This window comes from Argiope bruennichi, chromosome X1 (assembly GCF_947563725.1).
Source record: "Argiope bruennichi chromosome X1, qqArgBrue1.1, whole genome shotgun sequence".
Taxonomy (NCBI): domain Eukaryota; kingdom Metazoa; phylum Arthropoda; class Arachnida; order Araneae; family Araneidae; genus Argiope; species Argiope bruennichi.
This window is the reverse complement of record NC_079162.1, coordinates 77,346,700-77,414,054: the sequence shown is the minus strand read 5'-3', so window position 1 is coordinate 77,414,054 and position 67,355 is coordinate 77,346,700. Positions and strand designations below refer to the sequence as shown.

The window sequence follows — 67,355 nt, the reverse complement described above, 5'->3', positions numbered from 1 at the left end:
AACTTTAACATCCACGGCCCCTCAAAATGTACTACAATATTTTTACAATAATTTTTAATTTATCTTATCTACACTAAAAGACAAATTTTTGGCGTTATTACAAATTAAAAATCAAAAATTGGTTATTTCTTTTAAAAAACTTAAAATATAGCAAAAATTTCAGTTTTATGAAACTAACATGCTTGCGGCACGTCAAAAGGTACTCCAATATTTTTCATATTTTAAATTTATCTTATCTACACCAAAAGGCAAGTTTTCTGTGCTATTGCGAATTAAGAATCAAAAGTTGATTGTTTCGTCCCACCCATGTGTACATTGTTTGCTATCAAAATTCTTCTAAGTGTTCAGTATTGAGAAATAAGTTGCTGTTTAGTATTCTTCTATATGTTCTCTTTTACTTAAGAATTTTAATTTGCTGATTATGTTTTAAAAATGAAATTTATTATATTTGAAACAGCAAAATTTTCAAACTGTGCTGAATGAAAATAAATTGCTTTGAGTTTTACTGTTGTATTCTGGAATATATGTAGAGCAGAATTTTATGAAGGTGAAATTCAATATGAAAAACGTGTTTATTATTTCACTGTACTTTTATGAATTATAAAATTTTTTTGTTTAATAGTATATATACATTTCTTTGTATATAGTACATCTATGATTATTTTTTAAAATTCATTTATTATCTTGTATCAAAAACTGATGCCTAATTACAGCTATTGTTTTATGATTAAACAGTTATTCAAGCTTTGGTGGCACTAGTGAATGACCCAGAACCTGCTCATCCTCTTCGAGCTGATTTAGCTGAAGAATACACCAAAGACAAGAAAAAATTTTTTAGAAATGCTGAAGATTTTACTAAGAAATTTTCTGAAAAACGTCCTTCTGAGTAAAATGTGGTTTGCAATACATCATGAAACCCACCTGTTGTTGCATTAATTGCATAGGCTCTTAAAATTAATATTAAAATCTTGTTGTATTGATGTAATATGCATATAATATCTTTTTCAGATATTTGATATGATAACTAACTGCTCTTGTGAAAAGTTCTTGATTCATTAATCATTATATATTTTATGAACATTTTATATGATTATAAGTGAAATTGAGTTTTGTCTTGTATCGACCTTTGTGCCTTTTCCTACGTTCCTAGCCAACTTTTACATCTAATATGGAGATGTTTGCGCATGAAAGCAATTTTAGATATTTCCATGCCAATTACGAAAAAAATTTTGATTATTATTTTTTTTCATAAATGATTATTAGTTACTATTCTTTTATTATTTTTATATAGAAGAAACATTACTTGATTTTTATAATTGAAATGAATAGTTTTTAATCATAATAATTTTTTTCTACAAAACATTGTGTATTTGCATATATTGTATTAGTTTTACAATGTTTTTATGAAATATAAATTTTTAATATTGCTTTTATTTGACCTCTGTGCTTTTCAACTTCTTACCTTAATTGGTCTTTTAAAATTGTTTATTTATTAAATACTTTGAAGTTATATTATTTAACTTGAGTCAAAGTCAGAGTTAACTTTGAGGCTTTTTTCTTTAAATGAAATTATATGCATGCTTCTTCAGTTGTAGTGAAAAGGCATCTCTGGAATGTTCCTTAATTTCTGATGTCTCCTGTTTAAAAGATTTCTTGAGTTCATAGTGTATATATATACAGTTTTAACTAATATCCATCAATTTTTTAAATAAGTTATTTTATGTGGTGGTGCGTTTCCATATTTTATGCAGTTTGATTGATTTTGGTGTTATTTAATGTAAGATATTTTTGCAATTAATTGATGGATTTAAGAAATACAATCTGACAGGAATCGTAGAAAATAATAATAGTTATGCTATTCTGATTGTAAAGCTAAAAAATTGTGGAATATATGTTAAAAAAAATTTCTGCATTTTAAATTCATAGAAATTAGATATAATTGTCATTGCTTTAATTTTTTTTATTTTCACGAAATAGATATATTTGGCTTTATGTAATAAGAAATGTTAGTTCTTTTTATAATTATTATATTAAAAAAATTTTTGAACGAACTTTATAAAAATATTATCTTTGTTACTATTGTTGATTAAAAAAATTTACTTTTATATCTGACAGTTGTAATTTCATTTGAGGCTACTTAAATTATTTTCTTTTAATAATTTGTGGTTTAAATACATTATCCACTATTGTATGATATCAAATTCATCTGCAATAAGGGTAACTGGAAAATTACTAATTTACATCTGACGTTACAAATTTTTCCAACCATAACCTATTGAAAAAGAAACCTTGCTCTTTGAGTAAAGTTACTGTTTTTGAAAATTGTCACTTTGTGAAGAAAAATAAATGTGTGTAGCACTTTTTATGTTTAAAAAAAATATACTTTTAAATGGTTATATATCCTCACCAGAGAGGCTCCTTTTATTAAGAAATCAGAATCACATCTATCTCTAACTGAAGAAGTTTTTTTTTTCAGTTGTAAGCTCAATTTGGTTTCACTTTTAAATAATTTGTAAACAAAAGAGAAAAGAGTACTGCTAATTTGTTTTCATGCCATTTTACACTTAAAATTTTATTTAAAAAAATAAAATGTTTTGCATGAAATGAAGAGAAATATTAATAATAGAGTGGCATGTTTACTTTTTTGGGGAGAAGAAAAAACCCGTCGTTTTTTATTTTGATGTACAAAATATATTTTTTTGTTATAAAGACTGATTATCTCTTGAGCAGAAATTATAGAATGAACTTCAGATCTCGTATTTGAACATTTATTCAGATGATTCGTACTTTTTAAGATGCAATATAAGCCATTTGCTTCCTCCCTTTGTCTCTCCTTTTTTGTTTTTATTCCGAAATGTACATCTCTTCAAAATAATAATAATAATAACTAAATTTTGATATTTGGTTAATATAAATAAGTAAATTAAAAAAAAAACATGCAGTTCAGTAGATTCTAAAGAAAAATTTCTTGAAATATAACTAATAATCATGGATGCTAGTCAGAAACTTTCAAGAATTTTTTTCATTTATTTTGGAGAAAGGAAAAAATAAAAGATAATGTGAAGCGTTTGAATTAGTAATGAGTTATAAAACAATTTCGGTCAATTTTTGTTATTTGCAGAATTTTTCTAGTTTGATTTCTATAAATAAATTAATGAAGCATATTTTAAAATGTTTTATGTTCCTATATTTATATTTTTCTGTAATTTTATGTTACAAATTTTTTGTCCATTTACATTTGTTTTTAGAATTTCTATTACAGTGTTTTTAAAATACAAGATGGATACAAATTAGCTGTGCCAAAAGAAAGAAAAAGTTTTTATGTGTTTAACAAGAGAATACAAATGAAAATACGATAGTGAAAATATTATGTTTACCTTTTTCGCAGATGTCTAATATGGTTCTTCGTTTGTGTGACAGTATCTCCATGGTAAAATATATATATTGCCATTTGCTTGTGAGCAGATTTGCATGCAAATATTGTCTGTTTTTGAGACAATTTTCTGGCATTTTTAACAGAAATGTCATTGCTTATTAACTACATCTTACTTGGATGTTGTCTCAAAATACTTAGAGCTGTTTATTTCCAAATTTAGGATACAGTATTTATAATTTCCAATTGAACTGGTATCTTGCAATTACTATTTTCAAATTTTCTATTTTTAAATTACATGAATAATGTGTGCCCATTCTGTATGCCATTCTTTGTATATATAAAAATTTAGCACTTGTTACATTTCCGATTGGAGAATTTGTAAGTTCAAAAATACTTAAATCAATTAATCATGTATCAAGGACTTAGAAATTCGATATCAAGAATTTTAAGATGACTTTCCAATCTTTGTCTTGAAACTTCAGTGCGAATTTCAAAAAGTAAATAAATGTTAGATTTGAAATTGCTTTATTTTTCTATTCTTATCCATTATGGATCATTATGTTTGCTTTTTTGTTGTTGTTGTTGTTGTTATTCTTAAAAAGATTGAAAAAATTCTTGGAATTTGATAGATAACATGTCAAAAAGCAATTAAACTGCTTAAAATTATTATCAAGCTGTTTTTGAGTGCCACTCAATAATAACCAGGGCAACTGCCAACATAAATGAGTTTTCACATGAAACCAATAGAAGTGGCCAGGAATGAAAAGTTTTAATGAAACCAAATGTCCTTGTTTCATATATTTCTGTAAAGTTTCTATGTCTCATAATACATTTTAAATGCTATTTTGCTAGAGATATGCCAATATATGGTTAAAGAATTAAATGCATGGTATTCATGAGTGTCTTGTGTACTTCTACCTGTGCTTTTGGAGGACTATCTAATTTAGCCGTTAGTTGATTGAGTAAATAGTAGAAAAGGCATGTGACAAATTCCTTTTTTTGGGGGGGGGTTCTAATTCTTCAAATGGTACTTTTCTTATGCAGGCTGCTTCATAACTAGATGCTTTATGGCTCTAACTGTGAGTATTGATGTCAAATTGCTACATCATAATGCAGCTGCTAAGTAATCTTGATGTGTGAACAAGTGGTGCTATCAATCACTTCAATTTCGTTAGAAAAAAAAAGTCTTAATGTTCGGACTTCTTTTCAAGTATCAAACCGGAAAAAGATTTCTAGATATTTTTAATGCAAAGATCTTTCACTGTTTGATGTAATTCCATTCCTCTGTTCTCCTTTTCTAGTCTAAATTTATTAATTTTGATTACTAAAATTTCATTAAATTGCATGTTTCATTCTCATTTTCACTCTGATCTGTGACTTAATGTCTGTGATAGAATGAATTTTGAATTTTTGTACGACTATAATATATTTCTTGATTATGAAATATTTTGAACATGTATTAACTTTCTGCATTGCTGGTAATTTTTTGAAATTTTAATACTTTGTTGTAAATGATAACTTTATGCATCACACTGAATACAATATATTTGTACAAAAAAGGATAATGTTGATGTTGCACATTTATTATCAATTTAAATGTTAACAATGAACATGAGAGTGTTTTCTTTTAAAAAATCCAGGACAAGGTTAAAGCTTATAAGATTGCTTGTCCATTCTTGCAAGGGGAAAAAAGTGATAATGTGTTGTGTAATTTTATACAATAAATTATCTTGTATATTTTTAATGTTTTTTTATTTCCAAAGATAAAATTAAATATATATTTACTACAAACAGAAGTACACCATTTTTAACGTATTTTAAATGCATGCATTTTAATAAGGAGTCGCCCCCCTCCCTCTTATTGTTAAATCATATATAAAATATCAGAAATGAAAAACTCGTAAAATTATTTTTTTAATGCCCATAGCATTCACTTATCTATCTGGCAATACACAAATTCCAAGATACAAGTCTGTTTTGGAACAATCCGTTTATCAAGTTAATTTTTGATACCATCCTTAGAATTGAACAGAACAATTTCTATAGTCATATGCCAATTTGATATAAGAACAAATTAATTTTATTTTATTTCAAAATGGTGCCAGTTTCATTTCAATGCACAATTAAATCATATATGAAACTATGAGATAAACATTTGTGCTTTGTAGTTATGATATATTAAATTTTTACTTGTTATTTTGATTTTAAAAATAATAACTGCCTAATTGGGTAGATGTTAAAATTAGTTAGCGGTTGGGTATTAAAAAAGAAAATTCGAAGGTTAGTTAACTTTACACAGATTTTTTTAAATGAAAAAAAATCAAGAAAGTTTCCCCTTTTTTGAAAAAGCTGTGGGAAATTAAAGTACTTAATGTGGCTTTCTGCATTAATTTATTGTTAAATATTAGTGGAGAAAAATAATTTGTATTTTTTAGCTGTTAGTGAAAATTTGTTCTATATAACTTAGTGTAAGGCGCAATTTCTGCAGCATTTCGAAGCTATTATCAACAAAACATTGCTAATACATCTTTATACTACTATGTAAATATGGAGAAATATTTTCAGGTTTATAAGTATAAATAATAATTTAAATCCCCCTCCCCCATTTTAAAAATGTATAGTACTTGGTTTAAAAATTCGGGATTTTCTTAAATTGGCAAAGAAGTGAAAAACTAAATATTTATAGTCGGCTTTTACATGCTCATGTTTGTATGTAAAAGCTTAGAACATCGAATTATTCATAAATAAAAACAATTACTTCTTATGGTAATTAATTGTGTAATATTATATTAATTTTCATAGAGGAAATAAATCGGGTGGTAAAATTTTCTACCCTCTCAAAATATATATCATTCCATCATTGGTAATTGTAAAAAAACATCATAAAAGTATTAACATAGCTTTATGCAAATTTATTCTGTACTAAAATACTGCTTAATTTATAAAAATGAACCCTGTTTTGTTGAATGTTACTATAAAACGAATGAAAAATTTATAAAAAGGGCATGCTAGTAAGAAAATTATGGTACTTTCTTGATTGCAAACTAAAAATCATATGAATGTATTTTTGTTATACTGTTTGAAAGTTAATACACGACATGTAACCATTTTTTAGAGCTCTAAAATGTGTACCAAACAAATAGGGAGGTGATTATGCACCTCTTTTTCTCACTTCTCTTACTCAATATTCTACATACACTCTTGTTTTTACTGTGAGTTAAAACACTACTAACTACTACTCCTGTTTTTACTAATAGTTGCTGTCAGTTGTGGTGCCGTCATATTGAGGATATTAGCAGTTTTCAGTTGAATACTTTGCTCTGTTTTATGTTCAAAATTGATAGCAATTTTGCTTGCTCTTTCTGACCATAAATTCTGCATTTATTCCGACAGTATCAGTGTTCTCGAAACCCTCAATCATCCGCAAATTAAAACACATCCATTAGCTATAGATATCCTTTACCTTTTGAGAACTTTGTAAATTATAGACTACCAATTTTTGCTTTGTTAGTTGCCTGCTACGTCAACGTTGTTGCCAATGTATTTGCCGATGTTGCAACAAAAGCAGCATCTGCTTCTCTACAACCAGCAATTCTGTAGAATGATTTGAAGAAACGTATTTCGCTATGCATTTCTTATTTATGGAAAGAATCTTGCGATTAACTGGTCTCCAATAAATTGCATTTCCTTCCCCTTCTGTGGCCTTCTATTCCAGTACGCGAGCTATATGTTAAATTGTCTCGTCTTCACATTGGCCATACTCGACTCTTCCATACACATCTTCTGTTTGGAGAATCATGTCCCATCTGCATTGCAGGCTAAATTGATTTGTCTATCATTCATATTTTATCCGAATGTCCAATTTTTAATCCCCATTGATTATTTATTTAGTACATTATCCTCAAAATTTGTGACTTGATGGGAGAACATCCCCATACAAATATTCTTAATTTCTTGAAAGAGATTTGGTTTTTACCTCTTATTTAACTAGGAATAATTTTATCTTCACATTTCTTGAGTTTTGCAAATTTTACTTTTTTTTTTTTTTTAAATATGACGTGTTTCTGTTGATAACTTTTTAGAACTTCACTATTTCCACCTTTAACCATATGATTGGCACAGCATAGCCAGACGTGGTTCTTCTGCCACAACACTTTAACTAACTAAATAACTTACTCAGTTTTGATTACATAAGTTCCACAAACAATCTTTTCTCACTTTATGCAGAGGTTATTGTTTTTGTTTCTTTTATAATATCTAATTAATTAGGTCTTGTGTTTTTGTCAAATATAAGTCGATAGATGATAAATGTTTCTTAGGTTATCCTTTTCTCAATCAGCAACTTTTTCGACTAATTGGAAAAGAACATCCCTTCAACATAAAATTGGTACAATTCATTCTTTTTGCATCATCAATTCATTTATGCATGATACAAATTCATACATGCATGCTACAAATTATCACAGTACGGTTGTTCTGTAAAATGCCGTTTACTATAAATTTAAGGATTCTTTTTAAAAAAGAGATATATTTTGCTGATGAAATATTTTTTATTCAAATTACGCAATTATTGATTTTAATTAACTCACTGTTAAAGGTTTTTTTTTTTTTTTTTTTTTTTTTTTAGATTAAATACAGGGTGAACAAAACTCTTGCCCTGGTTACAAAACATCAGTTGAAAATAATAATACATAATTTTTCTAATTGCATAACCTTGTTCATCATGTTTTTCTTTATTATTGAGTATATAATGGAACTAATCCAAAATGTAAGAGTGAACGAATTTTCAATTTATAATGAATTGCAATTGAAAGAAAAAGCCCAATGTTTTTTTGTAATTGAACGAAATGAACTCAGCCATTCCTTTCTAGGGGATTTAATAAGGTTTTATGGATGCTCGCCGTATTCTTTGCTGTAATTAATTATTTGAAAGACAACTTTGCCACCCATGGAATACCAGATATCTTGGAGTAAGATAATGAATGGTCCACAGTATAGATCATATGCTTTTTATAATTTTGTACGTGAGTGGAAAATCAAACTTCAAGCACCCATTATCCTTAATCGAACGAATTAAAAATCGAACTGATCACGGATAGTCTGTCCTCAGTTGACAAAATACTCCATTTAAGGAATTACCTTCTCCTGCTCAACAACATTTTGGACGACCTACTCATACTTTTATCCCCTTACATCTACCTCAACGTCTTTCAAAAATGTCATCATCGGGTTCTCTACGAAAAATAAGCGAAAAACAACAATCGAGTCCGAGGAACTATTTAAACAAAAGTTCTCCATTATTTGTAAAAGGTGATGCAGTTAAACTAAAAACAGCTAATCGAAACTGGATTCCTGCTACAGCTTCTTCAAATTCCCCCCACTCTTATTATGTCACTACACCTGATAAAAATATTTTAAGACGAAATTCAAAAGTTATCCACTATACCAAAGCTGATATTGCCCCTGATCGTGAATGTGTTGTTCGTAATGACCACAGACTGTTCTACTCAGAATCTTGCTAAGACTCCCTTAGAACAATCTTACTCTGTTAGTGATCCTTGTCCTTCCAATGATGCAGTAAATTCCAACCAAAGAGATGTTAAGAGACATTACTGTCATGTTGATATGTTACTATTGAGATTCATTAACCTAATTGAAAGAATCAATATAAATTAGAATAAAAATAATTTCCACCACTATTTCTTAGCTAAATTCCAAGTAGTTTATTAGGTAAATTTCGGATTTCGATGTCCTACAGGTTATCACAGCAACGCCAGAAACAATCCCACGCTAACACATTTTTCACAACAAACATCAGGTTATATTTACAGTTAACAGCCAAAAATATTATTGCAAGGAGTTAACGGAAAATATTTAAAATTAAAACAATGTTTTAAAAACTTATAATATATGCTGTAAAAATTAATAATTATTATTTGCCGTTACAGAGCTGTAGCTCCTGATCCTATAACAACCCGTTCTGGACGTGTGGTTCGCCACCCAGAAAGACTAAAATATTACTCTTATGCTTTTTTTATTATTATTCAAATGTTTATGATCACTTATTAACACTCAAATGCTTTTTTCTTAATTAATGTTTTATGAATTTTAATGTTTTATTCATTAAATTTTTAAAAGGGAAGATGTAATAATATTTATAATAAACTATGATCCCAGACACAGCTTTCTAATTAAGTATATCTGGCAACAGCCAGTCAAGTGCGCAATTAATGAAATACATTTAGATCCTGATTGACGCTTATCTTGCTTACCTTGTATTTTATAACTTATAAAGTTATTACACCTTGAAATTCCTATTATTATAAAGTTAAAATATCGTCTGTAATTCGAATTTATTTTGCTTAGTTTGAAGTCAAAACTGAACACTATAATTTTAGTAAAAAAATTCTGAATTGTTTTTTTTTAGTTAAATACGACCGTACTTGTGTCCTCAGTGATCATGAATAAATAACTTTTAAAGTCTTGAGTTCATTCGAGCAGTTAAAAGCTATTCAATGAATCATTTTTTTTTTTAAAAAAAAGGACAATTCCTTACTTATTGAATTTAAAAAAATTAGTAAGTGAATATTTATATAATTATTTATTTAAAAATTTTAAAACAATAATTATTTCTTTGTTTAGTAAAATTCCATATCGTTTATTTATTCATTATGTATCATTCATTAAAACTTTTACATATTATGAAGGAAATTTTATTTATCATTTTTAATTTAAAATTTGTCATTTTCTCTTGCTATACTCCTTATTAGATGAAGTCTTTCTTAATTCAAATATTGAATTTTTTTTTGTGGTCCCGTCAGCTTCAAATTTGTCAAGTTTCGCTCTCTTCGTTATTTTGTTATACTTTTTTTGCATTATTTGTATCAAAAACATGATTTGTTTTAATAGATTTTAAATAGCTTTGTTAATATATTCAGATATAAATTACCATTGTATATCTGTGATAAAATAAATAAATAAAAAGAAATTTTTTTTTGAAATACTCTGATGAGAAATAAAAATATTTTCCTCTCAATTGGATGCCCTAGACAATAATGGTAAATGGAAATTCAGTTAAAATTTAATTCCGATTTTTTTTTTTTTTTTTAGATATCGGAATAATTATTTTTTGTCCTATATAATAATTTTTATTGTTTGAAATAATATAATTAAACTTTTTTCTTCAAAATCATTAAAATAATGATTAAAATTTTGATTGAAATCGGGAAATTATTTATTTTTATGAATTGTGCATTTGATACCCATTTCTTATTTACTGCAACAATCAGTCTTTTAAAATGAGCATTACCGAGAATTATTTTCAAGTGAAAGCTTAAATAGTTGATCTTACATGTGTTGTCTTGAAATGCATACATTAAATTCTATATATAAATATAAAAATATTTCGATATAATTTACTTTACAAAAAATAAGAAAATTTTATGTCTGAAATCTTCTCATTAATACCTCTGCCAAATTACCTCTTTTTGGTTTTATATTTATTATTTACAAAATGTCCCATTCTTAAAGAGTATTTAGATTATGTTAAAGAAATTTCTTCTTTTTAACCATTTTGTTAAAAATTAATTTTAAATTATAATTTTTAATACGTCAACCTACTTGAAAAATTCAAGAAAAAATGTAATGTTAATTATAATATTATTCTACTAAATGTTTTGTTATTTGTATTTTTGTGCTGTTGAATATAATGCAGAATCATAATATACGTTACTTAAAAAATTTTTGAACAAAGATTAATTTTTTAAGAATATATCCCGTTTCCGAATATGGGAAAGAGAAAATGGTTCGAGACCCCTTGCTGAAAGCTTACAGAGCTCGATCTGATCCAGAATATATCAGTTATTGATATCGTTTTATTGATAATGTCTAAAATAATTAGTTTTAAAAGCTTTAAGATTAATTTTACATTGTTTTTGTATTAACATAACATAGCCTGGAAAGTACTATAAGAGTTTATTTCAGATTTCAGTATATTCTATTCAAACGGGTAATAAAATCTGATAGGAAGGGGAGAAGTCTTTATAATTTTGTAAATACATGCAGATAAAATTTAACAATACATACAGGATGCCCCCAAAAGTGGTACAATCCTTTATTTCCTTTACTATAATATTGCAATTAGACTTATACTTCCGGTTGCAAAGTTTCATCAAATAAGGTGCCCCAATGTATAAAAATATTTGAACTTCTGTAGAGGGGGAGGAAAAATTACTAAAAACTATTAAAATAAAATTTTTTATACAACTTTTACAGCAAAAAATTGTAGATGAGTAAAATGTTTTCTTTATACTAATCCATAAGGATACAAAGTGTCATGCTTTTGTCTATAAAACGTGCATTAAAAGCATTATTGACTTTGGCGACTTATCCATACATCTGACCGATGTCTGGGGGAGGCTTTCATTGTAATTTTCAGAGATAATAAACATATCACGAAAGATTATTAAAAGGTCAGAAGCAGAAAATAAAAACACATTTATTAACTTTCATTAAATTTAAAAAAATTATCAGATAATTCATTAATCGAAGTTATTAAGAACTTGCAAAATGAATACCTTCGACAACAATGCAGAGTTGTATTCTTTTAAATAGGGGAGAATGTCATAACTTGGACTACTTTTGTCTATATTTGGCAATGGATTATAAAATTTGAATGTTTTTTGTTTGTTCAAATATTAAATATAAAGTTATTTAATTTAACTTGTTGCTATTTAAAAAAAATACTTACTTAGGTGAATAAAAATATTTATTTGATTTTAATACTAAAAAGTAATTATTACAACCATTTCCTTTTGCCTCATAGCATTTTTTTTTATATAGTTAAGAAATGATATTAGTGTACGCATGCTATAAGCAGGCTGATAATCTTATTTTGTACAAATCTGACTTTTCTGTTCTCAATCAAAAATTAGTTATAGAGTTATTAAATATGAAAGTGCGCCAAGATACGTTGTTCCTTTAATTAGGGCAGAGATACAAAATTTTTTAATTAGAAGACATTATGGATGTTTATTCAAGATAATTTTCTCTGATTGCGAGTGTCGTCATATACTTGGTCTATCGTAAGAGATTTCCATTCCTATCTTAGAAAACCCATTGTAATGAAGGAAAGGTAAATATATTTTGAGAACTCTTTGAAAATTTTTTATTTTCTTTTTTCTGTAGAATGGAAGTTTACTATCGAAATACTAAAATCAAAATAATGCAGGAAATATATGGAATTGAGCAAAAATCAATATAATCTTAAAAGCACTAATTCTCACACCAGAACACATAACAGAAAAATAAACTTTATTTATGAAGCAATTATAAAACTGAAATAACAAATTAAAACAATTTATGATATAAATATGGAGAAAATTATTTATCAACTATTAGAATAAAAGAAACACGTTTTTAACAGAGTAATCATTTATAGAAAATTGTTATCAAAATAAATATATATATATACACAAACTATATAAATATATAGTTTGGAATATTTCATAATTAAATAGCAAAATCCGAATATGAGCCACAAAAATTAAAAATACTCCGGCAAATGTTCCTTGTACAATAATATTATTCTATCAAAATAGAGAAGTGCTGATGTGGTCATGTATCCTTGGCAAACCTGTAGAAACTGCGGACCTGTAGAAACTATCACTAAACTAAAAGGTTTTGTTGCTAGAATTTTTCAAATAATATGTTCTGTTAAAAGTAAAAATTTCTTTTCATTTTTTTTTTTTTTTGGTTAAGCTTTATAAAAGAAAAGAAAGCTGAATTATAATAGGTACAAAATCTAAATGAAAATCTACAGTTATAAACCAAAACAAAAAGAAAATCTTTATCTCTTCACAAAAAGTGCCAGTTTGAAATTTCTGGGAGAAATATTTCACAATACAAAAATTTATGAAAGGAAATAAAAATCAAAACGACAAACACATTTTACAAAACGTGTAAATGAAAATCTACTTCTAATCTAATTTATATAAATGTACAAACTTTGTTAATTACTGCTAGAATAGGGAAAATGCTAATATGATTCAAAGATTTGATGGAATAATGAAGTTAGTTTGATTACAACAATGAAAAGTATTGTTACCAATCTTAAAAAATAGTTTGAAAACATTTGTTAAAATTGTAAGAGAAATTATGTGGCAATCAGCTCTGTAATGAGCAGCTGTAGGAGCATCATGGTGGAGTTTTTAAATTTTTTCTCTTTCATGAAATGGGACAACTAATTGGGCTTCTTCCCCTTCAGAAAGTGAAGAGTAGCCATAGAGTACTCCTTGATTAAAAAAGTATCCTCTGTGTCCAATTTGAAAAATCAATACTTTTATCAATATCCTCAAAACAATCTATGATCTTCTTGAGTCCAGGATCTTTCAACTGTTCAATTTTAAGTTCAGCAACTGTTCTTGATTGATATTGTTATAAATATGAATACAATATCAGCCGGATTGACTTCAATTTGGTGAAATCCAATCTTTAAGTCAAGGGTAGACATAAAAGCAGTGGATCTTGCATCGTGTAACAATGTAATCATAAATGGAGTGGCTACTTGTCAGATTTGGTTATAGCATTTAGTTTACGGTAATCTACACTTAATCTGATAGTTTCATTAGACTTGGGGACTAAAACTACGGGTGCTGCATACGGCGATTCGCATTCTTCTATAACATCATTGGCTAAAAGTTCGTCAATTTCTTTGCTTAAGAGCTCTTTCTGTTTTGGCGACAATCTGTAAGGTGTAGATGCAACTGGTGGGTAGCCACCTGTGTTAATAAAGGGTTTTATATAAGGAGTTGGCTGTCCCCCTAGTCGAAAAATATCTTCGTTTTCATTAAGCAAGGCAGTTAAGCGATTTCTAAGTTCTGCATCAAGATTCTGTCCTTCTTGGCGTAAATGAGGATTATTTGTCTCAGGTGCGACATGATTGTTATGCACTAAACCATCACTTGTTATTGAATCCGTCTGACAAGAACTATTAAGTATTTCAGCAGGACTATTATTTGTTGGCAAGGGAATATCTTTAGCAAAGGGTATTTTGCAGTTCGGTTTATAAGCAAAATACCAGAAATTGTTTTGCATGTCCATCATAATTCCTGATTTCCTCAAGAAGTCAACTCCGAGGAGAGTACGATTACCTTTAGCATGTGGCAGAAAATGTAAATTAGTGCGGAAAGTTCGGCCATGCACTGTGATCGGCACTGTAGTTTTTAAAACAACTGATGTGGATTGTTGATCATCTGCCAAACAGACAGCAAGGTCAATTTCTTTGTTCTTTCTTGCTGTCCACGCTTCTTTAAAAAATTAAACATTAGTTTTCCACCAACTGACTGACTGGCTCATGTGTCAGCACAAACTGTTCCTGTAGCTTCATATACTTTAATGGCAAGAAAGGCTACGGGAGAGGTAAAACAAGTAAACATACGTATGGTATTAACCTGAGCATTGTCTTTCTTTGAAGAACAATTTGGACACTTCGATTTGAGAAATCTGGAATGGCCACAGCCATAATAATAAACAGAATTTTCCACATGTCATTATGGCCTGTAGTTTGAGTTAGAAATAGTATTGTTGTGAGTACACGAAGGATCTGATTTCTCAAATTTAGTGAATTGGGATTTTCTTAAAGTCCAGCCCACCGGCCTTTCTAGAGAATTTTGATTTGTAGAAATCTTGCGATTTCGGATTTTTTTGCTAATTTTTGATGAGGCGAATTTATATTTTAATAAAAATCCAAATTTTCAGTTAACAGGACAGGATCTTTGAGTGTTTCCCAACTATCTAAATAATGATTTTTATATTCCAGATAACATTGTTTCTTTATTTGATCAGCGAGGATTAGTTCTTTTAATTTTTCAAATTAATTAATTTCTAATTCATTGAGCCAACATTCAAAGTAAGTTCAAAGCTCGAAAAAGAAATATTTTCAAGTGGAATGATCACGTTTCAGATTTCGACTAAAAAGAATTCTAAATCGGTCTACTGCGAGCTTAAATCGTTGTAACAATATAGGACGGATGTGGGTATAGTGCTTAAACATTTCTTCAGGTTCTCTGGTTATTAATTTACCTAAATCACTTGGAAGTACTACAATTAAATAGGATACCCAATAGTCATTAGATACATTTAAAAGCTTAATCTGTCTTTCAAACATAGTTAAAGATAATGACATGTCATCTGTTTCAGGGCGAAATGTAGGTAAGACTGTAAATCAAATCGTTTGGAGTAGAATCAATTTGATTAGAGTTTGTGAAATTTGGATTTAGGAGCTTAAGCTTTTCAAGCTCAAATGCTCTTTGAATAAGGTTTGAAAGATTTGGATTTAGGAGCTTAAGCTTTTCAAGCTCAAATACTCTATCCTCAGCTAGTTTATCTGTTTCCAATTTCTTTACTTCTGCTTCTTCTACCTTTTTCCATTCGTCAACAATGTTATTAAACGTATCAGTCACAAACTGTTTGTTATCCGTAAAGAATGCAGATTTAGTTATTTTATCATAGAGGTCAATTATTTTATCTTGGGATGTCATATCTAGGCCTAATTCCAATGTCAAGTCGTAAAGGTCAATTTTTTCCCCTTTAAATAGAAAAGCCATTTTTCCTACGAAATTATTGAAATGAAATACAAAGTTAAACTAGAATATGAAGGAACAGTTACACACTTACCTTCTCTTTTCAACATACAAAAAAAATCAATAAAGTAGGCAGAACACAATTTATTTAAATCATTTTTTTTAAGAATGCAAAATAACAAAAATAATAATCAGGTAGGAGATAAATATATTTTTAGCAATCGAAAAAAAATATTTACATTCAAAACAACTTTATGTGTTTATATTTTAGATGAAAGTAACACATAAAAGACAAATTAAGCTCAAAATATTTCAGTTGTTAATTGCAAGTATATATTATATATACACTTAATAAAAGAAAAGCAGATATAGCAAACAATTGTTATTAAATTTGCGTAAGTACTGACAAAGAATTAGTTTTAAGAATTCTTAACCATAAAAATAACATTCTGAGAATCAGAAATAAAATTGCATATTTTATACGATTAAAAGATGGCATATGCTGAATCATTACTATGAAAAAATAATAAATCTATCAGATCAGTTTTTTTATAATACCAATATACCACACAGCTGAAAAACAAACAAACATATTCAATACTTGTTTAGAATAATCACTTTGGGAGCAATGAATCATGAATGCGTAATGAGAACGACTGGCGTCTCCCAAGGTCAAATGTTGCACTTTCAGTTAGAAAAGGAACACATCAGGTACGATAAATCAAATCTTACTTGAATAAAACACAGAAATACTCAACATTTGAAAATTACTATATGGAATAATTTAATTTTTAAAGGATGCAACACAATAAAGATATTTCAATATATAAACTAGTAACGATGAATATGCTATGAAAACAGAAGTAACTTAGAAATTATTGCAGAACAAACATTAAATAGTATAAAACATTTCACAGAAGATGAAGATTTTTGGTGTATTCAATGTTGTATTTCAACGAATCAAGTGCTGTTGAAGTTGAACAAAACAAAACAACAACAACAAAAAAGCGCAGTGTTAAGACACTTGGCTGGCTCGAACAGAAACGACCAAAACAAAACTGATAAACTTTTCCGTGCTGTAATTTTGAAAAACACACACATACTTTTTCCACTGGATTTAAATGCAGATTTTTGCTGGAGATGCAGAAATAATAAATTATACTCGGTACAGTGGTGTAGAAAACTGACTGGTTACGAGATTATTTTTAAACTTTGTTGTATCTTTCTTGTATCTGGCAACTTCTTTTTATGAGCAATTTGTTTTTAATTTGTATGTTTTGATGTAATGTTTTGTGTGCGTCGTAGTTTTAGATGTTCGTGAATGTAATTAGATATAGTTAAAGTAGATTAAAAGCTTTAGTAAGTTTTTGAAGAACATTGAGTTTTATATACTACATCACATGAGTATTGAGAATTAGGAATATTGATCCATAACAGAGTTTGGAGATCGATATCCGACATCTGGTGTCCGCGACAGGACATCTGCTACGATTCGTGTAAGTCATAACTTTTGAGCTTGTTATATTTTCGTAATGGAGAAACTAAAAAATTTTCGAAAACAGTAACGGAGACTCTTTATGATTGCTCGTAGTGACTTTTTGAATGTGAAAATGAATTGACTGTCGAAAATAAAATTTTGAAATTAAAAATTGCAGGAGAGAAAGCGAAACTAATGGTAGCGTGTGAGTACGAATTTCGAGAACTATTGTTTTCCTCAAGAGACTGAGGAAAACATTAATAACGAAATCGACATTTCAGAGAGTTATATTGATAAGTGGCGAGTTTTAGAAAATAAGTTACATGATCTTTTAGATGAGAAAAAAGGGCATTCTTCGGCTTTTACTGTTTCCGGAGTAGTGAGTACTACACCGAACAATTTATTGCATTACCCTAAAATCAATTTACCACTTTTGATGGAAATATAAAGAACTGGTTGTGTTTTTGGGGACAATTTCAAAAAATTGATAACGATTCCAACCTCGATAATCATGATAAATATGCTTATTTAGCACAAGCTATGGAAAAAGGTTCACCCCCTGACGAGTTGATTAAAAGTCCCCCCCCCTGGCGGTGAAAATTATGAAAAAGCGGTTAAGCAGTTAAAGCTACGCTATGGCAGAGAAGAGTTGCTCATCGAGGTTTACGTGAGAGATCTGTTATCTATTATACTATTAAAACAAAAGTTGCAAAAAATCCCCATACGTAAACTGTATGATCAGTTAGAAACGAAACTAAGAGTTTTAGAGACTTTGGGAGTGACCAAGGATAAATATGCAGCAATGTTGTTCCTTCTAGTTGAATCTTATCTCCCTGACGAGACTTGAAAGGCATGGGAGCGATTCCGAACTACACATGGACGAGTGAGTGAGGAGGTGACGTTTAGTTTAACAACCGAGGAAGAAGATACCTCTTCAAGTAAGAAAATGCTAAGTAATGATTTAGATCGGCTTTTAAACTTTCTCTTGGATGAAGTGGAGGGAGAAGAAAGAATTTTGTTAGCTTCCCAAAGTTTTGATCAATCTAAAAAATCAAGCTTTTCCAACAGTCGTCGAGAATCTAACGAGAAGAAGTTTCAAACAAGAGTATCATTAGCAACTTATCTTTTGGCATCTAATCTCAATAAGAAGCTTTGCATTTTTTGTACTGAGGAACATAATTCATGGAACTGTAAAAAAGCATCTAAACTGACTTTGCATGAAAAACAAAATGCTGTATAGAAGGCCCGTTGTTGTTTCTTGTGATTGTGAGAGGGCCATGGAGTGAAAACGTGCCTTTCCAAGTTTAACTGCCAATTATGTGGAAAGAAACACCGTTTATTTTTGTGTAGAACATTGTCACCAGAAACCAATTCTTCCTTTGTCCATACAGATGTTAAAGTTCGAGAATCAATGATACAACACGACGAAGTTCTGGCCAACTTGTCTAAATCTTCCAAAGTTTTCCTACAAACTTTAACCATTCTTGTGAGAGAAGAAACTACTAAACGTAAAGCTCGAGCCATCATTGATTCTAGATCTCAGTAGTCGTATATTCTGAAAGCAACAGCCGAAGAAATGAATTACAAAGCCAAAAGGAGAGAGTATTTGCAACACTCACTGTTCGGTAGTTCCAATACCTCAAACTGCTAACATGATGTATATATGATATATTTGTCAAGCTTTTCAGAGGAGTATAATTGTCATTTTGAAGTACTCGGACAGGAAGGGATTTGTGACTCAATATTATCTAGAAAACAAGGGTCACATTTTAAAGAACTTAGAGAGTATAATATTCATTTGGCAGAAGATTTGGATGGTCCAATTGAAATTCTCATAGGAGCTGATGTTGCAGGAAAGCTGATTACCGGAAACCATCTCCAACTAAAAAATGGAATCACTGCAATTGAAACAAAGCTAGGCTGGACGGTTATTGAACGTGCCAATAGTGAGAATACAACCACGTAACCACAAGACAGAAGACAAGCTAAAATATTCGTGCGATCGGTTTTGAGTTTCTTTTCAACAATGAAATATATTGTTGCAAAATGCGTTTAAAATATTCCAAAAATTTATTAAATATGGAAAGAAAAATTATATGGTAAAAAATTTGGTATCATTAACAAGATAATTTTTTGAATTTTAAGATGTTGTAAAAACTATTTTTTTAGAAAATTATCACGAAAAATTCAATATTTCCCTTAATTTTTGATTAATTAAAATTCTAATTAAAAATTCAAAATACCGCTCCGGAAATCACTTTTCTATTCGCCAAAGTATACATCTGCAAAATTTGATTGGCTTAAGTCAGACGGTTTGGTTTGTACAGAGTCAACACACACAGAGAGAGAAAAACAGACAGAAGCTTTTGACTTATGTTTAAGCATCAAAATTTAGTTAAAATACCAATACATTTTCCCGCCAAATACTCTTGCCAACAGATAAGATGTGTTTTAGCAAACCTAGAATAATTACTCCCTACCCCTTTTTTACAAAGAGATACGATGATTTATTTGATGTTTATGACCGGTATGGTAATGTCAGTACGGATGAGTCTCACTACCGTTCTGTATATCTTGTATATGCCATAAGGACAGAAACTATCTATATTTAAAAGTATTTTATAATAAAATATTATAACAGCTGAAAGTATTTTTTACTTTGATTTCATATTTTTTGCCGCTGACGAAATTTTTTTTACATATTCTTACATTTTAACAAAGTGGAAAATTATATGTGATTCAAGAAATGAATGATCAGTAGCTTTTGACTGCCAAATAAAACGCTGTTAGCACTTTTATTTTATGAATGCGCCCCTAACGAAGCAATATAGAATGCGTTTTAGAAGCAATACAGTAGATGTAAGTATCAAAAACACTCGAAGGAATATTCTGAAATTATACATGCCCCTATAAAATGGGCATGTCATTCGATTTATGTACAAATTTAAATGCGTTGGCATTTAAAAGTTTTTAAACTTTAATTTTGATTTTTTTCACATAGTAAAAATTACTTTTTAATAGTAAAATGTGTAGAATGCCTCATATTTTCATTAAAAAAATGAGTTTAGGTCAATAATTATGTATTAAGTTATGAATAAAAGTCAAAATTTTTATTTTAACATCTCAAGATCAAAATTTTGTTAGCTCACAATTTCGAAATGAATAAAACTACACTAAATAAAACTAAATGAATAAAACTACTGGAAAGAACAATTGACGCAGTTTTGAAATTTAATCAGAAAAACATGTGTTGTCATTGGAACTTCTGAAATGTGCTCTTATTTATTTAAATATATAAATCGCCCCTTATGAAATTTTTAATTAAAAAGTCTTTAACAGTATTAAAATTTCTTTCAAATGATTTATTCCTTTTTCATTATTATACGATGAACAATGCTAGAAAAATACTGGTTGGTTTCTTTTTTTCCCTCGACACTACAATACTATTGATACGGTATTTGGTATTCCTCGGTATTTCCAATATCATTCAATATTCCCAAAATACTGCACAAAATTGTGATGCTACTGGATTTGGAAACAACAATACGGGATCTTTTATAATAGTATATGCAACGGAATCGATTTTACTGTTGTCCTCTGATTCAGAGCCTTGCCCCACAACATCAGAATCCTAATTTAAAATTTCTTTTAATTTTACTTCAAAAAGAGAACAATATAATTTTAATTTTGGCATTGTGGTACAATTCCTCATAAAGAGAAGTTTGGTGGGGAAAAAAAGAAGTTTTTTCCATGAACAATAGCGTAGCGACGGTGGAGGTGGCATGGTATTTATAAATACCAATGATGCCAGTCCTGGCTGGTGTTATAAAGACCTACTGAGTTTCTGTCACTTCGTAAAGCCAATTCTTATAAATAGTAGGAAAATAAAATCTTGTACAGGGAACTATTTACACTTGCTAAACCACTGATGACGATTAGGAGCAAAAATTATATATAGATTATCTTCATTACTCTACTTCTCGTGAATTTTTTTAATTGCTTATTAGTTTAGCTTTCTGTGGCTCGTTCCTACCTCTCATTTATAACTATCATTTGCAATTACATATTTTCTCTTTACTTTTAAAAAATTTCTTTACGCTATTTAAGGAGGAAAAAATAAAGTAAAACACAAGCATATTTCACGACATTACAGATTTTTATTTTAAACAATATTTTGATTACTTCTTATGCAGATTTCAGTTGAAATTGATATTCTTTTAGTATCGTTCCCGGAATTAGGAAAACATAATATACTGCAAAATTTGGGGAAAAACCGGTATTATATAATATTATATTGTATTGAAATATTTAAATAGTATAACATATAAAACTTGGTTAAAATGCTCAGTATTTAGTTTCAATATTATACAGTATTAGGTCCATATTATACGAAAATTACAATCTGGAAAAAAAAAAAAAAGAGTCCGAAAATTTCATTGTATTAAAGATCTAATTATCGCAAAATAAACTTTCTGTGATTCTAGAAAAATAACCTCTAACCTTTTTGTTTAATCGAGGAGTCGTTTTCTTATAAAAACTCCTAATAACTCAATTATTTCAAAAGACAACACACAATTTGGAATCTTTTTTGTTACATGTTGAATTATGAGCAGTTGCAATTCAGTCCATTTATTTTTAAATGAAGTATGTCGACATATCTCATTATATAATTGATCACTTTCAATAAAACTTGCTTTATATTTAACTGCTACATAACATAAATCAAAACTATAGATTTTTACAAAGCTCAAGTAATATATTTTTTAATTTTAATCATTTATATCTTATTCTGTTTATATCATTTATATCATTATTCTGTTTATATCTGAATTTTTTTAATAGAAACTCTGTTTTTATTTTTTTATGCCTATCGAAAAAGCAACTCTTGAAAAGCATTAAAAAAATTGCAGCTGCTTCGGTTCAGTAATTTTGAAGATGTACATCGAAATATTTAAAAGCTCCACATACGGTTGTATGACTTTTCCGTACGGGACATTTCCGTACCGGTCATAAAACTGTCAATCAATAGTCTTATTTACAAGCCGGTTGTGTTACTAATAAGAATCAGTTATATAAGAGGTTACAACACTTTAAACGATATCTAAAAGTGTCAGATTTGGCGAAATTTAACATAATGTTTAACGCAATTTCGAATACTTAATGACATGCTCTTTGATACAATTTCATGCGTTTTGATACAATATGAATACTTTCCTCCTTATCTTTTAAGAAAGATTCATTGCTTTTCAATGAATTTATTCAAAAATTTATAATAAAAATCAAGGACGGATGATATTTCTTCTCTTATAAATACTGTATCCACTTCGAAACAATACTCATTTCTTCTGTATATTTTAGATAGTAAATGCATTACTGTACATAAATATAACGATTTGTATTAAACGAAAGGATTTTGGTTTCATTAGTTTTTTGCTTTATTTCTTCTTGATTCGTTTGTTTAATTCAATAAATTCGAACACTGAAATATATGTAAATTTAAATATAGACACTTAAAAAAATGTTGTTTCCTAAGTTTGAAGTACAATTAAATGAGATTAGTGGTATTAGAATGATTTCTAAGGGGGGCATTTCTGCAAAAACAATTTTTGAAATGCCGAATGGTAAGGATGCTACGTTTCCATGTTATATCAGTTTCCAGAGTAGAAACGTCATTACAAATTTAAACTTTTCTGTTTATCATCGTAGGTTTAATTTCAATGTGGCTCCTTTTTTCTAAATTTGAACTCTGATAAAGATAACTTATTTTTTCGTTATATAACTTTTCATTTTGTATATGAAATATTGCAAGTACAGAGTGCATAAAAAGAGAGAGCCCACTGATACAGAAATATATTAAGATTTCCCTAACTGATCATTTGCTGCATCGAAAATCTGTAAGAGATGTTAGCTGAATATAAATTTTAATTTTTTCCAAATGCACTACAATCGTTAAAACTTGTGATGAATGAAGCTTCGGTGATGCACACTTCAACAATATAATCTACACTTTTACAATAAGTTTTTACGCATAAACTATGCTTTTTCCCCATAAGGCTTACAAAACTAGAGACCTGATGGATTTACACTAAATTTAATCACTCCCTTTCCACATTTCGAACTATGCGATTATTTCTTATTTTAGAATTCGGGAAAGAATTAAACCTTACAGGGGCCCTGAATAATGCAAATTTCTAGGCCCCCTTTTCTCTCCAAATCTTTAAAATCCAATATTTTTTTATCGATTTTAATTTCATTTTTATTCAGTAGTTTTCAAAAGTAAATTTTGACAAACTGCAATGGCAGGTCTGTTTCTAAAAAGTCGATTACTTCGACAGCGGACTTGTCTATGACAAGTGCCATAAGCAACAACAACAACAACTGAAAAAATTCCATTACTTTTATTGTTTCATCAGTCATTAAGTTGCGTGTCTTCATGTTGTTAAAAAATATATGTATATATCTTATATATCATATATATATTATAGACAAGATCTTCCATTTATATTTATGTATGAAAAGATAAAGTTTTCCTATAAAAATATAAATGTGAACACTAGATTATTGAGGATGAGATTTGGTGTATTTTTAAAACTATATTAGGTTGTTAAGTGATTTATTTTATTTCGTCGGAAAACACCACACAAGCCCACTGTCGCGATGTCCGCAATACATGATCTCTACTCCAGGCTAACCGCAGGCGACAGTGAGTTGCAGTAAGTGGAACACATCTGACAGACCTACGAGTATATAGACCAATCTGCCCTAAGCGTCTGTACACGGTCTACCTTGAAACTGTCGTACCAGTAGCTGAAGAGAGTTGACGAGACAGGATGTCTTTAAGAAGTATCCAGTTTAATAATCCAGTGATGCTTATCCAGTGATGATGCAGTGATGCTGTGATCCAATTAGCTTAATCCAGTGATGCTGTGTTCCGTCTGTTTCTTTTGGCAGTAACTGCCAAATACCGTCCTCATTTGGCATTGTAATTCGGGTGCGACCTGTGATGTAACGTCTACTCACATTACCATCATCTTGGAATAGTTGCCAAAGCCTGGAGATGACACTCTGGGCGATTCCAAGTTCCTCGGATATTTCCAGTTGGGTACGCCCACATTCCAGACGACTGATATTCTACCACGTAAAAAATCATCCAAATGCGTCCTTTGTGGCATAACTATGCGGTTATTGCACTGAAAGGCTTATAAAGCGCTTGCGAACGATTTTACTTCTTTGCCTGTATTCCTTATACATCACTCTCTTACACTTTCGTCATTGTGACGTACTATCGGTGTCATATTGTGGCTTCCTGCAATTTGCGTATGATTTTTGAAGATGTGTGCAGTCCTTTTACGGGTGATATATGTATTTTAGAGTTCGATTTCCGTGTGACTCTGAATTATCCTTAATTTATGGACATGAGTGTACTATCTTAGAGTTAAGTAGAATTGTGCTGGTGTTGAAAAAGTACATTTAAATATATCATTACGATTTTTAACTCTTTTTTCTTGTTTTTATTACTTCATTTAATATATTTGGTTGATAAATGCTGATTTAATTGAATTCATTTTGTTGTGCTTCATAAAAAGTTTCGATTATTAAACTGGATACTTCTTAAAGACATCCTATGGAATAATTATCCTCATAATTATATGCATTCAACGCATAATTTTTGAAGCAGAGTCGTGGTCGAAGACAGAAAAGACACTCTGAATTTTTAACTTCGTTTTATTCTCTCCCGGGAGGCATGATTTATGAACAAACAGTAGCGACGAGCACAACACAGAACGACACAAAACGAAATGAGGAAAAGCTAATGAAAAGGAAAGAGTAAAACAGAAGTATAACTGATTTAAATTGAGGAGTATGATGAGATACATTAACACTTTTAATGGTTTTTCCCCATGCTCTATAGTCTGTGTAATTTCTGTAAGCGGTTCAAGGTCACTCATTTTCCCTACTCTTCGCCCTTTCTCCTTCTCCGCTGCTATGGTTTCGACAAAGCTTGTTTTTTTTTCCCACGCCAGTACGTTTCGGTAAGGACGTTAAGCTGGCAGTGTAAGCAAACAATTTTATTCAATCGTTGAATCAAAGATATTTTCTTAAGTAAATAAAGCAAATAATAATAATTTTTTAAAAACCAGCTGGAGTGGTCTCTGTAAAACTTTCTCGCACATTCTTTAATAAAGGTGCAAGGAATGCCTTGCATGGTGTGGAATAGTTATGAAATATTAATCAATGGCATTAATTTAGTATTTTTGATTGAATCTACCGTCCCATTCTCGGCCAATTTTTGGCGGTTAATCCCCGGCAAATGGGCACTAATATCTGAAAATCGAATTTCCGTTTAAAACGCGTTTTTTTTTTTTTTTTTTTTTTCTGATTGAAATAAAAATTATAGTCATAAAATCACATACCAAATTTGATATATTTAAAACATTGCGTTTTTGAGTTCGAAAAATAAATGCATATATTTTCATACTTCGTTATATTTATCAGAGCATGCATTTTTGCATGTTTCATATTGATATAAATAAAAGAATTATAGAACTACAAAATATTTACCGCTTTTGCTTTATTGAAATTAGTTTTCTGTCAGTTTTAATTAAAAAATATTTAGGTGATTAAAATATGACAAACTTTCCTTATTTCTGCTATTTTCAAAGTACTCCTTTTAAAGTAAGCAACAGCAAACTAATTTTCTTTTAACGCAATAAATATAATTGCGAAGGAAATAAAATCTATAGAATGATAATTGTTTGGAACGCGCTAATGATTCTATTAACTGACAAATTACATTAGATTTTTTTTGATTAATTTATATAGTTGCATCACTAAAACCTGAATTTGAAGCCAAAACTTGTCTTGTCATAGTCAAAAAATTCAATTCCCTATGTATTAGATATCCTATTCTAGCTAAGATATAGCTTCCAAATTTCGTTAAGTAAAAATGTCCTCTTCAAACACTATCTTCTTTATCTTTTTCGTAAAATATAATTATCTATTAGACATCATAATGTCAATGTTTAGAAGAGACAAATTCTTAGTGAAAACTTATCTGTTTTACCGTGAGAAAAATGGTGAATATTTCAAGAAAAAGGACCCCTAATCATCAATCATTCTCTTATCAATGCGAGAAATGTGCATTCTCTATAGCCCCTCTAGATGCACGCCAAGTTTTCCTGCCAAAGGTAATTAAATTCCAGTAAACCTACAATGCGAGCATAAATGAATCCCACAATGGGGTCAATTCATGTGACGTAAAAGTCACATGTCATGAGCTATCCGCGCATGGCATTTAAGTTTCATCTGCACCACTTTCGTCGATTAGTCTGCCATTAACGTTCTCCGCCGAGTATGAAGCGGATTTTTTTGTTTACATTTGAAGTTATATTTTGAGTCATTTTCTTTCCTCTTATTATGTGTTAAAAGAGGAAATACTGGTGTACTGATGGATGCTTTAATGCGAAACACAAGAGTGACTGTCATGATAAAATTTATTCTTATTTTCCTTTCAACAATCCTGCCAAGGGTTGGTACCTTTGGTATAGATTTTTTCAAGCCTTCGAAGTCGGTTATATGCTTCGATCATTTTGAAGAATTCATTCAGTGTGTGTTCATTTATTAAGTCGTAAATGGAATTCCAGTAATCGCAAATGTTTCAGTAATTTTTTTAGAAAATATCTCCGAAAAAAAGAAATCGGTAAGCGATTTGCCAACACAAACAATCAAGCAAAATCGTGAGAGCATTTCTAATTCACTTTATTCACATTTGATGAAATTTCTGATAATTTGGAATATGCTTAGAAGGTTTTAAAATGTTTAAATGAATATTACATTGCATTTTCTAAAAAATCTTATCTAAATTTAATTAATGTAAGTAAACAAACTCCTGCTGCAAAAATAACCACTGCCATAATGCTAAACGTAGGTGGAAGTGAATAAATTTCTTAAAGATTTATTTAATAAGTGAAATCTTTACTAACTACTGAAAATTGAATTTTCTTATTGACTGTTATAGTATATATATAATAGATGTATTTTATTAAACATGTTCTTAATTTGATAAATTGAATGCTATATATAAGAAATATATATATATATATATATATATATATATAATGATATTTTAACTCTAATTTCAATTTAATTAATTTTCATAGTAACTTCATCTTAATTTAGCCCATAGTAACTTCATTCTAAAAATATTCTCTTCTTTCGTGATCCAATTCCACAGTCTCTACTTAATTAATTCAAGAGAAGCTTTGTTAAATTGTTGAATCAGCTAAAATGTAACTTTCCCACACCGCGCGTGAAGAGATAAAATACCGCTGAACATGCAAATTCTTTTTTAAAATCTCCCTGTGTTTCCCCTACCTTCTCGGCGCCTGTAATGAAAATCCCTATCGAAATCTCATAATACATTAGCACTGTGAAGAAATGTTTTCCCTATCAAAATCATAGGTTATATAAGACCAGGGATAAAATGTCCGAGAGCTCTTCCCTCATTCCGTTTCTGTGTCGCTCTGTGTGCTCGTCGCTTGTACATATGCTTGCTTCTTCAAAATGAAATAAAACGACGTCACGAAATTAAAAGTATCTTCATTGTCTTCAAACTGCATTCTACTTCACAAAAATAATATTACATATATATATATATATATATATATATATATATATATATATATATATATATATATATATATATATATATATATATAGTAACCAATCTAAAGTAAGAAAAAGTTTGAAAACGAAACTAAAATGAAAACGAAACAAAACAGTTTCGAAATCGCAACTAAAATTTATTACCTATTTAAACTAAAACCAAAAAGGAACTTCATAGTATTTAGAGAGCGCAATTGCAGCTACTTCTAAAACACAGATGAATTGATACAAAAGTATTAGAATCAAGTTAATAGGAAAAACAAAAACCAAATAAAAATTAAACCAAAAAAATTATTAAAAAATATTAAAAAAGAATCCGGCCTGAAGACTTTTTCAAGGGTCACCCTCAGGCAGGGATTCAAATAAAGGGATTTTTTCTGTGAGGACATACAGACATTAAGTCTAATAATGATTCCTCGTGACCCGAAAATCCCCCGAAATTATGCTCAAGAGATATACCATTTTAACAGAAAGGAAATACAAAATAACAAATTAGAAAAAAAAACCACAAAGTAAAAATACAATAAAAACAATAACAATAAAAACAAAAACAGCATTAAAATTAAAATTAAAATTAAAAACGAAAAGGCCAAGACATACCATCCAACAGTGAACGAAACTTTAAACAATCGATTGTGATTTCCTGTTTTTGAAAGTTAACGGTAAATTATGTAAACAGAGGTAGGCACCCAGCGCCATCTATTGAGTGATCCAATATGCAAGTAAATTTCTATTTTTATTTAAGCCAAAAGATTAATCCCAAACCATACCTTGTTTAATTAAAAAATTGACATTACAGTAATTTCTAGGAAAATCATTTTTAATTAAATTTTTAAGGAGGATATTTGATGCTTCAATATAAGAATTTTTATTATTGCAAACCCTTTTGATCCTGTTAACTTGTGAGAAAATAAGATTTTTGAAAATTTTAGAGTTTAGATTGGAATGGTAGTTACATAGTTTTGTTATTTTAAAGTTGAAATCATCCCTTTTATCGTATATACCAACTATTGTTTTATCATTAGCAATTTCGATTTTTAAATCTAGAAAGGTAGCCTCAAGAAAAAAATAATTAAATATAATTTAATAAACGGGTGGAGATATATTGATGACCTACTTTTGATTAACTTCGACAATACTAATATTATTACTAATTGCTATCCAAAAGATTTAATTCTAAAAGATACAAATATAAATCAACTTGAGGCTACCTTTCTAGATTTAAAAATCGAAATTGCTAATGATAAAACAATAGTTGGTATATACGATAAAAGGGATGATTTCAACTTTAAAATAACAAAACTATGTAACTACCATTCCAATCTAAACTCTAAAATTTTCAAAAATCTTATTTTCTCACAAGTTAACAGGATCAAAAGGGTTTGCAATAATAAAAATTCTTATATTGAAGCATCAAATATCCTCCTTAAAAATTTAATTAAAAATGATTTTCCTAGAAATTACTGTAATGTCAATTTTTTAATTAAACAAGGTATGGTTTGGGATTAATCTTTTGGCTTAAATAAAAATAGAAATTTACTTGCATATTGGATCACTCAATAGATGGCGCTGGGTGCCTACCTCTGTTTACATAATTTACCGTTAACTTTCAAAAACAGGAAATCACAATCGATTGTTTAAAGTTTCGTTCACTGTTGGATGGTATGTCTTGGCCTTTTCGTTTTTAATTTTAATTTTAATTTTAATGCTGTTTTTGTTTTTATTGTTATTGTTTTTATTGTATTTTTACTTTGTGGTTTTTTTTCTAATTTGTTATTTTGTATTTCCTTTCTGTTAAAATGGTATATCTCTTGAGCATAATTTCGGGGGATTTTCGGGTCACGAGGAATCATTATTAGACTTAATGTCTGTATGTCCTCACAGAAAAAATCCCTTTATTTGAATCCCTGCCTGAGGGTGACCCTTGAAAAAGTCTTCAGGCCGGATTCTTTTTTAATATTTTTTAATAATTTTTTTGGTTTAATTTTTATTTGGTTTTTGTTTTTCCTATTAACTTGATTCTAATACTTTTGTATATATATATATATATATATATATATATATATATATATATATATATATATTTAAGTTTTGAAAACATGTGTCATTTAATTAAGTATATAAATTAGTTAAGTATAAAATCCATTAATTAACATCAAATAATTTTTGCATTTAATTTTTAGTTTTTGGCATTATAATAAAATGCATTATGAGGTTTTACTTTTTTTATTATGAACCTTAAAGTTTTCTTTATCTTTTAGTAATTCATGTTATTCAGTTATTGCTGGGCAATCATGTCTAATAACAAAAGAGCAAAATGGATGGCTCCAGAAAGCATTATTATTAGTTTTCTAATTACATTTGCAGATTTGTGATGCATTCAAAGTGAATTTATATCAAACAACTTTTCTATTGTTAAAAATGAAATGTCAATAGTTTATTATATTTAAACTGAAATTGACTGTTATCATAATATCATGTTATACCATTGTGCACCTCAGTGATTTCTGTTTTAATAAATACAGGTCTTTTCATTGAAAATCAATTTCCATATCAGCATTTATTATATAATTTTTATTCCCAACTTCATTGCTACATGCATGTTTCACTTTTTTTTTTTTTTTTTTTTTTTCTATTTCTTTAACCTATCAATTTTGAATTATAAAATTCTGTGAAAGCATAAAAGTGTTTCTTTTAACTCCTCTTTATATCCTATTTAACTTCTCTCTCTCTCTCTGTATATATATATATATATATATATATATATATATATATATATATATATATATATATGTAGTGTACGGAGCGTCCCCCTAGCGGCGTTAGCGGTACGGAGCGTCCCCCTGGCGGCGTTAGCGGTACGGAGCGTCATCCTAGCGGCGTTCGCGGTACGGAGTGTCATCCTAACGGCGCTCGCGTCGTCTCTCAACAGCCAATAAGAAGCTATCTGATTCCCGCTCTAAGAACTGTGTTCGGTACTGTACTAGCGTCCCTCGATGTAAAGCGGCCCAGCCGTTCGTCCAGTTCATTAAATTTGTTTATGTTAAATTAGTGTGTGATTCTCTTAATATGAGCCATCTCTACGCATTAATCTCAACCGGGCTTTCCCCTAGGGCCCGTGAGAGATATTTAATTTGATATATAATCCGATTAGTAGAGGCATGTTTTTCGAGCCAGAGTTAACATACCTCTACATGTGGGGGCTCGGTCCGGAGTGCAATGACCTCGGAAATAGAAAAATAATCTTCGATCCAGTAAGAAGCTGGGAATTTCACCATTAGTTTTCGTCGAATTATCTTCGGATCGGCAGTGGCCGACAAAAATTTTCAAGAAAATCTTCGATTCGGCAGTGGTCGACACATTTTTCAAGCAAATCTTCGCTTTGGCAGTGGCCGACAAATTGTGAAGTTCCTGCATATTATCTCAACGGATATAATTGAAGAAGAACAGGTAGGAGAATTTTCTATATCATTTTGATTAAAGAATCTTGCAAGCATTTATTTTAAGATTTGTATATTTGTGAATGACTTTTTCAAGAAAAAGAAACTGCTTGAATGTGTTTATTTTAGAAATTTCTGTTTTGAAGAAATATTAGCATTATTATTATTATCGTTATTATATTAGCATTTGGAAATATTATATTATCGTTATTATATTATTAGGAAAAATAAAGGCATATTCAAAATGTTTAAAAATACAAAAAAGAAAGATTTAATTATTGTCGCTGAAGCAATAGGTGAGGTAGTTCCGGAAAAAACAAATATTGTGAAGCTTAAACAAATTATAGAAAATAGCCAAGCGGCTAAAGATGATTTGGAATTTGTTAAAGACATTATCATTTCAACTGTAGAGGAACGTGAAAAAATAGAAGCAGAGGAACGCGGAAAAATAAAGGCCGAACGAGCGCGTGAAGAGGCCGAACTAGCGCGTGAAGAGGCAGAACAAGCGCGTGAAAAGGAAAGACAGTTTGAATTAGAAAAATTAAAACTAACTTTAGCTCATGAAGAAAGTATGAGAAACGTTCAAGCGACCGGAATAAGTAGTCCTAACGGACTTCCTCAAGAAAATCATGCGGAGTCCATCGAACAAATAATTAAAAGCATCCGCACATTAACAATGCCAATACCAACTAAATCAGAAAATTTCAATTTGTTTTTCAATATTTTGGAACGTGCCTTCGAAACAAAACAGGTTAAAACTGAATACAAAGCCGAAGTCCTTCTAAATTTGTTAGGCGAGAAATGCCGACATGTTTTGTTATACGCAAACGAAAGCGAAATAAAAAAATTATGACGAAATCAAAAGAATAGTGTTAAGAGAATTCCAACCATCTGTTAAAGAATGTTGGGATAACTTTCAAGCCGCCAAAAGATTTAAAGGGGAAAATCACGTGCAATTCGTCTCAAGATTAAAAGCAAATTTTGAATATTATTTGGAACTAAGAAAAGTGAAAGATTTCGCGACCCTTTGTGAACTAATTGTAACCGATAAATTAACCAGCACTCTTGACAAGGACACATCCGAGCACATTTTGATCAAACAAGGCTCCGACTGGTTAAAACCGCTGATGTTAGCAAAAGAAATAAACATTTACTTTCGCGCAAGAAATAAAAGTTTGTTTTGGGAAGAGAGTAGATATACACATGACTACAGCTCAAGGCCGCGCGTCAATAATTCCCGCCAAAATAATGATCATGTACACGGTGGAAATATTGATAGGAAAACTTGTTTTAAATGTAATTCTACATAGCATTTAATAAAATTCTGTCCCCAAAATGTTGATGCTAAACAACATAACAATCAGGGAAGATCCCATAACTCAAATCCTGTAAACTCCATGTTAAAATCAAATGAAATTCCACAAGAATTAATAATCGCTGAGTTGGAATACGCAGATATTATTGTAAACGACGTTCCTATTAAAGCTTTGGTTGATAGCGGAAGCGTATTAATGATTATTAATCCTAATTATGTAAAGAAATTAAATTATGTAGGCCGTAGCACAAAAATTAAATTAGCGAACAGTTCAATTGTCAGTCTTCCGTTAGTGGCGATAGATATTAGTCATGTTAATAAAAAGTCAGAAGTGAAAAGAGTTTTAGCAGCTGCTGATACTAATATTTCTTTTGAATGCATTTTACCATCTAATAGTTATTTAGATCTTAAAAATACTTTTCCCAATAAAAATGATAATAATTCAACTTCTCTCCTAAATGAAAATAAAAGTATTACTACTGGTTCGAAAATAAATGCTGACTCTGAATTTTATTTACAGAGTGATGATATATCTTTGAATAAAGATAAATCTGTTGATGTTAATTTAATTACTGATACTTGTTTTGAACAGAGTTTTTCTGATGTGAACTCTGAATGGTTAGTGAAGGAAGTATGCACAAATGTTTTAAATGTTTATTCTGAAAATGATTTTGATATAGGGTATTTATCTGATAAAAAATTGAAACATCATGTAATTAATTTAATTTCGAATTACTCTCCAAATAAAATCCGAACTACAGATTTGCAAATGTCTATTATTTTAACTGATGACATCCCTGTGACTTCACCGGTTCGTAGACTTGCTCCCATAGAAAAACAACAAGTTACAAAACAAATCGAGGAATGGCTTGCCCAGGGTATCATCGAAAAAAGCTATTCTGATTATGCGTCTCCAATTGTCTTAGTGAAACGTAAAAATCGCGAACCCAGACTGTGTATTGATTTCCGTTCTTTGAACAAAAAAACAATCAAAGATAAATTTCCTCTACCAAATATAGAAGATATTTTTGATAAGTTACACTCAGGCAAAATTTTCTCCAATTTGGATCTCAAAAATGCTTACTTTCATATTGATTTGACTCCTGGCAGCAGAAAGTACACGGCTTTTATTAGCCATGAAGGATTATTCCAGTTTAAAAAATGTTGCTTCGGACTTACGAATGCACCTGCTATGTTTCAACGTTACATTCAAGTAATTTTTCAAGAATTAATACATGACGGAACTTTAATTGTTTACTTGGATGATATTATTATCCCCTCTCAAACCATTTCTGAAGGTATTCAAAAATTGGAACGCGTTTTACACTTAGCCTCTGAATTTGGCCTACAGTTAAATTTAAAAAAGTGTCAGTTTCTGAAAGAAAAAATTAACTTTCTTGGTCAAGTAATCGAAAATGGACAAATTAGGCCATCAACTGAAAAAACTTCAGCCGTACTAAATTTTCCACAACCACGTAATGAAAAACAAATCCAAAGTTTCTTGGGTTTAACGGGATATTTTCGGAAGTACATTAAAGATTATGCTTTAATAGCTAGACCTCTAAGCGATTTACTTAGAAATGGTGTAAAATTTGAATTCGGTCCCTCTCAAATAAAAGCGTTTGAGACCCTTAAAAGAGCATTATCGCAAGATCCAGTTTTACATCTGTACAAACCAGGTTCCAAACTGGAACTCCATACAGATGCTTCCAAATTAGGTTACGGTGGAATCCTTCTTCAAGCTGACGACGATGATAATTTACATCCCATAGCTTATATGAGTAAAAAAACAACACCTCAGGAAGAAAATCTATCGAGCTATGAACTAGAAGTTTTAGCTGTTATTAAAGCATTAACGAAATTCCGTACTTACATTTTAGGAACTAAAATTAAAATTGTCACTGACTGCTCTGCGTTCAAACAGACTATTACTAAAAAAGAATTAATTCCTAAAATAGCGCGTTGGGTTTTATTCCTCGAAGATTTCTATTATGAGATAGTACATCGCTCAGGTAGTCAAATGCGTCACGTTGATTCACTTAGTAGATACCCAACAGTCATGACTGCACTTTGTGATGATTTAACAGCGCGAGTGCAAGTGGCACAGATGTCAGATGAATATATAAAAAAATTGAAAGAATTATGTAAAGATAACAGTCAAATTGATTTCGTGGTACAAAATAACATTCTGTATAAATGTCAGGACAACCGTCGTTTGCTCGTAATACCTGAACTAATGAAACACGAAATAATTAAGAACGCGCATTCAAAAGGGCACTTCGCCGTGGAGAAAACTAAAAACATTATCGAACGTGACTATTTTTTCCCGAATATGCAAAAAAGTATTGAATCGGTAATACAGAACTGTGTCGAATGCATCCTAGTCAACCGGAAGCGTGGTAAACCTGAAGGGTTCTTACATCCTATTCCGAAGGAAAACTTTCCTCTAAGTACTTACCATGTTGACTTTATTGGACCCTTAGTGCCAACCAATAAAAATTATAATCATATTCTTACTATAATAGATGCATTCTCAAAGTTTGTTTGGTTATATCCTGTTAAAGGTGTAACTGCAAATGATGCAATTACGAAACTGCAATTGCAGGAAGCAATATTCGGAAATCCTATGCGCATCATCACGGATAAAGGTTCCGCATTTACCTCCAAGGAATTTACAAACTATTGCGCAAATCAAAATATTAATCACATTCAAATCACCACAGGAATGCCTCGAGGAAATGGACAAGTGGAAAGGGTTCATGGAACTCTTATCCCCCTGCTTGCCAAACTTTCCATCAATGATCCCACGAAATGGTACACTCATGTTCAAGCAGCACAACGTGTATTTAACTCTACTGCACCACGGAGTACAAAATTTACTCCTTTCGAACTCATGATCGGTGTGCAAATGAGGCATAAAAATGACCAGAAAATTCTCGATATCCTACAGGAAGAATATGAGCAAATGGTCATCGACAACCGCGAGGATATTCGCGAAGAAGCGCGACAGAATATCTTGCGCCTTCAAGAAGAGAATAAAAGAGCTTACAACAAGCGCAGGAAGAAAGCTACTCAATATAATCCAGGTGACTTAGTGGCCATACAGAGGACCCAATTCGGCAGTCGTTTGAAGCTTCGCCCGAAGTTCCATGGTCCCTATCGCATCACAGCGAAGAAGCCACACGAGAGGTACCTAGTGGAGAAAGTGGGAATCCACGAAGGCCCCAACCATACCTCTACAGCAGTAGATTATATGAAGCCTTGGTCTACAACTGCATAAAGCATCTACTTTACAAAATCTAAAATGTTTGCAAAAATCTAAAATATTTTTTTTTTTTTTGAGTTTTTTCAGATTCTTTCTCAGATTGACGAGGACGTCAAGATCATCAGGACGGCCGATTGTAGTGTACGGAGCGTCCCCCTAGCGGCGTTAGCGGTACGGAGCGTCCCCCTGGCGGCGTTAGCGGTACGGAGCGTCATCCTAGCGGCGTTCGCGGTACGGAGTGTCATCCTAACGGCGCTCGCGTCGTCTCTCAACAGCCAATAAGAAGCTATCTGATTCCCGCTCTAAGAACTGTGTTCGGTACTGTACTAGCGTCCCTCGATGTAAAGCGGCCCAGCCGTTCGTCCAGTTCATTAAATTTGTTTATGTTAAATTAGTGTGTGATTCTCTTAATATGAGCCATCTCTACGCATTAATCTCAACCGGGCTTTCCCCTAGGGCCCGTGAGAGATATTTAATTTGATATATAATCCGATTAGTAGAGGCATGTTTTTCGAGCCAGAGTTAACATACCTCTACATATATATATATATCATGACCTTATTCTTGTTTATTAAATTTACTGTATTGTATGTTTTATTTTATGATATTCATTCAATGTAATTTTTATCAATGTAACTTTAACATTTAAAAAAAAATTTCATAAATGTTCTGCTTTAAAAGTATATTGTTCAACATAATGTTTTTATTCGTGATAAAAAAAACCTGTTGTTTAGTATTTAGAATGTTTCTGTTGAATAAAATTGATTTCATCATTTACATTGACATTCTTGTCATACTGTGTTTATATTTTTTCTAAGTGTCTAGAAAAATAAATGTTGATAAATAGTTTTTTGAATTAGTGAGTACATTGAAACATCCATTTGATCACATTTTTTTCAAATAATTATCATATATATTTTATCTATCTATATATATATATATTTGTAATGTGTAAATAAAAAATATGAAAGTGTAATTTTGTTTATTTTCCTTTAATGATTTCTACAAATTAAAATGAAATAACTGATTCATAAGTTGTATAGATTTAAAAAAAGGTATCTATACCTTTTATATTTCATAATTTGAAATTGTAAACATAATTTATTCAATATATTCTAATTTGAATTTCATGTTCTTTCCTCTGAGCAAATGGAAAACACCAAAGTCTCAATATTAATAAAAATCATTACATAAGAAAAAAAATGTAATAATTTTATTAGTAAGCTTTAAAATATTAACTTATCTAATAATTTATTTTTAAAAAGAACTATATTTATAAGATTCAACATTCAATAATATTTAAATAATATGTAAAAAAAACAAACATATGTACTTTTTCAAAAACACTGCCATAGTCATTTGTCAACATGTATCCTTTGGATAAAAAAAGGGGGGGAGGATATGGGAAAGGAAAGAATAAAGCAGCACCAAACGAATTAAAAAGCGACGTTAATTAATTATGCAAAAACAATAATTCCATTGAAAATACAAATTAAAATTTTAAATTTGGAGAAAAATAATTAAATAAAATTTGGAGAAAATAATTCAAAATAATATCTTTAAAAAAAAATCTGAAGTTTTTAATAATTGATCGGCTAGCGTAACATTTACTAAACAATGGTTTTATCAACGTTATCAGCAGACATCCCGACATGCGCAGAACGGTTGAAAATTGAACACATACGGTTTGTTTGGTACGTGACCGTGAATTGACCCCATTCCGAACAAACTATAACGAACTACATGAACAGAAACCTATCGGAATACCTTAACAGTTGTGTAAAAAAAAAAGTGTGACACTATTGTCTGCCTCGAGGCAGACAACCAGTAACGAGATAGAAAATATGACCTTGAACCGCTTATTGAAATTACACAGACTATAATAGGCTATTAGAATTAATTTTGTGACTAGTTATAGCATTGGAAATTAATTTGTTGAGTACCTGGAAGACTACATTTTATAATATGGAGAATCATATTGCGCCATATTGGAATCTAATACTGAGAAATATAACAAAAATCATATTTTACAATGTTTTAATTCTAAGAAACAATAGTGTACAGTATTGCTATTCCAATTTTTTGAATATTATACAATGTAGAGTGTTTTTTATGGATATGCCATTCGTGTAAGAATAAAAGTCATATACGTGAATGAATAATGATTATTCGTATGGTTAACTGATAAGAAGAAATACTTGTTCTGGAAAGGCCGGTCTAGAAGGTGGAGTACCCTATTGGGAATAACGCTCGATAGTGCCTGGATCTCAACCAGCTTTTAACCAGAATACAAGATAAATTTAATTTTAAAAACTAAAACAGCGCATTTATTAGTGAATTAAGAAACATTAAATCTTTATTTTAATTGTTTATATCTTTTAAATCATTAATTATTATTATTATATAAACTATGGAATCGTAAAAGGAAATTTTTTTTATCAAATTCACTGCCATGTGGTATCATTCACACACAATGGCGTATCGAAATTATATGCCACCCAGGGTATGGTATTAGTTTTTTTTCTTTGTTTATTTAACTTTAAAAATTGGTATAATCATACTAATGTTTTGTCATCTTTGTGCACCCTAAGACTGGCGTCCCTACACCTTTCCCCCTTTGCTCCCCTGTCGCTAAGCAACTTCTCACGTGAAATTAAAATTTTTATAAATTGATAGATCAATTCATATGTAAATTCTGTACAGTCACAGGGAATATAAGCTTGTGTTCAATTTCAAAAATCAACCACATCACGAATGAAAATTCAATTACAAAGAAAGAATTCTATTAATTACATCCTCTGAGAATTCCATTACAATTTACATTAGAATCATAAATGTGTACTGCATATCAAATGTGTAAATTATAAAAATAAATAATTTCCAGATTTAAATTTAAATTATTATTATTATTATTATTATTTGAATTACTTTGTAGAAAAGAGTTAAAACATGTTATTTCAGATTATCAGAATTGCTATAAAACGCAAAAATGGTTATCTTGATGAATTTCGAAATAGAATTAATAAATAAACTAGAAAATATTTATTGATAAGAATTTTAATAATTTTATAATAATAATAATTAACTTAGTTAATTTTTTAAAGAAACATTCAGAAATTAAGATTTTTTATTGGATATGGTAAATAGCAATCAAATGTGAGAATAAATTAAAGACTTGAAAAATGTATGTATTCATGATCGCTGTGAACATAAATCACAGCTTCTGTAAATAATGAAAACAACCAAGAAATTTTAATAATTACAAATTATAGTTTTACTATTGAATTAAGTAGAATAAGTTCGACTTACGCAGACTATATTTTAGCATCATATTAATATGAAATTCAAGAGGTCAGAGAAAAATTCAAACTGTCGACGATTTAGAATGAAAAACGTTCAAATTAGCCAAGTTATACAGTAATAATAATGATTTAATGCAACTTTTAAAAGGTTGGTTTAATATAGAAATTCCTGCTAAGTATGGAGAAGAATTCTTTTTCAGTTTTAAATCACTTTCTGCATTGAAACGGGATTGCTTTTTCTAATTCGCTGTCTTAACAGTAGTAAGAGTCCGAAATATTGATCTAATAGGAAGTTAGAGATTTCTGAACTGCATTCACCTGACATAAATCTTTTATGGTCCATCTGCTTCAAGCCTCCTCCCCTACTTTTTTTTTTTTTTTTTTTTTGCAACTGCTGCAAACCACAGGCATAATCGGATTGCATCAGTGGCGGACTGACCAGCTTGCCAGTTTAACGACGGTGAGTGGGTCTCATTACACATAAGACATACGTCCCCCCCCCCCGAGATGTGCCTTGTATGTGTGAGAGAGAGATAGAGAGAAAGGGAAGAAAATACTTGATTTTGCCTTGTTTTTTCCCTAACAAAATAACAATGCGCAACAAAAAAAAATTATGATATTACATATGTTATAACACATAACATATGACACACATATTACGATATTACATACACATAATATGATATCTATATATAGACATGTATTTCATGTTCTACAATCTACATATATTACATGTTCTGACACAAATACAGAACAAACACACAATATCTTCTGTACAAGGGCCACTCAGATGGGTTATGTCTGCTGAGGCCCATGACAAGACTGAAAGGAAACTGTTTCTCCTATGTGACAGTCCTTGAGAGAGGTGCTGAACGAAGTGCTTAATTTCTCTTCTTTTTTTTTGCAACTGCATTTCAGCCTAAAACAATTGGCTGTTAAAAAATAGACCACGAGTGAATATAAAGACATGAAGAAATCTTAAAATTAATGACCAAAAAATAAACTGATACTTTATTTTGAATAAGTTCGAGTACATTTTTTGTAGCATTCTAGTGTGGGGCCCTGTTGGAGGCAATCAATCCAATCGGCTAAAGGCCGGCCCTGTTCTCAGGTATCTTAAGAATTTCCAAAAAATCCTATGTGCAGCAGTGTAGCTATATAGGTCAGATGTTCTTTAGTCTTTTTCAGGGACATGATCAGTTCCTCCTGCAAAACATTTTAACGTCTTTCTTGTAACATGACTTTCAAATAATATGATAGTACTTTGATTTTATTAAGTAGTATATGCTGTGTTTGTAAAGTTTCTTTTATTGTTTATTTATTAAAATTCTGCTTCATTATTGGCATCATTTTAATATGAACACTTACATGAAATTCGTCATTTTGTTATGTGTGTTATAGCAATCGGTCTTTAGTGAAATTGAATTTCTTGCATGTGGAGACTTTAAGAAGTTTTTAATAACTCCTGTTGAAATCTGGAATTTGTAAGTTTATATTTGCATTATAATATTAATATTCTGCAACTTTTTGTGCATTATGTCTAATTTTTGCTCTATTCTTAAGCCTACACTTTTACTATTTGTTATTTTTTTAAGGTACAGTGAAAATGTTTAATCAGTATAGAATTAGTGTTTATTCATATTAAATTTTATTCCTGCTGCAGCGTTTAAATATGATTTTTCCATTCGTAAAATTTCTGGAGATATCGATTGAATATTTTATTACAGATAAAAATTTGTCGTTGAGTGCTCACTCTACTGAATTTCCAGGCTTCGTGCGAATTGCGATCAGTTTAATTTTTCTTTCCCTTGTAACTATTTTGTTTTAGGGCCTAATAATATGAAAGAAGGATAAACCAGCTATAAATCTTATTATTTCGTATAAATATTTTTTTTTCTGTTTTTATTTTGACTTTCGAATATTGCAGACATTGTTATTACTCTAAATAGAGTAATAACTAAATTACTGTAAGTTAGAGTACTAATTACTCTAAGTAGAATAATAACAATTATCTCTGCAAATAATATAAACTGTTAGAATGGAGTATGAAAGATTGTAAAATACAAAAGATTACTTAAATTTTTCTGAAGCTGGTGGAAATTATTTAAAATAAAGCGAACGTCCATTTTCACGGATTTTATCTTTTTCGGATTCGAATTTTATCATTCCTGAGGTCTGTTAATTTTTTTGTGTATTGATTTTAAAATATTTTTAATATTTGAAACACTTTTTGTATAAATTTATTTTATTATTCAAATAATCATACTTTAATACTTAATAATAATATATTCAATAATCATACTTTATTTCTCGGTATTTGTTTGGCCTAATTCTTTACTTTATGAAAGTCTTTTTTTTTTTTCTTTCCTTCAAGCAAGTATCATGATTGATAATGTGGCTGCTCAATTTTAAAATTTTATGTACTTCAAGTGACCCATACTTCTTTCAATTTAACAGATTAATGAATAGCTTTATTTTCTACATCATTATTTATAATTTTCTTTTTGAAGTTGAATTGTGTATATTATAAATTTTTGCTATATTTAATAGATTTTAACTTTTAAAAAGAAATTCTGGTTGATGTAAAAATAGAGTAATATTTTGTGTTGACAATATATGATAAATAGGTTATCAGAAAAAAATGGAGCAATGAATAATGTTGCATTTATAAGAAATTATGCAATTTTGTTTTTATGAGGTTTAAAAAATATCATTTTAAAGCTTTGATCAACAAATAGGTTTATGTTAATTCCACTTGGCATAAGTTTAACTTGCATTTATTTCTTTCAGATTTCTGTAAATTTTCTTTTTATTTATCTTTTTTATCTTTAGAACTTTTCATTGTTTAATTTACAGGGAGGTCTGGGACAGATTTCACAAGAAATTTAATTCATTAGGTAAAAATCTAACAATATATTCTTTGATCAAAAAAAAATTCAAGAACAATCAAATCTAAACAATTAGTTTTTATTTGCATAGTTAAAAATTGTAACATTTTTGTCCCACATCTCCCTTATATATGGGAGGACTGGGACAAGATTTAAGAAATTATAATTAATAAATATTGTGTATTGCTGTCCTTTTCATTCAATGATTTATGATTTTGAACACGCCAAACAAGAGTTGATTTTGAAATCTTTATTGGTGCTGCCATATCTTGAAAACTTTTTTCTTTTATAACTATTTTCACTAATACAGCAATTTGTTATTATTATTTAATATTTTATTATTTAAATTTATTATTTAATATATTTTTCTCTATCTGGGTACTTCTATATTCATGGTATTTTTATATTTAAAAAATGTGAAATTAGTAATTATTTTTAAATTAGAGAGAAAAGCTTTAATAAATAACTTCCATAATTTTGCTTCATATTTTTCATTATTTAATATTTATTATATTGCTTATTACTTTATTATATTTACAATAGAATTTCCTTTAACTGAAATTAAGTGGTAAACATGATTTTAGGTAGAAATTTTTTTTTATATGAAATGATACAGAATGATTTACAGTAGTTAAGTATACTTTATATGATACAATTATTAACAGAACTAAAGAATAAAACATTTAGAGACACTAATGCTCTTAAGTAAATTTTTTTTTAAAAAGTGAAATTTTATTTTATACTCTTTGTTTTGGTTAGTGGAAACTCAGTCTTTTTATTGTATATTATTGCTTTATATTATTTAATTATATAATATGACATGATAATATAAACTTATATATTTTAATAAATTTAAAATCATCAATTTATTACTGCATTGTAACACCCCACTAACTAATTTTATAAGACATGAAGAAAAATTTAACACTTTAATCATTAGCATATTTAGTTACTTAGAAAATGTATTGAAATATAATTGAGCATGTCCATTCCTCTCTACAGAATTTTCTTTTAAAATGCATATAGCATGCTCCATATAAGTTTAATTTGACAGTTAATTTGTAAACATTATATGTTTGAATTTATTGAGCAGTTAAAATATTTTTATTTTACAAATGATAAGATTGAAAAAAAATCATTAAAAATTATGAATTTACATTACTTCTGAGGTATAGAAATCATGTTTTCTGTTTTAAACACAAATCTTACAGATGGTGTTACAGTTAGGATCAAGCAAGAGGGTTATAACTGTTCTATGTAAAGTAGAAACTAGAAATAGATTCTAATCTTTTATTTAGATATAAATGCAGCTGTCCCATTCTTTCCAACTCTCCCCCGAATAGTCTTCTTTCTATATTTTTAATCCCATTATATACTTAACTACATTTAGATACTTTATAATTTGTGAAAAAAAAAATGAATTTTTGTTTTTAAATGAATTTGGGAAATGCTGTCATTACATCGTTATAGTGTATATTCATTTTTCTTTAATTTTTTTTTTTTTTTTTTTTACATAGAATCCTTGTAATTTATTTTGGAAATATAATAAATTGACAATTAATGAAAGATTTTTAACTGAAATTTTTGATTAGTAATAAGGCTTTTAATATTTAATCTAAAAGTTTAGGAATGCCAGATTTTTAGTAAGTGAATGGTTTTAATTTAAATAACTTGGTTTCTTTTGAGTGACAAATCATACTATAGGTGTGTTCCTCCTCTTCTTATTTAAGTCTTATAATGTCATTTTGACATTTGTGTTTAAGCAATAATTTTAGATCTTATCAAGGTCTGAATTTCTTTTGAACTGTAAAAGCATCCTCTGAATTTAATTATTTAGACAGTTATGATTTTTTATCTGCATATTGTCATGATTATTAATACATTGTCTTGATTTATGTCTAAAATCTATATTATAATTAAACAATCTGTATTCATTTAACGCATGTGGAGATCTTTTGCAAATGTTGGAATCATTTACAATAATCATAATTTAATTCTGGTCTAAAAAAACAGCTTTATAATAAATTCTATTTAATTTGTATATCTTTAAAGATTTTTTAGTTAATTCCTTTTATTTCACTCCATGAAAAAAAATGTATCTTTAAAGAGTGGATTAACTGTGTTAGATCAATATACACTGCACATAATTTATTAAATAAATATGGTGCAGATAAAGAAATGAATTTTTTCTTCTATGTAGGGGATCAATAATCGGTTATATAAATATTAAAAGTAAAGTGAGGAGAAATATTATTGTGGAAGATAAATTGTAATATTTCTTGGTATTCATTTAAGCTGTATTTTATAAAATGTTCTATGCTTTTGTTTTTATATTTTATGGATTATATTTACAACATTGTTCTTGAAGATGTTCATCTCATGTAAATTGTTAGGGTCAAACTAGCATTTTCTTTTTTTTTTTAAATTAAACAATACAAATAACTTATTTGTTTTTTGCTTTGTTATTAATTTATTCTTTAATAGGAAAAATATTAGAACATGAAGCTCTTTCCATTTATAAATAAGTCAAAAACTCTGAACTCAGTAAAACATATGGGACATATTTGTTATATATATTTTCTACTTCTGTAATCAAATCACTTTCTGAAAGCTTCTTGAAATTAAAAAAGATAAGCTGTTATAATCTTGATTTTCCTTGTTTTAGTTTCTAAATAAGTATTAATATTGGCAACAATTTTTTTTGTATGATTTTTTTTTTTTTTTTTTGCATGAAAAACTTACTTTTGTGAGGTTTTTAATGTATTTATTTAATTTGTTTTCAAATAGAACCTATTTCATATTAAAAGAAATAGGCATATTAAATAAAATGAGTAAATTGATATGTAAAATATTTTTTATTCATATCAGCCATATTTTTTGGAACATTGTTTCCTCAAGACACATAAATTCTTCATGTCTAAAGGCTGTGTTATTGATTATTATTCAGTATAAATGTAATGAGATTATTATAAAATTTACTTTTTCAGACAATAGCTAGCATGAATGAAAGAATAAAATAATTGAATATGAAAGACTTTTTTTTTTTTTTTTCCATGTTTCCCATTTTTAAAAGCAAGTTGAGTTCAATTGTTTGTTAGAATGTTTACATTTAGCCTGAATATCGTATAAATTAACAAGAAAATATTTTGCCTTTTTATTGATTTTTAATATCCTGCACCTATTTGTACACTAATAATTTATTTTAATCTCTTGGTATTAATTTGTATTGAGCTAACTGGTATTACTAATTTACTAAAGCTGCTTATCTAAATTGTAGATTTTAACTTTTTTTTTTTTTTTATCTTGTATTTAACCATTCCTAAGCTCTGTACCGTTAATAGCAGATATGCTGTCGTTATGGATTATTGCCATTTGTGGTCTAATTATTTGCACCTTACTGAGATTGAAAGATTTTTGTGAGTTTAAAAGGATCTTATTTTTAATTAATTTTTTGGGGTGTTCAATCTGATTAGGTATGAAACAAATGCTGGCTGGAATATACATCAATTAATTTGACTTGTGCAGTTCTAGTGTTAAATCATTTGGTCATTTTATTTTTACCTGTATTCCTTAAACTTAAATCATTTAATTTTCATGGGTCAAATTTTTTATTCGGCTTCTGAAAGAGTGATTAGAAAAAATTCAAATAATCTGTAATAGTGAAATTATTTTTCTTTTCTTTGCCCTGTTTTTTCTGATATTTTACATCAAGTTGTCAAAAAATTTGTTAACCAGTGCGTTCTGTGTATAATTTTACTGTGCTTAACTGTTATAGTTACAGGAAATTTTGATTGTACCAATATAGAATCAATATATTTTTATCTTTTGGTGAAGACAAGTTTACAAGAAAATTGACTCTTGATTTTCTATTTAGTGTATTTTAAAATATTTATTCTTTTGTAATTTTTTTTTTTTTTAAATACGCTGAAAAAGGCTTAAAGTAAATAAGATCATAAGATCATTTTACTTTTTTTGGAAAGGGCATGTTTATAGAATCTTAACATTTTAGTCTTTAAATATAAAGAAACAGCTTATGAGGAAAGGTCATACAAGAATAAAAAATCTTGTCTCGCATTATTTCTTAGCGATATATGATAAGGTAACCATTCGTACTGATTTTACCAGTACAGTACTGGTTTTCAGGACATAAGTCCTGGTTAGTCATTAAACAAAACCAGTACACGAAAAGTACTGGTTTTAGATTAGAAAACATTAAAACAAAAAAAAGTAATAAAATAAAAACAATAAAATTAGAACTGGCAACCCTGATAATTCCATGTGATATCGTCAGGACCGCCACGACGTCATACAAGCCAGTGGTGGTCTGATGTACTAACTACTGTGATGTACCTACCTTATTATTATCATGGCGGCAAAATGACGAAAGTGTGTATTTAATGATGATTTAAAATTAAAATATACATTTATTAAAGAAAGTAATAATATTGATCCTAGTGAAGTATATTGTGAAAAATGTAGAAGCACGTTTTCTATTGCAAATAGTGGAAAAAGCGACATTGAAAACCACATAAAAACAGTTAAACACAAACGAGCAGTGTCAGCAGCAATTGCAAGTTCGAGTATGACATCATATTTTAAGAAAAAAAGAATTTGAAACTACCGAGAAGAAAATAGCTGCAGCTGAAGGTTTGTGGGCATATCATACAGTTATGCATAATCAATCTTTTCGATCAATGGACTGTACCTGTAAACTTATTAAGGCATATTTCGATGCTAAATTCACATGCTCTAGGACCAAATGCGAAGCTATAATCACCGATGTACTTGTCCCTTATGCAAATCAAATATTGGATGAAGATTTGAGAAACGTAAGTTTTATATCAGTGTATTCAGACTCCTCAAATCACAAAGAAGTTAAACTTATTCCTTTACTTGTCAGATATTTTTCATACAAGAATGGAATCCAGGTAAAAACTATTGAAGTAAAGGATTTGCCAGGAGAAACGTCTGACATAGTTACCGAATATATTGTAGAGGTCTTAAAAAAACATAAGTTAGAAAGCAAAATATTAGGGTTTTGTGCCGACAACACCAACACTTACTTTGGAGGCATGCGAAGAGCCGGGGAAAATAATATTTTTACCAAGCTAAAAGCTACTTTGGACGGACGGGAGCTTGTGGGAATTGGTTGCTCAGCGCATATTTTAAAGAATTCTATACAAACCGCGGCGGACTGCCTTTCAATTGATATACAAACTTTAATTATCAAGATTTACCCTTACTTTTACATTTATACTTGCGCGTCAGTGAATTAAAAGAATTTTGTAATTTTGTAGACATAGAATATTAAAAACTTTTGGGTTACAGTGCTACGCGGTGGTTAGCGTTATGACCAGCTTTTGAGCGTGTTGGAAATATTTCCTGCATTAAAATCGTATTTTGCGTCTAATGAAAAAACTCCGACAATTATAAAAAATTATTTTGAGAATCCTGAAACCGAATCTTGGCTTTTCTTTCTCCATAATGTGTCGTCAATGTTTCATAACACGGTTTTAAAGATAGAAGGACAGGATATTTCTATGTTGGAAACAAATATCATTTATAAGGACCTTAAAAGCAAAATTGCTGACATGATAGCAAGTGTGTTTCTGCCCCTGCAAGTTCGACAAAATTTAAAAAGTCTAGAAGAAGACGGCTTAGTTAAATCGAATATTTTCAAAGAAAAAGTGGTGGAATTTTACAGCAAATGTTTTCAGTATCTGGAAGAATGGAAAGGCCATTTTGAGGGAATCGAGAAGTTTAATTGGATTACATTAAACATGAAACCTACGCATCAAATGGTTCAAGTATGCAGTGACTATTTAATTCAACATTATCCGGAAATAAATTTAATTGAAGATGAACTCTTTGATAAAATCTGTTTCATTCAGCGCTACACCACAGATGAGAAACTTGGGCATTGGAAACAAAATTGTGTTTCGGTATCAGATATTCGGTATCAGGTGGATTGAAATTTTTAAAGCCTTTAAAGAAAATGATGTGTCCAATAATATTGGCAAATTGGTAGAGTATTGCCTCTGTATGCCAGGAACTAATGCACCGACCGAACGGGTTTTTTCTTTATTAAACAACATCTGGACTAGCAAGAAAACCGAATTGAAAGTGGAAACTTTGAAATTCTTGTTGATTGTCAAAAATAATTTAAATGCAGCCTGTATGGAATTTTATGAAAATATACAGGAAAACAAAAATTTGTTAAAAGCAATTCACTCCTCAGAAAAATATAAAAAAACAAATTAAATTAAATAATTCCTTATGTTTTATTATGTTATTATATTAGGTATGGCTTATCATGTTATGTTTATTATGTTTTATTTTTATATTGTTAAATCATATTTTAGTTTTCACATTTTTTGTGTTTAAATAAACGCAACATTTTTTGTTATCTAAAAGTTTTTCATTTACTTAGGTATACAGGTTGGCCGTTAGGTGAATTTTTGAAAAAAATTTATAAAGTTTGGGCGGGGCTGGTCAAAATTCATGTTGTCCTGGTTTCAGGTTTAAAAAAAATGGTCACCTTATATATGATCACTGTAAAATCCTCAGAAAGGAGTGTAAATGATTTTCTTTTAAGTATTTTTATATGAATTTTATAAATAATTGAAGCTACTTATGATGAATTGTGGTTTTTTATTTGATCTGTATTCCATTAACTACCTATTTAGGTATTTACATTTTCTAACATTGTAATGAAATTGATTTTTCTCTATATATGTGTATTAATGAAATGTGTGCAGTGTTGGTATTTTTATTTTGAAAGTAAATATATTTTTCTTTTTTAGTTTTGAAGAATTTTTTAGAATTGGATTCTTTCTAGAAAGATGATTCACATAAAGAAATGGAAAAGAATAAGGAAGCAGTTAGAAAATCATACTCAGATTTCTGTGGAAACAAAAAAGTAGATGCTTTCAAAGCAAATTTTGTTAAAAGTACTCATCTTTCTGTAAGACCAGATAGTGGAAGAAATAAAATTTCATATATACCCAGAGAGAAAAATGCATCTATTCCAATTAATAAAAAATTTGGCTTGTATACAAATGAGACAAAAACTTTCTTAAAGCATTCATGTGATAGATGTGGATTCAGAAGTAGACCATGTTTAATTTTGAATGCTGATTCTATCAGTTCACCTCCTGAGGTTACTCGGATTGAATCTAGCCATGATTTGAATGGAAATATTTCAAATATTTCGGTTAATACTCATGCCACATTTTGTAATTTTACATCTACAGTATCTGATATTTCTGCCTTAAACAAAGTATTTAATTATCAATCAAATCATCATTATGAACTTTCTTTTCCCAAGTCTTCTAAGCATAAACAAAGAACTTCATTTTCTGAGCAAAAATCATTTAGTTCAAAAATTACCCATTCAAATAATCCATTCTCTGCAAATAGATTCTATCCATCATTGCCAGATTCAAGATTTGGGTATCATAGTTCAAAAGGTATTCCTCAAAATATTACTTTTCCAGAACCAAATTATAAAGCTTTAGCTAGATCAACTCGAGAAAATTATAGTGCAAATGGAAAATATAATGGGAAATACGAGAAATATGTTGCATTGCCAGATGCGTGCATGAATAATTATAGAGTTAAATTGACTGATCTTTCAGTATTTGAAAATCCAAGTTCCCTAAAGGATATTTCCATGACGTGCAAAGTTGATTATTTTGATGAACAGTTACAGATTAAAAAACAAAATTATTCTTCTAAAAAATGGGATATTCCTGTTACATCAGAGTTTGGAGAGAGTTTAACAAAAAATGTAGATGAAACTGATAAAATACTTTTTCCGGCTTTGCCTTCCACTAATCATAATCAGCAAGGAAAACTAAATTCAAGTTACACTAGTATGCCACCATCTGAGCGATCATCTATTGAAAGTTCTGATATAGAAATTACTCATGCTTTATCAGGTACAAATATTACTTTGAATGCCTCAACTGTTTCATCCTCTGTGTCCTCTACCATACCACAAGCTTCTTATGCTGATGTTATACGTATGTCTACAACATGCAGTGGAATTCAAGGCTGTGTTGTATTAGATAATAAAATCCCAGAAGAGAACCCACTAGTTTCAGAAAACCCTGTACCAGAAAAGTTGTCAAAAGAGGAAAATCCTCAACCAGGTAGTTCTGATTGGGTTATATCAAGATTGTCTCAGTTGGATGTAAATGTTCCTGAGCCCCTGGGTAGTGTTGCATTAAATCAGTGTCATCAAAATGGACAAAACTTTGTTGCACCTCGACCTATTGTTGTTAGTTTAGAGAAACCTAGTTTTTATAATTCAAGTTTGCAGACTTGTAAGAATGTTTTGAGTACTAATCCTTCAAATTCTACTTTTCCTCCCATTGATAAAAAGGTTGTGGAAAATGATAGTTCTCTGGATGATTGTTTAAGTAGTTTAGAAAAAAATTCTGTTGACAGTTCTGTGTTACCCGAATCAACAAACAGATCTAGCGAGTCATCTGATTTTACTACTAGTATAACAGATACACAAATGGCAAGTATGAAAACTGATTCTGTGTACAGCAGTCCAAGTAGTGTTAGTTCCTTTGGCGATGCATTTAAACCAACTGAAAATAGAGATTTACATTTAGATAATCTTTTGAAAAAACAACCTCCTGTGATCATAATGAACAATTATTCACCTCCTGGTAGTATGTCTGAGATCAGTTTTGGTATAGAATATGAAGAGATGGTAAAATTGTGTTCTGACAATAACCATATTGAGAAAAGCGAGCCACTTGCTGTGCAAGACATTGGTGAAGATTCTCTATCTGATGAAAGCATTAAAACTGGCAGTTCTCTCCAAAAAACATCAATTCCATTGTCAATGGAGAATGCTTTACCTTCTGCATCATCAGAAATCGAAACAACCAATAAACGTATTAATTTAAAAGATAAGACTTTGTACTGGAAAGATTCTGATGTTAAATACAATAAAAAGAACTATATAGAGTTGACTGATTATTTCTGTAATGGTAAGTTACATTTACTTTCCTTACTTAAAATTTTAAATATAAATTGCAAGTTGATTTAAAAAAATTTTCATCTATTTTCTGTAACAGTAGAATTTTTGTTTCTTACCTTTTAATTTTTCACTAGTACTAGATAATTTTCTTTCTGTTTGAAATGTATGTCCCAGATTAGAATGAAATCATTAACAACTTGATTGGTTCAGCTTGTAAAGTATACAAGGTAGCATCTGAAATATAAGATTTTAAAGACAAAATGTAATACTAGAATTAAGATTATTAATATATGTTTTATTCCTAACATAATTTAAGATGTTATGTAATTACTCAGCAACTTTCTATACATCTGTAATTTAAATAATTTCTTTCAAAAATTCTTTTAATTTTTAAAAAGAATAGCTAATTACATGTACCCATGTTCTTCTATAATTAATAAGTGGTTAGTAAATCTTAGTCTTGATTATTTTATTTTATTTTTATTTTGCTTCTTTGTTTCTAAGGCTATTGATCTTCATACAAGCTTAAATAACAAAAGTCTTGCTTGTTTAAAATTTGTTAGCTGGAATTTGATTTCTTATTTTCTATTAGGCAAATTATTTCAATTTTTTTTGTCCTTATCCCAGTTTATTTTTTTTAATGATAAAAATGTATTCCTCTGTATTGATTTTTGAACTGTTAATATCAGTGGTATAATGCTTACATTGCTTGCTTAGATATATAATATTTAAAGAGAAATGTATAGAATTTTTTAACATCTTAAATTCTTCATAATGTAATGAAAATAACTAATTTTCATCTGTTATCAAGAATTTTTGTGTAAGAGACATGATCAGATGGGAGAAAGGCAGATAAAAAAGTAAGCGAAACTTCCAGAAAGTATTTTATAGTTTTAGAAGGGAATCTGTTGAAACCTCATTTTGATTCAGCACTTGTTAAGAGTCACTGTGTCTGTGTAGAGGGGGGGGGGATGAACTAAAGAAATTTAAGTGTTATCAAAGTTCAAGCGATTAAGAAATAATTATTTTTAAAATATAGATAAATTGTTGTTATGTATTTTTTAAAATTACATAAAAGCATTTTTTTTTTCAGAGTTGCATAATTAGTAAAAATTTCTATCTATGGAAAAGGCAATGTATAATGGAAATCGAATTCCCATTACTAAGATTTTCAGCTTTCATTATGCTTTTTTTATTGTTAAAGCATTTTTAACTATTTTATTTTATTTTTCCCCTATGGTACAGAAATAAAAGTATGAATTTTTTTATTATTAATATTCAAAGTTGTTTTAAACTAGATGTAAAATCTTTGACCAGTAATATAATCCAGAACTAATTGATTGTCAATAAATATTACTACTATTAATTCATTTTTCCACGTATTAGATATTTTTTTTTTTTGTCCTGAATTATTGCACTATTGTGAATATTTTCTTTAAGCACTTTTTATCTTGTGCATGCATTTTCATTGAGTATTTCAACACATTATGAATGTGGATTTTAAATTATATGGCAAAATTATGAAATCTTTAAAGCTCCTGATATACTTTATTGCTATTGCTTTCTTTCAACATTTTTTATTCTGTGTATCTTCGAAATTCCCCCCAATGCTAAACAAAATGCTTTTGAATTTAAAAATAATACTAAACATATTAAATTATTTTAAATTTGTTATTTAATATATTTTAGGTACTTATTTTTCTGACAATTTTATCAAAAAGAAAGCAACATTTTTCTGATGCATTTCAATTTATGTAAAATCGCTAGTCGCAGACAAAAGAAGAAGAAAAATTACAAAATTTATTCATACCATCTCTTTTTAAAAAAATTATATTTCTAAAATGTTTTTCTTTGGTCTTAATCATCAGTTTTTGCTTCATTGCATAAAAGAAAGAAAAAATGGTTATAAGGATCAGTTTTCTGCTTTTTTTCTGTATGATACAAATGGTTTAAGCATTCTGCTAATGGGTGGACTAAAATGAATGGAATTTTTCTGCCACTGAATAAGATTTTAGATATAGGATAAATATAAGTCTGGAATTTCTTTATAAAAACCTGGAAAGTCAAAGAAAATCAAATAGAAGAAATAATGTCTACCCTGAAATTTCATTTAGCTTTGCTGAGTTGTTCTTTATCAAACTTGGAAAATCCTTTCATTGTATTAATATTAATTCCAGTTGTGTTCATAATGTCTAATATCTTTGTTGAACTGTATCATTGGTATAATTTCTGCAAATCTTTGAGTTTGGAATTTTTCAAATATTTAAGTTTTACCTGTAAGCATTTTTGTAGTAGTTCTTGATCACAAAGTTTCACATAAACAAGTTGTATGTTTTTCATTGTACCTTTTAGAAGACCTTTTTCTGTACCATTGTATTATGTTCTTTTTGATGCAGTCCTTTGAAAGTTTTTCATGTAAAACATATTTAATGTTGTGAATTGTTGTAATTAAGTCGGAATAGTTATATAATTCTTTGGAGAAATTTTTGAATATTTTTTATTTAGAAATTAAAATAAGTATGAATTTCATGATTTGTCTGATTTACATTGTACTGTGTCCCTTCGTCTCTCCTGTGACATTAATGCTTGTAGTCTGGTTAGAGAACTGCGATTATATCTAAAAGACATTTTTAAAAATCAAGATTTAAATGCTTTAGTTATACCTAATTGAAATTTTACTTGTTGGGGTTTCTTATTCTGATTTCATTATGCAAATTAATTTGAGATAATATTACAAATATATAGAATTAAAATATTTTGTATATTATATATAATTTATAATAGAATACTTTACTATTTTTACAGTTTGGAATGACATTGGAAAAGAACTGGAGAAAGAAAAAGGTCAGTATATTTGTTGTATTAAATTGTACAAAAATTCTTTAACGACAATGAAATTATATTGAATTTGAATTCTTAATTGTAAACTTTAATAATATTTTCGCTAAACCTCATTAAACTTTCATGTTTATATAGGCAAGGTTAGTAGAAAATCTACAGAATCTGGTTAGTTTTATGCCAAATATTAATAGTGCTGTATATTCAACTGTGAATATGTAGCTTAATAATTGAGTAATATGAAATTTAAATATCGAACAAAGTGCATTTGTAATTTTAATCTGTTCAAAACGAGAATGTAATCTCCCAATATAGAAGATATTCATAATGGAACCTCAGTCTAATAAATCAAGTTATAATTTCTTAAAAAAATGTGTACATGCTTTAAAATTTTTTATACAGAATGAGATTTAAAATTACTGTAAATTTTTTTAAAGGTAGAGCTGTTTTTAGTAAGCTTTTCTTTAAAGTAATTAAAATTTTATAAAATTTAAATTAACCATACTGTAATAATTCTCATTTTTTGTAATAAATGTTTTATATTCCATTTATTAATATATTGTGTTAAGTAACTGTATTTTAGTTAATTGTCTGATAACTACGTATTGATTAATTTTAATTCTTTTTTTTATTGCAGGTTCTTCACGTGCGAGTGGAAATACTCATTACTTTCATGAATTATAAAAGTAACTGTTAATATTTTTTTCTTAAAGAATTAGGTTGTATTTATGATGTAAAATTTTGTATATAGTGTAAGTGTACTCTCGTTGCTACTTTACAGCCTTTTTTTTCATTTTGATTTAATTTCAAACAGATGATGAGCATTTGTTATTCATTATTGTAAAATTTTCAGCTTTCAGTTATTTCTTAATCTTTGTCTGTTGAAGACATGTCTAATTTTGAATGTGCCATATTTATGCAAATGTATCATTCTAGAAGCATTGCACTTGATTGAAATGGTTAGGAAGTCTATTTTTCTTAATTCTTTTGCTTCAAATGAGTCATGTTGATAATAAAAATGCATTTTGTTTTCCCTTGTATTATTTTTAGTTTTTTTTGTGTCATTTTTTTAATTGAAGGTGGGACAGCAACAAAGTTTTATAAACTTTTTTTTTTTAATATTAGAAAAATATTGGTGACTGAATATTTAAAGTGCTGTTTTATTAAATTAAATTGATTATATTGCATATTTTGAAATTCTGTGTAGTTCAGCAAAGTTTATGCTGTTTTGTTCCAGATTTTAATTTAAAAAAGAATGCTTGCAGTTGTACTGGAAGTAATTAATTGTAATGTAGTAATAAATTCAAAATTGTTAAGAACTATTCTGCATAAAGGGGAGAAGGGCATCATTTACACTTATCACTTTTTTATGACCATAGTACAATCAAGTTTTATGATCAAGAAGTGAAAGTAGTTGATAACTGCTTCCAAATGCTGAAATGTGAAATCCTCTGGTTGAAAGGAAGGCACTGAACAAAAGAATTGGTTTGAAATAATTGGTGTAAAAACGTTCAGTTTTATATATTTTGTTACACCTTGAATGTCTTATTAAAATGAGATGTCTTATTTTTTTTGTGACCCCAAGGAATAACTTTGCCAAATTTCAAGTGCCTTGCTGTAAAGGAAGCAGGACATTTAAGTTATGAACCAGTGAATGCGAAGAATAATTTCTGCTCAAGAAAAGGCAATGCAAAAAGATGCATTTTGCGATTTCTAATGAGGGACTTAGACAGTTTGCATTGATTTAATGCATTTTAAATTCATAGAATTAGCATTGTGCTGCAATTGTCTTTTATTATCGCCAGAAATGGAGCTGGATCTTGTTTGTTACTTTTATTGATTAAGTTTAGAGTGACTTATAGAACTGTACATATGAGATATTCTATTGAATAACCTAGAATTTAATTCATTACTCCATTATTTAAAGCTAAAAAGATATATTCATATTATTCGAATGCCTCTCCCCAAACACGATTGTACCATTATTTGTAAATGATAAGAGAGGGATTAGCATGTTTTTGAGAAAGATTTCGTTAAATGTACTGTTATTTCAAACTATCAGAATCAAGGCCAACTTAAATGATGAGAAATGTAGAGTTGGCAGAATTCTACTGTTCAATGGAATTGTTTTAATTACCTGTCTATACTTTGTCTAAATCAAAAAACATTGGAAAAGAGCAAAATTAAACATGTGATGGCTGTGTTTAGAAAAAGGTTTATTACATACAGGTACTTCAAGGCACTATCTGTATACTGCATTCAATCGATTTCATTAAAATGTTGATGCTGAAAATCTTATCTAAATTTTACTGAGCTAATTAACATTTTGGGATCATCAAAAATAAGTCTTTTTTTTTAGTTCTTTTTCTTTTCTGTGCAGTAATGGTTCTTTGTGGGTTGTTAAAATTTAGTTCTTATTTTGAGTTATATGATTGAAAATTTTTTTGTATATAAGCAGCATATTTTTGTTTTCCTTCCTGAGCTTAGAGTAAATCAATAAGATATGCATTGTTTATTTTCATTAATGTAACTACCGATATTTAATTAGAACTTGGTTTTGTTGCATTCATGGTTGTGTAGTAGTATCTGATTGTATGAATGTATTTTAAAAATGGAAACTTTTGAAGTGAAAGCAAAGTTTTCATTAAAATAACAATGCATTAACATAAACTGAAATATTTGAAAAAGAATATAATTTTTTTTAAAGGAATACATTCTCTAATAAAATCTGAGAATTATCTTGTGTTTTCTATGAAGTGAGAAAATTTGTTTAGGTGTGGGTTGTTTATATACTTGTTTACAAAGATATTTGTTTATAGATATTGTATTATTCATACAGTATTGTATTTTCTGTGTTGCCTTTTTGAAAAGTAGTTTCATTGTGTGGGGATTGTAAGAGTACACAATCAAATTTAAGTAATGAAACTGTGATATTTTTAGAAAGATATACTCTAGCTGAATATTAGTCACACATTCTTGACATATATGTAATGATTATGTAGTTTTGATTTATTTCTTGCTAAGTACAAATATAGTAGGTAAAATATAGCGTAAATTTAAAATTCTTATATTGAAGTATACAAGAAATGTTATCAAAATGTTAAGTTTAATTTTGAAATGTATTATATTGTGTAACAATTGTATGCAATACACTGTAATGTGCATTGACTTTCAATACATGTTGTTAATTTAATATTCATTATAATTCAATTAAAGTTGGTGCTTAATTATTTTAAATTGTATTTGTAGCTGATATGAATTGTGAAATATATTCATATCAGGCATTTTGTATAATAGTGCAAAGTTGAAATAATTTAGTCCTTGCAGATATTTAGGGACGTTTCTAACTGATTAATCAACTTGTTACAAAATGTTTTTACCTTTTCCTTTGCTTATATTGACATAAATTCATAGCAAATTGCTTCATTTAAAAGTATTTACCGTTGATGTTAATTTCTTAAGATATATGAAGTAAACTTGTGATAGTATTTACTATTATTTCACCAACATTTCAAGTTGTAGTGATCTTAGCTTAATTATATGATAAAAAATTGTCTTTAAATAAATTTAGATACTTAATGTTTCAAATTAAAGTTTTCCTCTTGCCTTAAATTTGAATGTGAACTTTTTATTGATCTAATGTAATGTTTTACATGTATTAAATTTATTCCCCATATTAATATCTTATTATATCTCAAATGAGAAGATTCTGTCATTGTTGAAAGCTTATTTCATTAACAAAAATAGGCAAAATAAGAAAAGATGGGAAAAGGAAAAATATTTTTGTTTTATTTGATCCATCACTGTGCTGTCTGTCATTTCTGCTTCTTTGCCAATGTATCAGAGTTCAATTTCATCTCTATTTGATTGTTTTATAATTGAAAAACTGTTCATGTATTAAAAGTATTATTGCTGTAACATGCCCTCCAACATTGCTTACCCAGTCATCCGGTAGTACTTCTTACAGATTTCTTATAACTTCAAATGAGCAATTCTTGTACATATATATGTAATGATATTTTAATTCTAATTTCAATTTAATTAATTTCCAAGATTTTATCTTAATTTAGCCCATAGTAACTTCATTCTAAAATATTCTCTTATTTCGTGATCCAATTCCACTTTCAGTTTAATTAATCCCTTTGTAAAAATAATGCGCCATCATTACTGCGTATCAAATGAAAGTGATACTTTTCCCCTTGTCTAAGGTCACTCCAGTGGCGTGTGGCCGGAAATCCTATGTTATATAAGGCAAGTCATCATCTGTTCGTCCCTTTTTTCCCTTTTCTTACTTCTGTGTGTGCCGCGCTGCGTTTTCTTGTATATAATCATGCCTGCTACTCGGAATAGAATAAAACGTAATTAAAAATACCAAGTCTCTTCTTCTGTTTAAAAATACCATACTCTTCACTGTTTCGAACCTGTATTCTACTTCAATCAAAATATGTTACGTATATATTTATTTCGTGTATCTCGGAAACGGCTCTAACGATTTGAATCAAATTTTATATTTAGATAATGTTTTGCTTATTAAGTTTATCTATATAGGTGTATTTCCTGAAAAAACGTGATTTTACACACTCACACAAATTTTTTTTATAACTATTAGTCTTTTTCTATCTGCTCTCATGCTGACAATGTCATATAGCGCCATTTCGTGAATTTTTGTGGTACTTGCATTGTTCCCATAGGATGATAACCTACTGGTGCCTCAAAATTTTGAGATGGCGCTCATGGATGCGAGATGATTCTGAGGTAAGGTTGAAAAATACTCGCATGTAAACTGTATGTGATTCGAATCTAAATATTTTTTTTTTCGAAAAAAACGGATTTTACACACACACACACACAAAATAAAAAAAAATGCAAGCTAGACTTGCTTTTGTAGATATTATTGCATTAAACGAATATTCACAAATTATTGAAGAATAGATATTTCCAAAGAATTTAAATTAAAACATTACTCAAAATTACTTAACCCTGCTGTTTTGTTCGGGTCTGTATGACCCGAAATAAAATTTATACCTTCGTAAAAATATATAGTACAGGATTATTTTCTTGAAACTTCTTGACATCTTTGGTAAATATGTACTCCTAGAGGGATTTGTTTATTCGTATTTCGAAGGAATATTTTTCAATTTATACATAATGTATCGTTCTGGTCAATATGACCCAATGCAAAAAAAAAAAAAAAATATTTTTACTTATTCATGTTCACTTTCGTTTGGGATAGTTCAAAAGAAATGAATAACTATTGTTTCTGTAATTTACCCGTTTTCGAAATCTGTTTCGTTGGCGTATGTGTATGGTCACATGACAAGAGAGCGCGTGCAAGATCAAAAAGTTGATACGATTGGCAGAGGACCAAACTATTTGCTCTTATTGCAACATTAATTTTTTCTGCTGTTTTTCACATTCTGATTTATTGTAAAAGAGTTGTGAATGCGAGAGAAAAAATGGCGAATCGCAGAAATTTGAGTGATGCTGATATATCTATTGAAGCTTCTGACAGCGAAGAAGTATCGGAGTATGAAAATCATGCAAGTGATGAAATTGAGAGTGAAAGTTCTGACAACGATTTTGATACCGATATTCAACAAATGAACTATAAAGGGAGTATTCAGTCCAAGAATCGTGAAATAAAGTGGAAATTGGATCCGCTGCCACATTCTTCTCAATCAACAGCTGCTAATACTATAAAAACTACACCAGGGTCGCAACGTATGCAACGGCAAGGATATCAGACGTAAAAACTGCATTTGAGGTAGTATTCAATTCTACAATTGAAAACGAAATCATAAATGTGACTAACATTGAAGGAGAATAGGTTTATGGAAAAAAGTGGAAGAATATTGAAAGTTAAACTTTCAAGCATATATTGGATTATTGTTGGCTGGTGTTTATAAATCATATGGAGAATCAACAAAAAGCCTATGGAATAAAGAAACTGGTAGAAATATATTTCGTCGACAATTGTGTGCCAAACCTGCAAGGTGCAAGCTCTGTCCATCAAGCAAAGACAACAAAACTAATATGTTATGCTACAATTGTAAGAATCGGATTTGCAAACCTCATGTAAGATATTGTTCAAATTATAAATGAAGGTAAGTTTCAATATCTAATATTTTTCTGTTTTTATAGGTGCTTTATATTATTGTAAGTTTCGAATTCAAATATTTTTCTGTTAATTTTTACAGAAGCTTTATACTATTAGATATATTTTTAAACTTATATTGCTATTGTTTTAACCATTTCTTAAATGGCACCTGTCAATTACTGCAAGAAATGTGTTTTCTGAGTCGGGTCATATTGACCCGAACACTACATACGTGAAGTAAATACGAACAGAACAGCAGGATTAACAGACATTTATTATTGACTAAATATATAAGTGAAATACTTCTTTAAAAAAATTACAAAAATCGATTTTGTTTATCAAACAAATTAACACTATTTTTTTTATTAGCAAGTACTTATACTTTTTAAAAGTCAACAATGCTCAGTTTAACATCATAACAAACTCCCATATTCTTTTTGTTATGAGAAGCGACTCCAGTGTTTTTGTATTGATGATGGAACAAGATTTTGCCCCCCCCCCTCACTAATCACCAGCATTGCTGTGAGTGAAAATTTAGGAAAAAGGATATTTATCGCCATTGTAGTTTTTCACTATATATCCGTAACTACGTAGTTTTCGTCTAATTTTCGTAGCAACTACGGGAATTCCGTAGGTGTTGGAGGGTATGCCGTAATGTAATTTTGGATAATGAATATGAATATAATGAAACAAACTTAAAAATAAAATCATGCTTGTTTTAATCAAATTTCTGCCTCCATACAGTAGCATAATTGTTATGTAATTTATCTTTATTTCTTTTGGAATACTTTTTCACAAATCTGCAATCTTGATTCTATTTGAATACTTGTGTGATTCTGTGTTTTTATTAAACCTTTTTATGGAGTCTGCTGCTTAAATAATTGAAATTTATTATTTAGAATGTTTGTAATTATTGTGAAAGTAGAGTAGGTTAAAAACTCAGTTTGCACAATCTATTTTTAATTAGTTGTGTGCTCATAATATATAATTAAAACTATTATTCATTGAGATTTGCTAGCATTGTTCTTTGTTATCTATTCTTTTAAAATACGAGGCAATTCTTCAGAGTAGTTTTTAGAGCTAAGTATTCATTTTTCGAATTGAGAGGTACTTGTAATGCATTTAAATTGTGTGTAATTTTACCTTCAAAATTTGTCTCAAGTTGTTTTATTTTTCGTGTAAGAATAAATAATTGATTGTTTTTGAAAAAAAAAAAAAAAGTTCTCTGTTTGAGCCCATTATGTTTTTCAACCATCTAGTTGCAGCGATTGCCAGAAGCTGTTTTCAAAAATTTGCCATCTATTGCCAGTGGCTATTCATTTTTATTTTTAATTTTAATTCAAAGGTATTTTTCTTCAGAGGTAAATACGATCTAATTATTTTTAGTTCAGCGTTTGATTAATTTTATATTTAATCTTCATATTTAAACTTATTTTTATTTATAAAAAATAGTGTAGAAATACTCCACCTTGCAAAGTTTATTTGTTCGCTGATGGATAATTTAATATGTGAAGATATAGGGGTATACTTAATAGTCATTTATGTCATCCAAGTTGACAATTTGTAAATTTTGCAGAACGAGAAGATTTATGGAAATTATATTCAATTATGACAAACTTTATTAATGCCTAAGTGACAGACAGGTGGCAAATTTGAATTTTTCAAAAAATTGTGAGGCTATTTATTCGAATGTGGAGAAGAAACTTCTAGAAATGTTAATTTCATGCCGAACTTGCTGAGAAACATTTTTTGCTGATAACCAAATATGAAGCAAAGATTATTTGTTGAAATTATAAATTGTAACAGATGTTTCTTTTATTACTAATGATGTGTCAAGTTTTATATTTCTAATGCAGTTTTTTATATTTCTTCACTTTCATTGCAGTATGAATATTCTGCAGTTCTCACTTGTATATATTTTGAAAATGCATTTGTTAATTTGCTGCCTTTAGGACTTTTATATTTTTAAAGCCAGTGCAAATTTGTTTTTAGCGAATGATATTTATTTCACAATAGTATGCTAATTAAAGGCATTTTTTTTAATGGCTTAGCAACAATTAGACTATATGGTGGCAAACATTTAGGAAAATGCCATTCGAAAAGTTCAATTTAGAATAAATAATCAAATATTTTTAGAAAGATGAACTTTTTATGTATTTCTTAAAATATGCAAAACGATTTCAGATAATACGATTTTATCTTGGAACATTTTATTTTCTTGTCAAAATCTTATTTATGAAAATAAAAATGAGAATTTTAAAGTATATTAATTTTATTTTACTAGGAATGAGTAATGAAATGGAAGGGCATTAATTTGTTTGGCCAATTTAACTAGTAAATGGCTGAAAGGAAGGGTACCTGAGAAAAGAGATTTCTGAAAATGTGTCAGATTCTTTTGTTATTTAAGGATGGTATTTTGTGATTAACAAAGTATGTTATTTGTAATTTTTACTGCAACTTACAGTGATAATGTTTCAAAAATTAGAATCAACAAGTAAACATGTATATATAATGAATAGAATGGAGTTTTTAAAGAAACGACAGTGGAAAATTTAGTGTTCAGTAGTAATTCACCCTGTTACATCTTAGAAAGAATTCTTAGTCTTCTCCAATTTCTATTTAAGAAGAATGTAACAAAATGTTTAACATATAATTACTTCAAAAGTGAATATATCTGGTTGCAGCAACAATACCAAAGCATTGAAAAGTTTATAAATTTCCTAAAAAAATTACTGAATCCTGCAATGATTTCTGTTTATGGTAAGGAGATGCAATTTTTTTCTCAATCTGTTTATATGAAGATATATTGGCCATTGTCTTGCATGACAGCTTTAAAAGACTTTTTACAAGCTGTTTAAAACGAGGCCTTTCAAAATGTAAATAAGAATAAGTAATAAAAATTCAGTTGGAAAATTTCAAAACTTATGTAATTTGTGATGCAGTCAAACCTCGCTTAGCGAGCACCTTGCATAACGAGCGATTCGCATAAAGTGTAAAAAAATAACTCGCTTAAAGAGCGATATTTCGCAGAATGAGTGGCGAGCAGACACCGTGATGTCACATGCTGGATAGAGCTGTATCCTGTAGCACTTGTTTGAAAAGAGCCCTTATGTCTATATGGAAATTTAGGCTGGATAGCATTATTGAACGCCATTCCGAGGGTTTTGAGCTAGTTCCTTTTGAGCCTAATCGATGAGATTTTGTCGGACTAAAAATGGATAGTAACGACATCGATGAGCTTATGGAGAAACAGCCAGAACTAGGAGATTTGGTTAAGATAATAGGGGCAACAGAGCAATGACTTCCAGTGAGAAAAGAGATACAGAAAGCATGGGAAATTATTGCATCATATGTTCGGAAGCAATACCTTAATAAGGCAATTGCTATCCTTGCTACAAACTCATTTAATGATAATTCTTTATCTCGTTTTCGCCAAATTCTGAGACGTATTCAAAGACAAATGTCTTCCGACAATTTTCTTGTAAAAGCAGAAGCAAATAAATAATATTATAAATTTGAATATTTTGCTTTCGGAATTGAAAGCGATGCCCTATTTTACATGGATTCCTATAGAAAGAACTGTTTCGCATTTCGAGTAAGATTCATGAACGAATTATGCTCTGTTAGCAAGGTTCCATTGTAATTTATTTCTACAACCTACTTTACCGTTTCTGTATTCCTAATATTTCAATCTTGTTTCGTTCGAGTTATATGTGAAAATATTTTTCAAATATTAAATATGTTTTAGATTTATACAAAGATATATAGGAAGAAAATCCACTTAATATAGTTATTGGTTTTATTAAAATGGATTAGAAAGAATTTACTGCATATTATATTTAATTCATCCCTTTACATGTAGATTGATTTTTTTAAATTCATAAAGAGAAACAACTGGAAATTTATAGTGTCATTTCAGGCGTTATTGTTTCTTGAAAATAAGTTGTCATTGGATGTATTTTGTAAATTTTTTTATATAGATAGCAAATATGATAAACATTTATCAATGATAAATTTAGCAGTATATTGCCATCTAAATTTTAATATTAAAAAAACCATGCTATCAGCTGTTCGATTCAAATACATTTTTAGATTTTTGAAATATAGAAATGTGTTAATGCAGAGATTAAAAGAAAATCGAAATTGCACTAGCAAATTAATATTTTTACTTATGCCTTAATTACATTTTGTAGGCATTAGATGATTGCATATTCACAATGTGTAGTAATGAGATTCCTTGTAATATTACCCTCATGGTGACAGCCTATTCATGTTCCCCTCTTTATCACTCGGGAGTGAAAATACTCATCAGGGAAATACTTAATTCAAGCCTGTCCATATTAAGTACTGATCCAAAACTTAGGTATTTTGAACATCTAAAAGTATGAACTCCGTTTCTTATTTTCTTTATCGACTTCTCTGATATACATATGAAACAATCTCTTTTCTGTATACTTCTTAATATGCTAGATACATTTCTCTTTTATAATTCAGTTTTTGTTTGAACTAATTGAAGAACTTAACGGCGCTAGTTTGTAAAATTAATTCGGAAAAACGTAGGCAGTTTTTATTTTATTGGTGATAGAATCAGCACAATGAATTTGTTTCCTAAATGTACTGTTAGTACATTAATTATATAAACTATTAAGTGCAAGATATTTGGAAAGAAAAATTTAACTACATATATTTCGTAACAGTTGTTTATTTTTGAGCATCAAGCTTGAAAACGATATTTACCTAACCTGCTGTTTAAAATATTGCGTGTTTGGCAATGACTTTGTTAATTTAAGAATTATAGTATATTATTATTGAATTAATACAGGATTTGCCTTTCATTTGGAGATTTCTGATATTTTCATGTTTTTTGCTATTGGTGATGAAGTGAAGCGTTTTGCATATTTTAGTACAAAGTGTATTTTTATCCTTATAATTCTTTTTAAAAATTGGAGAGAAGAAATATCCAGATCCATTTATTGGAAAGAAATCGCTGCTTATTTTAGTGCTAATTCATGTAGCTGAATTTTTCAAACCTGTTAGTGAGAATAGATGTAACATATTTAAAAATATAGAATTTTTTTTTTTTTTTTTTTTTTGCTATCTTTTTTATCAGTAGCAAACAATTTATTTGCTGCTGTTTTTTAAATATGCAGTTAAAGTGAATTTTAGATTTGTGACATAATTGCTATTATATATTTGAAATATTTATGCTCTTAGAAAATGCTTCATTTTATTGAAAGAACCCATATTGGCTCTCATTTAGTGTATTTTTTTCTTGTGAAACATGCAAAATATTTAAGAGAGAGAGAATCACATTGTGTTATAATAGCTATAAAAATATGGTCTTGTATTATTAATGTTGTACATTTTGCTGTTAGTTGCAGATAGGTTTTGGAGTAAAGTAGCAAGAAGAGTGAATCAAAATGAATATTGACTACATAAAATGTTGTGAAAAAGATTTTTTTTTTTTTTGTGTGTTATATATGCCTTGTGTTTTAATGTTATTTTTATTACAAAGGCTAAATACTATGAAAAAATCTTTTTATTGATGTCACATTAATCTTGTTTTCCTATATGGGATTTTTTTTTATGATGTAATTTGTCATGTGTATTCTGTTTTTTTGAAGCTGAGTATACTTTTAAAATAAATTTTGTTGCATAATCTATTAGTGTATCTTATGATTATTATTTAAATTGTAATTTATTTACCATGAAAGCTTCTCCAGCACCACTTCTTTGTATCTGACCGTTAACTAAGAAAAAGAACAGTTAGTGACTCTAATTGTAACTAGTGATGTGGCAGTCATTTTTCTATACCGTTCACTAGTCAATAAAATTCCCTTTCTTTTTAATTTTGTGCTTGAGTTTTATTCCTGTTACTTTCTTTTCTTAATGTAAATAGTTATTTCCCTTGTCATTATTACACTAGGGTTAGCTTCTAACATTTAGTATAACTAATTGGGTGATGAAAGACTTTTCTAGGGTGCGTAGCGTCATGAAAAGATGCTTAATTTTTTGGAGAAGTGCAAAGAAAACCTTTTGAGGAGTGCCCACACGTATTAATACACGCAATGATTTATTCCCACTACTTTTTCAACAATATGCATTGTTGTTTATTGTAATGTTGGGAAGGTTATCCCGAAGAGGCAGTGCCAAATACGTACTATGTCATACCTCTTGCGATTTGAAAAACCTTCAGTGGAATTCAAAGATGGTGAAGTATTTGCCTTAGTTATGCCGAATAAATGTGCGCTTAAAACTTTTTATGTGTTAAAGAAAAATATGCAGATTGGTAAGGAAAAGAAGAATACAGCAGGATGAATTTGGTGCTCCCAAGAGATGTATCAAACATGGGGAAAGATGCATCACTGTTCTCGTCAATATGTCTTATGAACGATCTCTTTTGTACTATCTGTTTAAAAGGGTTTTACTATACTAGATTGAATTTAATTCATTGCTATGTGTAATTAAGTCAGTCGATTGCATAAAATCCAGGATGATGAAATTTTAACTTGGATGCCATAGGTTTTCTTATATTGATTTCTTTCACTGTTTTTTGTCTCTATCCATTTCAAAATTTGTTGCATAAACCATTAAAGTTAGGAACGTGAAATTTAACAAAGTTACTTCTTGGGTATTTGAGGCCTACTAAGAACGGATTTTTCAGAATTTTAATTAGAAGTTTAATTAAAAAATAAAACCGAATTTTAATGTGTTTCCGCCATAACAACAAATCGCACAAAAACTTATTTTACACCGTTTTAAAATGATGACTTTCCAATGATACTAATTTTGTTTAAATGAATGCACTTTTTTTTTTAATTTAATAGTTTTTGGAAAATTAATTTTAGATATAATTTGTAACAACGTTTTTTAGTGTAACGAAATTTAAAACAATATCATTGCTTCATCTTTGAGTCACGTTAAACGTGTTACCGTTGTGATAAAAGAAAAATGTTTTCTTTGCTTTAATTTAAAATTCAAAACTTTAAAGCAGTTCACTGAATAAGATTCTCTGTTTGTTGAGTGTTGTTAAATGTTAAGACAGCGCGAGATAATATAATCCATTAACTTCAAAAAAGGCTTTTTAAATGCTTTTATTTTCGTTTTACAACT

At 29.0% G+C, this 67,355-nt stretch overlaps 2 protein-coding genes across 2 annotated transcripts in view; both read left to right on the top strand.

Moving 5' to 3' along the window:
• The window catches only part of LOC129958439 (ubiquitin-conjugating enzyme E2 L3-like), a 16,572-nt gene extending 11,457 nt beyond the window's left edge, over positions 1-5,115 (top strand). The window contains exon 4 of the mRNA XM_056070930.1: positions 736-5,115. Within this exon, the coding sequence (XP_055926905.1) occupies positions 736-890 (155 nt within the window). The 3' untranslated portion in view covers positions 891-5,115. The remainder of the gene's footprint in view (positions 1-735) is intronic.
• A 35,676-nt stretch (positions 5,116-40,791) lies between these two features.
• LOC129959440 (uncharacterized) lies at positions 40,792-66,091 on the top strand. The gene is made up of 4 exons (XM_056072272.1): positions 40,792-40,905; positions 49,113-51,317; positions 54,113-54,151; positions 54,783-66,091. Exons 2-4 carry the CDS (start codon positions 49,169-49,171, stop codon positions 54,827-54,829), a joined length of 2,235 nt encoding a protein of 744 aa, XP_055928247.1. The 5' UTR covers positions 40,792-40,905; positions 49,113-49,168; the 3' UTR covers positions 54,830-66,091.
• The last annotated feature ends 1,264 nt before the right edge of the window (positions 66,092-67,355 follow it).

What these genes read in the sequence shown, in the direction of transcription:
- LOC129959440 (XM_056072272.1), top strand. Translation starts at nt 49,169, where the DNA reads ATGGAAAAGAATAAGGAAGCAGTTAGAAAATCATACTCAGATTTCTGT. An exon ending in GACTGATTATTTCTGTAATG is followed by an intron (nt 51,318 to 54,112) that starts GTAAGTTACATT and finishes CTATTTTTACAG; the next exon opens with TTTGGAATGACATTGGAAAA. An exon ending in AGAACTGGAGAAAGAAAAAG is followed by an intron (nt 54,152 to 54,782) that starts GTCAGTATATTT and finishes TTTTTATTGCAG; the next exon opens with GTTCTTCACGTGCGAGTGGA.